General features: G+C 38.2%; 1 protein-coding gene across 20 annotated transcripts; it reads left to right on the forward strand.

Annotated features, from left to right (window-relative positions):
• Positions 1 to 22401: 22401 nt before the first annotated feature.
• LOC114310519 (putative disease resistance protein RGA3) lies at positions 22402 to 46768 on the forward strand. Of its 20 annotated transcripts, none has more exons than XM_082916146.1 (10): positions 22402 to 23515; positions 25534 to 28219; positions 28412 to 28474; positions 28582 to 28638; positions 35955 to 36044; positions 42791 to 42850; positions 44515 to 44571; positions 45311 to 45570; positions 45852 to 46395; positions 46482 to 46768. In XM_082916146.1, exons 1-9 carry the CDS (start codon positions 22601 to 22603, stop codon positions 45885 to 45887), a joined length of 4224 nt encoding a protein of 1407 aa, XP_082772272.1. In that variant the 5' UTR covers positions 22402 to 22600; the 3' UTR covers positions 45888 to 46395; positions 46482 to 46768. The 20 variants fall into 20 exon arrangements, with proteins under 20 accessions (XP_082772272.1, XP_082772276.1, XP_082772273.1 ...); XM_082916150.1 differs by having other exon boundaries at positions 45359 to 45570; XM_082916147.1 differs by having other exon boundaries at positions 42794 to 42850.
• The last annotated feature ends 25321 nt before the right edge of the window (positions 46769 to 72089 follow it).

Genomic DNA, 72089 nt, shown 5'->3' on the forward strand with positions numbered 1-72089 from the left:
CATATTCTAGAGAATTCGATCTTCGAATTTTTCAACTCCTTTCTTGAACCCTCTCCTACATTTCTAATCTACATTTTGGATTGGAATGCGTGTGTGACTTATCACAGATTATATTTTGATATTTTAAATAATTTATTATGTAAAATCTTTTATGTATATCATTTATGAGAGAAATTAGGATGATTAATAATTGAAACATTTTTATTTTATCAAATTTATCTTAAAAAAATTAATAATTTATTTTTAATTCACACTTATCTAAATAATAATGACCAAATGAGCATGAGAGAAGATGAGGGTGGTTTTTTTTGGGGGGGGGGGGGGGTGGTTAGAAGATGAAGTTGTATGGTGGTGAAAGCAAATGGACATGAGAGAGAGAGAGAGAGGAAGAGACAAGAGTTAGTTTGGCATAAAAAAGATAAAAGGTTTTTTTTAGCTAAAATAGTTACAAAAAGATAAAATAGATTTTTTGATTTAATAAGATAAAACATCACATCTAATTTATAATCATTTTATTTTTTTTCTCACAAAAGTCAAAAAATCAAAAAACTTATTCTAAACAAGATTTTTTAGTCTTAGGCAAAAAAAGTCAGAAAACTAAAAAATCAACTCACATTCCAAACGAATCCTAAAATATAGGATAAATTACGTACACTTCTTTTATTATACTAGCCTTTTTAACTCCGTGGTGCTACATGCACTAATTAATAGATTAACTAGTACACTAACACTAGTTATGATATTATTATTGATTCCACTAATTATAAAAAATAATTTAAAAAGTTTTTTATATTTGTAATTTGTATAATGAGTGGGGTCAATAATAATGTCATAACTAGTGTACCAACACTAGTTAGTATACTAATTAGTATATGTAGTACCACCGTTATAAAAATTATAAATATAAAAGATATCTTAAAGTAGATTACATCATCAATTAATGCATTAATTATATACTAATTGATATATATAGTATTATTCTTTTTAACTTAAGGTATTTTTAATTCGTAAGTTTTTCTGTAATGTGAGTTGACTGCTAGTCAAAATAATTACTCTGTTTGGTTCTTGTTTTTCGGACTTAATTTTTTTGAAAATTTTACAATTTCTGTTTGGTTATTCATGATATCTAGAAAGGTTTTCAAAATTAATTTTTTGGACTCTTTTTCAGATTTTATTGGTGCTATATGTAAGAATTAACTAGTTATGACATTATTATTAACCTTACTTATTATACAAATTATAAATATTAAAAATATCTTAAATTATGCTACATTATCAATTTATACATTAGTTATTACACTAATTGGTGTATTTAGTATTATTTTCATAAATATTATTATATTACAGATTCAATTAGATTAGATGCAACTAAAAAATAAAAATAAATTTAACTAAAAATAGAAAAAAGCTTACTAAAGACCGGAAAAAAATGAAAATATACTGACTCAAACATTTGTATTGTCAATTCTGAAATGAAAAATTTACTATAGTTTTTTTCATTTTTAGTGAACTTTTTTCCTTTTCGTATTTTTACTTTTTCGTATTTTTTTTTTATTTTCATTGATTTTTTTAAATATTTTAAGCATTTTAAAATTTTTTTTTTGACATACCTCACATAAATACACTTAGAAAATATAATATTTGTGAAAAAGTCTTTAAAAAATTCACTAAATACCAAAAATACAAAAAAATATGAAAATTTGTTACATTTTTTTTATATTTGTGTATTTATTAATTTTTTAAAATATTTTTTTACAAATAATTTTTATTATTTAGATATATCTAAGTAAGGTATATCTAAAAAAATAAAAATAAAAATAAAAAATTGCTTAAAATTTGAAAAATATTCACTAAAAATAAAAAATATTGAAAAATAAAAAATTAAATTTCAGAAAATTAAATTTAAAAAACTGAAGCCAAACACACTAATTTATTTTCAAAATATAATTTTTAAATCACTTTTTTTTAAAAATAATTCAAAAATATAAAACCAAACATAATGATTCATTTTCTTAAATAGAATTCGGGTCTCAAAATGCGGCCTTCCGCATTGGCCCTTAGGGTAGTCCTGATAACAACTGTCAAACGATTATCATGTGTCGCAATTAAAGGAAAATGCGTGAGAGCTTCAATGCGTAGAGTTTAAATGGCCTGAATAGTATGAAAAATATTATCTTACCGGTAAGAGAATAAAAAAAAAAAAATCTTAAAACGACATCGTTTTGAGATTTCGAGCTATTCAAGCCGTTGATATTTCGAGCTACATAATAGAGTTGGCAATTAAATTACGCTAATAGCATTGCAATGTTATTCTCTCGGAATGAGAGTCGAGCAAAAATAATTAAAAAAATAAAAATATTTATAATTTTTTTATTAATATATAATTAAATTACAATGAGACCATGCAGTGTTGTTACCCAAAAGACAATTTAAGATGGGAGTGAATTAGGTTTTTACAATTAAAAATTAACAATACCCTAATAAAAATTATGTCTAGCACAATAGATAAATATAGTTAATGAAATAAAAATAATTAAAACAAGTGTTCTAACAACTATGCCAGTTAATGATTTTAGCACAGTGAAAATGTGAAATATAACTATAACAATTTAAATAAAATAAAGAGATAAGGGAGAGAGAGGCAAACAAATTTATAGTGGTTCGGTTTCAACTCGACTTGCGTCCACTCCTCAAGCTTCACTTGAGATTTTCCACTATGCTCTAGCTTCACGGGGGTGTTAGCAATCTCTTTACAAATGGAGCAATCCTCTACACAGACTTTCTAAGTCAAGAACACTAAGTGTACTACACTCTTACAAGATTGAAAAGAATGTGTTTTTCCTTTCACAGAAAGGTACAAGAATTATCACTCAAAGATAAATATATAAAATGAAGTTTTGATTTTTCTATAAATCTCACACAGGAAAGATGAGTTTAATGCTATAAGACTTAGTGTATAATTTCTGAGAGAGGATATAAACAAAAATTGAAGAACACTTCTCAGAGAATTTCTCAGAGAATAGATGTGAGTGATTATAGATCAAAGAATATTTTCTGATTTTTTTTATAACTTGTTTACATTAGAGGTTTCGGTATATATAATGAAACTTATAGCCGTTTATAGTAGTTGTATTCATTTGAATTTATAGCCGTTTATAGCCGTTGTACTCCATCATTACTAATTTGAATATCTTTCACTCCATCATTATAAATTTGAATATCTTCCACTTGAACCTTTTGAACTGTTGCTGTTCTGGGCTGTTTGAACCTCTGTTTTGGGCTATTTGAACTCCAGATTTAATCAAATATTAAATACATTCTAACAATATTTATGATAAAGGTTTAGGTGAAAAATAATTGGGCAAAATAAATTTTGATTCAATTTTTCTCTTTCAAATAAATTAAAACATAATTAAATAAATCATCAAAATAAATTTTGGATTTAAAACATAATTAAATAAATCATCAAAATAAATTTTGGATTCTATTTTTCTTTTTCAAATAAATTAAAATATAATTAAATAAATCATCAAAATAAATTTTAGATTCTATTTTTCTTTTTCGAATAAATTAAAATATAATTAAATAAATCACAAAAATAAATTTTAGATTCTATTTTTCTCTTTCAAATAAATTAAACCATAATTAAATAAATCATTAAAATAAATGAGTCTAACAAGTGTTATTCTCCCTTATACAATAGTGATTGAGACCCCCTTTTCCCACCACCCCACACATGTGGGGATTAGTGATTGGAGGAAAAAAAAAAAAAGAAAAAAAAAGAAAGAAAAAAAGGCCAATCATAAGTCAGAGGGGTCGTGGAGGTGCGTCTCTATGGGGTCCAAATCATTTTTCCTACCTTCAAATAACACTAGCACACACAAAAGAATAAGTGGTAGCCATGTTTGGGTTTTCTTGTTTTATCAGTTTCTACTCCGAGCTTGAAAGCAAGAAAGGAAAGTATGTACCCAACTTTACTTGTAGTGAGTCCCATAGTCTCTGTAGTGATAAAAACAACTGCTTCCTTAATCAGTGACAGGTATCTGATCGTGATCGGAGTCGAGGAAAATATCAAAAGACTGTCAGATACCATGTCTGCAATCAATGCTCGTCATCCATAGTCTGAATTAGACGGTGCTGTTTGGATTCGTGAGACGCATCGCAGGTCTCCATAACATAGATAACAATTATATTTTTAAAAATATATTTTTTTTTGGTCAAACACGATAAATTAAATAAGTCACGATTATCAGATTGGTCTAATTTTTTGTGTGGATGAAATATGATACTATCATTTGTACACCAAATCATTTTATTTAACATCAAATAAAAACAACTATTATGTAGAATAGCAATTACAATAAGATGTTGATACTCACTAATCGAGTTGTATTGATCAAAAAATAATAGTTAAAGTAGTTTGAAACGATTGATTTTGAAAATATTAAACTAAAAGTAATTAAGACAATAAAACATGGAAGTAATAAAATAAAATAAGAAATTTTTGAAATTTTGAATCCACCACTAATCTCATAATCAGATAATTATTCATATCTAGTTCTTAAAAAATCATTGATTTAGATATTATGATGTAAGTTGATTATAAATACATCTTCAAGAGAATTTGTATATTAAAATCAGAAAGTCATGAATCATCTTTGTTTAACACGGATCGCCACCACTAAACTACACTAAATTACGGTTGATGCATGACCGTCGTATTAGGTATGACTCATCTAACAATTTTAATATACAACAATAAAAACTGTTGTATAACATGATTTGAATAAAACATTTATTGTACAAAATGATCTGAGAGTTATACAACTATATCTAAGTCAAATCAAAACTAAAAATACTAAATATAATAAAATCTCAATTACTTGGTCAAAATTTTATACCTATCTTAATTTTACATAATTATGAACACACTATTATAATATATGAAAGAGACTGTAATTTATTTCTCCTTGCCCCGCTCCTTGTTGGAGCTCTGGAGCTCTCCTCCCTCCTTGCTGGCCGAAGCATGGCTGTCTTTTATAGGCAAATTGATGTGCTCTATCTATGTCTCCGCAGATGGATTGTGTTGGCTACATATTTTGTAAAAGCCAGTTACAGTTCGACACGTGGCAGAGTAAGGGTAATAAAGGAAGGTTATTCAAGCCTTTAATCCTGATCGTACACGTGGCAATAAATATTGGTCCTCACATGATCTGAGTAACACTAGATCAATAACGGGATGCAAGATGACATATCTTCAACGGTTACTCATATTCAAATTCAAGTACAAGAGGGAAGCTCAACTGCCAGTAATGGCGTAATGGAGCTACTTGTAAGGAAGCATGATCAGCGATCATGGAGGAGCAGTTCGACGGTTTGAAGTGCAGTTCGAAGGTCATCACTGACGAGTATAAATAGCAGGGCAGCCCCCAGAAAAAGAGGACGGACTCAGATCATACAAATCAGTCATTTACTTCATATATTTTCTTTTCCAGTCTTTAAATACCTGTTCTTTAAATACCTGCACTTTAAATACCCGCACTGCACTTCGATTCATAGGAGTAGCTTCAAGTAGATTGATGTTGTAAACCTCTCTGAGGCTGAGTTCGGACCATTGTAAGTGTTCATTTTTATGAAATACTTCAATTGTTCTTCATATTACTGTTATTTCTATTAACTTCTCCTAAGTCAAGCCACCAGTAAAAGTCCTCTTCATTGAGGCTGAAAAGAACTAAAACACAATCGTCTGATAATTGGTTGGCAATCACAATTTCTGTAAGGACTGATTGATCCTTGCTGGCACGCTCACATTCACAAAAATACCCTTCGAAAAGCCAAAAAGCCAACATATATTTTTGGCACGCCCAGTGGGACATAATTAAAAATGGCTAGAAGAAGACGACAAGGAGAAAATGAACGCTTGGAAGAAGGCGTGGAAGGAGAGGTAGAAATACCAAATCCAGAGGATAATGTGGTAACACATCCTGTGGAAACTCCTATATTGTCAGAACCTATGGTCGAACAGACCAGTACTTCTGGACAAGAACCATATGTTCATATTACTGGACGAAACCAAGGAATTGGACCATCCACTGTGCCATTTACTCAACCAACAAATCCATGGGATGGTTTAGTAGATGCCATGGGACAACAATTAATGAACACAATGGAAATGTGGGCAACATCCTTTTTGGATCGAATGAATAACCACCAACCAACAAACACAAGACACACGGAGGAAGTTGTAAATGTCCCCCAACAAAGATTGGCTAGAGAGAAACAGCCTATGCAAGTTAATAGACATTCTAATGGTCAAACTAGTACCCAAAACTTTGAAAGACCATCACCTCAGTCTTGGTATGAACCCATTTCAAGGCCTATAGCAGGCCAAAATGCCTCAGTACTTAATAATGAAGCCACACAGGTTGGTGGATCTGGCCAAGTACAAGAAACTGGCATAAGAATGGTTACAAATCCCATGTTTGAAGCCATACCTGGCACAAGGGGGTACACTAATCCCTTATTCGAATTTACATCCGGGAGGTTGGAGGGTTTTCCTACAAATGGCAGAGACACAACACCTGTTCCAGCACCTTTTGCAGGTCCTTTCCCAGGTCAGGCTCAAAGGGGTTACCCACACCCCCAACAGCAACCTGCACCGCAAGGACAACCAGCCCCAAATTTACCACCTTATGGACCAAGAGGATCACAAGCACAAGTTTGTCCACCAAATCTTGTGTTTGTCCCTCCAGTAGTGGTTCAGCAAGCACAAAATTTGGTTCCTAGAGACCAGATTGCTGATATTGTTAGGGAGATATGTGGACCAATGGCTCGGGGGGTCCAGACTCCTATATACAGAAAACCATACCCAGAATGGGTAGATAGGGTACATGAATACCCAAGAGGATTCAGAATACCAGATTTTACTCTATTTTATGGAACTGGAAATCAGTCAACTGTAGAGCATATTGCTAGATTTGCTGCTCAATGCGGTGAATTCACTAATCATGATTATATGAAACTGAGATTATTTCCAAATTCTCTGACTGGAGGAGCATTCGTATGGTACATCAACCTTACACCTGGGTCTATTCAAAATTGGCAACAGATGGAAGAGGCATTCCATGCCCAATTCTTCCAATCAGAGCCAGAAGTTTCCATGGCAGACTTGGCTAGATTGAGTCAAAGGCCTGAGGAAAAGGCTACTCAGTTTATTGCCAGATTTAAAAGGGCTCGAAATAAATGTAGAGTCATCCTGCCAGAGCCAGAATTCGTCAGATTGGCTCAAAATGGTTTAGAATTCAGGCTTCGAAAGAAGTTTGATTCAACTGAATTCAGAGATTTGGTCGAACTGACCTATAAGGTGTCTCGATATGAAGCATTATTAGAAGAGGAACAAGATCGAAATAATGCATCATATAAGACATATTATAGAGATCCTAATTATGAAATAGATGCAGCAGAGATTGTAGGCAAAGAACCTGTAATCTGTGAAGCATTAATTCATAAGGATACAACTATAGACCAGCAGTTTAAAAAGAAAGACTTTCACAGAAAATACTCTTTCGATTTAACAAAAGCAGATGACATCTTTGATCATTTGCTCGTGGCTAATTTCCTTAAGTTACTTAAAGGAGTAAAACTACCATCTCCAGATGAACTAAAAGGAAAAGTATACTGTAAATGGCATAATTCTTGGTCTCACTCGACTAAAAACTGCATTGTTTTTCGAGACAGGATCCAAGAACAGATTCGAAAAGGAAGTTTGAAGTTCTCAGCTAAAACAGAAAAAGCCATGGGAATTGACAGGGATCCCTTTCCAGAAGTTGGAGAGGCAGCAGCCAATGTCATTACATCAGACTTCCAGAACTTGTCCTTGACAGAATTGGAGGAAGTCAATGTGCAGATGCACGTTGCTAATCAAACCAACATCAAGAAGAATACTAGAAGCCCACCAGTTATTGAACAAGGTTTCTCGCACCAGAGGGAACACTCTGATGAAGAATCACTGGATGATGATTCTTTAGAAGCAGCGGTGATGCAGAGAATGTGCCCCAGGTGCAGACTCAGTTACAAGTGGTTGAAGGGGCTTCCAACTGATGGGAAGCAATACTACAGGGATGTTCAGAGACGTCCTAAGTCAACCAATGCTTACAACAAAAGGCCATATCCGGCTAGTGATAGGCAGAGACCACCAGTGGTTGAGCCTGTGGTGAACAGAATGCATGACAAAGGCAAGAAGCTCTTGCATGAATCCAGGCCACATAACTATTATAGAATGGAGAGTAGCCATTCTGAAAGAAAACTAGAGAGAGGTTCAGTTCATGGAATCAAAGCTAGAGATTGGCCCCCTAGACCAGTTTCACGCAGGACAGAAAATGGTCACCCTTATCGAAGGTCTGAATCAGATTCAAAACATGAGGACAAAACCAAGCACTTACCTTCACGGCCAGTTTCGAAGATGGCTTCGAAGGTGGAAAAGGGCAGATCAGCGTCTGAATCAGCAAGTTCATGGGTACCTGGAGTCCCAGACTGGTTTGTAATGCAAAACAAACCTAGAGAATTGCCTGTTCGAGGAGATGTTGTAAACCAAGGCAGGATGATCAGGCCTCCTATGGTGGCTCCGAATAACTGGGTGCTGCTTAAACACCCAAAGACAAGGGAACCAGACATGGTCCCAGTCATCTCAAGATCACAGAGAAGAAAAATTCAGCGCAGGTACACCTAGTATCAGAAAGATCTGAAGGAAAGTGGAGAAAATTCTTCACCAGTCAAAACGGAAGGAAGGAAGAACCCAAAGTCAGACTATGCTCCAAAGCCAGTTCCACAGAGCAAAGTGGTCTGCAGCCGAGAATAGTTGGCCAAGGTTCATTCTGAACTGAAAACCAGAGAGAAGGCTAGTTTGGTAGGGTTGGAGAAAGCTCTGATGGAGACAGATAGCGAGACCGAAGAAGAGATTAGCATAAGCCAGAAGAAAGAGGTCGTGGAGGAAGAGATGTTCGAAGCCTTCATGGCTGAGCAAACGTTTCTGACTGAAGAGCCAGTTGAGAAAGATCCTTTGAAGGGATCAGTTAGCAATGAAATACCAGAATGCATCATGCAGGATGTTTCTGAGGGAGTCAACCAAAGTAACCAAGAGGGGGAGCAAGTACAGCCAGCCATCCAGTTTGGCTCGTTTCCCCCAGTATCAGTGAACATGGTACACATACTACCACAGGAATTCCAAGCTGGAGATGAAAATCAAGAGGGGCAGGAAGTTGATCCAGTTCAGATCTCTAGTGAAGACTCGCAAGCAAGTATGGTGCAAGATAATTTCGAAATGGTTACCCCGATGGAAGATGAATATGAAAGTGAGGAAGTGGTAAGCATCAATCTATCGTATCCATTTGAGTACCCCTCGGATTCAATGACGCAGCACGTCAGGCCTTTGTACATCAAGGCTTTCTTTGATGGGATACAGCTGAACCGAGCTTCTTTGAAGAAACTAGGAAAAAAGAATCCCAGGTTGATACCAACCAGCACAACCATTGCTGGTTTTGCTGGAGATAAGCAAATGGCTCAGGGGATTCTACCCATTAATTTAAGTGTGGAAACCAGGGATTGTATGACAGCATTCTTCGTAATCGACAGTAATGCTAAATACAATGCTTTGCTTGGAAGGGATTGGATCCACACTAACAAATGTGTGCCTTCTTCTTTACATCAGAAAATCATGATGGCCTTAGGCAATGGAGAGACAGAGGAAATCGATGTAGATCCTCAACCCTTCATAGCCTGTGCAGACTTTGCGGAGGCTAAATTGTATATTGAGGGAGTGACACCGCTCAGTATACTGATGAAAGATGACAGTTCAGCCGAAGTGACGGCTGATGAGGAGGTGACACACCTGAAGCACTTAGTCCAAGAAAGTGCTGATGAAGAGGTTATCCTTAGAGATGACAATGATGCCTGGTTATAGGCAAAGAGAGGAACCACAAGAAGCCAAGTCCTTGGCTTTGATTAAATTTTCAGCATTGGATATAAAAGCAATAGTCCAGAAAGTTCAGGAGCAAGAGAGAGAGGCCATGATAATTGGCTGCAAACAGCAGAAGCAACAGGCTAGAGTCTTGACTCTTGGTAAGTACTGTGCCTTGGACATTGAAACAAAAGTCCAGGAGATACAGGAAGAGGAAGCCTTGTGGACAGATTTTGTCTATGAAGAGGAGGACAGAGATATTGAATTGAAGAACCTGGGGGCAGAACCAAGCTTGAAGATCACTTCAAAGGTAGAAGAAACCAGAGGGAGTTCTCATGCACAAGACCCTTTAGAAGAAGTAAATCTAGGGGAAGGTTCTATACAACAGCCCACTTATATAAGTGCTTGTTTGAATGCTCTGGACAGAAACCAGCTATTGGTTGTTCTGAAGAAATACAAAGATTGCTTTGCATGGTCTTATAATGAACTACCAGAATTGGATAGGTCATTAGTGGAACATAGGCTCCTCATGAAGCCTAATTTCAAGCCTTACAAGCAGAAACCAAGGAGGATGAGTCCAGAAGTGATTCAGAAGGTTAAGGAAGAGATCCTTAGACTCCTCAAGGTAGGTTTTATTAGAACAGCCAGGTATGTCGAGTGGCTATCTAATATTGTGCCTGTAGTCAAGAAGAATGGCAAAATGAGGGTATGTATTGATTTCAGAAATTTAAATCTGGCGACTCCCAAAGATGAGTACCCTATGCCTATAGTGGACTTGCTGGTGGACAGTTCAGCAGGTCACCAAGTCTTGTCAATGATGGATGGGCATTCCGGCTATAACCAAATCTGCATTGCAGAGGAAGATATCCACAAGACAGCATTCAGATGTCCTGGGAATATTGGCACCTTTGAATGGGTTAAAATGCCATTTGGTCTAAAGAATGCTGGAGCTACATATCAAAGAGCCATGAACACTATCTTTCATGATCTTATTGGAGGATATTTGGAATGTTATATTGATGACATTGTGGTTAAATCCCAATCCATGGAAGAGCACCTGTTTCACTTAGAAGCAGCTTTTGAAAGGATGAGGAAGTTAAAGTTAAAGCTCAATCCTATTAAATGTGCTTTTGGTGTATCATCTGGAAATTTCTTGGGCTATGTTGTTCACAAGAAAGGAATACAGATTGATCAGAATAAAGCCAAAGCAATCATTGAAGCCAAACCCCCATCAAGTAAGAAAGAATTACAAAGGTTCCTTGGGCAGGTTAACTTTCTTCGAAGGTTCATTTCTAACACTGCAGGGAAAACTAAAGTATTTTCTTCCTTGTTAAGGCTGAAAGATGAAGAGGAATTTGTGTGGACAGCAGAGCATCAAATTGCTTTCGAAGGTATCAAGGCCTACTTGGCTAACCCTCCAGTGCTGATGCCACCAAAGGGGAACAAGCCCTTGAAGTTGTACATAGCCGCAGCAGAGGATTCATTGGGAGCTTTCTTAGCCCAAAACAATGAAGGAGGCAAGGAGCAAGCTATTTATTACCTTAGTAGGTTTTTAAATTCTTGTAAATGTAAATATTCAGCTGTTGAAAAGCTGTGTCTTGCTTTGTATTTTGCTGCAATAAAATTAAGATATTATCTTTTGCCTACAACTGTCTTGGTAATTGCAACCACAGATTTGGTTAAATATATGTTATCTAGACCAATGTTGAGGGGAAGAATTGGCAAATGGATACTTGCCTTATCAGAATTTCATCTAGAATATGTCCCTCAAAGGGCAGTAAAAGGGCAGGTTTTAGCCAATTTCTTGACAGATCATCCATCTCAAACAGAGAGCCAGGAGATAATGGAACTTGGTATGGCCAGTGTTGAGCCATGGCAAATGTGGTTCGATGGGTCGAAAGCAAATGGGTTAATTGGAATTGGTATTGTAATCAAGTCTCCACAGGGGACAGAAACTACCCATGGTTTTAGAGTGGATGAAGCTACCTGTTCCAATAACCAGGCTGAATATGAAGCCTTAATTGTGGGACTAGAGATTCTTATTGGATTACAAGTACATGTAGTTGACGTATTTGGAGATTCTCAATTGGTGGTTAGCCAAGTGAAAGGAATTTTCAAGTGTCAAAGCATAAGTATCCTGCCATATTATGTTGTTGCATTACATTTGCTTTCTCAGTTTCAAATAGCAAAAGTAACCCATGTTCCAAGATTCTTGAATAATAGAGCCAATGATGTGGCTCAAAAGGCTTCGAACTTCAAGAGAAAGGATAATACCCAAAGGGACATAAGCCAAACAACATATCAGAGATTAATACAACCTTTGAGTAAAAGGAATGTGATCTTGGAAGTCAATCATAATGACTTACAAGAACAAGATTGGAGGCATCCAATAATGCAGTACTTGGCTGGTCCATCTTCGAAGGCCAGTAGGAAAGTTAAATTGCAGTCTATGCAATATATGATATATGGTAATGCTCTCTACAAAAGGGGGAGGAGATGGCTTATTGTTAGAATGTCTAGGCCCGAAAGAAGCATTAACAGCCATGGCTGAGGTTCATGAAGGCATTTGTGGTGCTCATCAACCTGGTGTAAAAATGAGATGGTTGCTTCGAAGGCATTCCTATTATTGGCCAACCATCCTTAAAGACTGCATAGAATATGCAAAGGGGTGTCAGGCATGTCAAAAGCATGGCACAATAAGGCACGTGCCCATAACTGACCTACATGTAGTAGTGAAGCCTTGGCCATTCAGAGGGTGGGCCATGGATATGATGGGAAAAATACACCCACCTTCTTCGAAACATCATTGTTTCATTCTAGTGGCCACTGACTACTTCACTAAATGGGTCGAAGCTAAGCCATACAAGGCTGTAGACCAAACAGAGGTTATTGGTTTTATTAAAGATTTGATCCATAGATTTGGCATTCCGCAAACCATAACAGTTGATAATGGAACTGTGTTTGATGGGAAGATGGTGAAGGCTTTTGTGGCAGAATTTGGAATTAGCCTTGTTAATTCCACACCCTATTATGCACAAGCTAATGGTCAAGCTGAGTCATCCAATAAGTCCTTGAAAAAAGGAATACAAAAGGTTGTGGATGACAATCCCAGGGATTGGCATAACCTATTATTGGATGTTCTGTGGGCATATAGAACCTCACCGAGGTCAAGCACAGGAGTCACTCCCTATGCCTTGGTGTATGGACATGATGCAGTCTTACCAGTAGAGATTAATGTTAAATCTTTGAGAGTAAGATGTCAAGATCAATTGAATCCTGAACAATACCATCAAAGTATGTGCTTAGAATTAGAAGGCATAGATGAAGCCAGAATTTTGGCATTAAATAGCATTCTTTTCCAAAAGAAGAAAGCAGCCAAGAATTATAATAAGAAAGTCAAACACATTGGCTTTGATGAAGGTGATTTGGTATGGAAGACAATACTCCCAATTGGGATTAAAAGCCATAAGTTTGGCAAATGGTCACCTAACTGGGAAGGACCATATCAAATTCATAGGGTTCTGCCTTTTGGAGCATACCATTTAAGAAATTTGAATGGTTATGTACATCCCAAAAGGATTAATGGCAGATATTTAAAACCTTATTTTCCAACCATTTGGGAAACACAAGGGATAGAGTGAACACCATATGCAAAAACACAAGCTTGCTCAAATGATATACAAAATATTGTGCTTTCATAAAGAATCAAGTACATTGTGCCACAAATTGGCCCAAAAATCATTACAATGCTTTAATTATTTTTGTACAATAGCTTTCCTATTGCTAAGGGAAGGAAATAATTGAATAGCTACAGCCATGTCTTCTTTTCGATCAGCCAGCCCTTGATTGGTGATATGCAGTTTCTTATCAGTTCGAACCAAGGCTTGGTTTACTGCGGCTAACTCCTCTTCAAGCTGAGCTTTCTTCTCCAGAAGTTGGACTCGAAAGTGGGAGGCAAAAGAGTGTTGTTCTTTCAGAGTTGATACTTCAGTATGCACTTGAGAAACAAAACTCTGGTCCTTAGCCAGCTTCTCATCTGCAGTCTTAGCAGCATGGCAAATGTTGAGATAAAAATCAATAGTAGCTGCAGCCTGAGATAGATGACTTGAGACACTCATGGCAGACTGCTCAGCAATGATACAGCATTGAAGGAACCCATTCCTGATGATAGGCCTTTGTAGAGCCTCGAAGGGGATCCTTGAAAAAGAAGTCAATAGTTGCAAGCATGTGTCCAAATCTACTGAAGGTGCAAAAGGCTTGTTGCTGGGGGAAGGAGAACTCTTGAAAATTTCCAGTAGGGAGTCAGCCAAGGCTAATGGCTCAGCTTCAGCAGTAGAGGTGGGAGAGGTAGAAGGTATGTCAAAAAGACTAGCTAGTCTTCCTTCAAAGATGTCTACCTCGTCCCTTGACATGAAGGGCATAGAGAGTGTTGTGGTGGAAGACACAAAGGGCTGCATAGGGATGGGAGAAACGAATAGAGCATCTTTGGCAGCCTCTATGGTCTTGGCCACCAGCAAATCAAGTGAAGAGGGGCTGGAAGTGGGCATTGGTGATGAGCCATGAATTGAAGAGCTACCAATGTCCTCTGTGGAAGAATCAACTGCCCCTGGGAATGGAGCAGCAGTTGGAGTTTCTGTAAAGGACGGAAAAAGAGCAAGGCTCGAAGGAAAAGTAGACTGAGGTAGGTCACGAGCCAAAAAAGGGAGGTATGGCTTTAATCCAAGAAAATGAGATGCAGGAATACTGGGACTTAAGGAAGGTACGTCAAATATAGGCTTTGGAAGTGGAAGTACGATTCGAACAACCCTGACTTTCTGCATTTGATCAACCTCAACCGAAATTGAGGAAGGACTTATTGGAAAGGTGAGTGCAGTAGTTGTCGCTGCAAAAGGAAGAAATGCAGAACAATGTTAAACTTCAATACCACAAGCTGACAAAGTAAAAAACAGCAGAGGTATGAAAGAAATTACTTGTTCCAGAGGCACTGGTACTGATGGGAGAACTGTGGAGAGAATAATGTCCAGCAGTCCGTTGTTTTCTGGCTAGTTCCCTTTGCAATGCATCAGCAGCAGCAGCTCTCTCTCTTAAAATTTGTTGTTGCCGTCTTTTCTCAGCCTTTTCAAAGACGACTATGGCTTTGGAATGTTTTTGTTTCACGACCTTGGCGACTACCTCATGGAGAGGATCTTCAATCAAGGCAGTAGTTGAAGTAATCATTTTCCTTCTCTTTCCTATTGCTTGGGCAATTGTCTCAGAATCAGAATCCTCATCAAAGTTGGAAGGGGAGATATTAAACTCAGAAGAAGAGACAGTAATCTTTCTTCTCTTTTTTCTTTGAATTGGCATTGTCTGCTCCTAAACTGTTTTCTCAGCTCCTTCAGCCTGAGGTTCGGATTCCTTAAAAATAACCTCCTCCTCTACTTCCCTAGTGGTTGTCTCTTCTTGGGACAAATCAATCACCCTTTTTCTCCTTATCAAGGGTGACTCATGCTCTTGATCTTTTGCATCTTCTTTTTCTTCTTCTTGCACCTTAATTGTTTTCTTCTCAGGCTCAAGCAGTCTCCGCTTCTTTTGTTTCTGATCACCTTCAACTAAATAAACTTCCATATTACTCACCCACCAACTCTGATATCTCTTCAAAAAGGTGCCTTGAGGTATGAAAGGGATGTACTCAAAAGTGGCCAGATCATCCATAAACTTGAAGGTTGCCTCTTCTAGCCTTGACTTTCGAACCTTCAAATCTCTCTTGGTCAGAGTTAGGTTGGTGTTGCTGCAGAGAGGTATTGGAACTCCTTGTGTGAGGCCAAATTGTCTAGCAAATTGAGCAGGACAATAAGGCTCAGCTATGCATTTATAGGCTCTGGGGTTGGTGGTCCCAATAAACAGTTCTCTGGGGATCAGTAGGGAAGCCCACATGTCTTTATGAATAGGTAAGGCACAAAGCCTGTCACTGAGGAAGTGATTCAACCAGGCTGGACCTATGCTAGCTTCGAAGGGACGGAAACGGTGATCAGGAAGAGCAGCTGGTAGTTGATGAAAGAAGGAGAAATAAAAGGCAAAAGTAGCTGGATAAAGTGAAGCATTGGCTAGTTTTATGCCATGAGTGAGAGAGTGTAGCCCAGAAAATTTAAGGCATTTGGATTGTAGTTCAGTAAAATAGGCAAAGAGCCAAAGCTGAAGGATCCAAAATGGTCCCCCTTGACTAGCATCTAAGGGTTTCTCACAAAAGAGGGAACAAACTCTATATACATGACCCAGAATGTATGAGGCTAAGGCTACTCTTTTCTGCAAAACCAAGGCTTTGGCAAGAGGGGCAAATTCAGGCATGATTCTTTGGGAGGAGGTGCAGAAAAGAAATTTGCAAAGCCAATATAATAAAAAGGAAAAGAATTCCCTATCAGTTACTGGACCCACTCTTTTGTTCTCGGCTCTAACAAAATCACTGTAAGATGAATTAAGAGAGGGGAGGGAGAAAGGGACTGCTAAGTCAGGAAAATCTGGTGTGATGGGGGTACCAATGGGGGATACTCCTAATAGATGGCAAATATCAAGAACAGTGGGGGCCATCATCCCACATCTGAATTGAAAGAAATTGAAGACGGGGTTCCAAAAGCACAAAGCAGTAGGAACTAGGAAAGGGTCCTCTGAGATAGTTACCCTAGATAGTCGAAGGGCATCGAGGAGGCAGAGCTTTTGGAGATCCAGTGTCTTAGCAGGAATGATCCGATCATACCATTCTTGCCATTCCGGTCTTATCGTGGGCCAGCATCGATGAGGACGATTGCTTTTCCAGTTCTTCCAGTCAAGGCCACCTTCATAAAGGAGACGTTGGTCCACCAGACGCGGATAAAAGGTTGGAAGCTCAGTAAGGACTTCCTTGAAAATTGGTCCGAGCACGTAGTTCTGCTGCTCATGATGACGAGGGACGAAGATACGCCCATCGATAGCACTTTTCTCTCCAGCCTTGTACTTCTCACATTCTGCATCAATAAGCCTCTTCAAAGCTAAAGATGAGCCTACGCGCTCTGGAGCTGGCACTTTTTGTGAAGAAGAAGCCATTGATGATACACTTTTCAGAAGATGAAGACCGAAGCAAAGAGGAACCAGTAGAGAGAAGGGTTTGTAAAAGGCAAGAAATTTCGGAACACGAGGCGAGAGGGTTTTAAAATCTGTGTGTTCGAAATTATACCCCGTGAGTCATTAAGTATTAAAAGTACGAATGCGAGGAATCTCTTCCAATATTGATAGTTTTGGAGGGAAGAGCTTATTCCGGGATTGGGGCCAGCTTCGAAATGAAATATTTGGCTTCGAAGACAAGATGTTGGCGCCAAAAAATCAAATAACAACGGCTTCGAAATACAGAAGCCGGCTTCGAAGCCCATTATGTGTAAAGGTGCTAAATTGCTTGATTATTGGTCTATTTCAAAGGGTTTAAAGACCTGTTTAGGGATTATGAATCAAAGTAACGACCTTCGGAGCAAACCCTAGTATTCTTTGAGTATGAGAAACACTGTTCAAAGCATCAAAACCAATTGTTGGTTTTTTATACATATTACTCTTCGAAAGAAAAAAAAAATGGTCAATTTGAAATTGATTGATTATATTAACCATGACCATATGTTGGTCGTAATTGGCTTTGAGGGGTAATATTGTTAAATTTTAAAGCATTAATTCCAGACGATATCGGCCAGAATTGTCAATTTTACTCCACAAATTGGAATAAGACATGTTGGTTCTTTTAGTATTTTATTAAACAATTGACTCGAAGGATGAGATTGTTCAATTCGAAGTTATGAGTTAGCTTTTAGAGATGAAAGGAAATAGAGTCAAACAGTGTTAAGTACAGAAAGACTTTGTTTATATTAAAGCCAAGATGATTACATTAAGTAACCCTATCTGGGTACAAATTCAAGCTCATAAAAATAAGGAATAGAATAAATAACAAGGTCATGAAATTTTGTCCAGCAATGGTCAATAAATTTCTGTTCTTTCTTTATTATTTCTTCTATCTCTTCTAAAGTTGGTTGCATAAGCTGATGAGCTCTCACTTCATAATAGAGTTCTTCAGCCTTTGTTTCGAAAGCCTCTTCCCTCGATTTTTGTTCCAATTCATCTATAACCAAATCATCCCAGTACGCAGAATCTTTATTCTTGAAGTCATCGAACTCTTCGATAAAATTCTCTGCTTCATACTGGGCATGAATTCGGAGAGATAAAAGTTGATCCAGATTTTGGATGGTGATCTTAGAATTCCGATGCCAGTAGAGAAGCACTGGGAGTTGGTCCAAAAATAAATGAAGCTCTGCTTGGGCAAGAGGGTTGAGGACATGACCCCTAGTCAGGACATCACAAGCCCATTGAAAGTTCTTAAGAGGAATGTCATCCTCAAGAACATTGAAGGGCAGGTGGGAGAAAGCCGCGAGCAAAAGTTGAGCTTGCTTTCGCTCGGCTGGAGAAGGGGGTGACGGAGGTTGGTAAGGTGGAAAAACTTTGTCCATTGGAAGGGCAAGTCTTAGTTTCTCTGTCCAGGAAAGAATGAGAGAAGGAGAAGGAGAAGATGATCCTGCTTCGGAAGATGGGAAGAGAGTAGATGGCTCTGCTTCAGAAGAAAAAGGGGAGGGAGTAGATGTTTCTATCTCGGAAGATGCAGAAGAGGGTGTGGATGCCTCTATCATGAGAGATGGCACGGGAGCAGAAGGAACAAAGGCATTAATGTAATCAAGCCAATCAGAAGAACAAATCTTCGCCTTCTTGGCTAAGAATGAAGGGGTGTACCCTTGTGCTTCTTCTGGACGCCGGGCAGGGTGCATTATCTTTGTAGGCATGGAAGAAGTATACCAAGCCACAAGCAGAGTCTCTTCCAAGCTACGTCGAAGGTCAATGGGCACATAAGGGTAGACTACTGAGCTTCGAGCGTAGGAGGGAAACTCCAAGGGGTTAGTGAACTCAACAAAATGGTGATTGATTCGCTCCCTTAAATCATAAGTCTCAGGAGTTGACCAGCTTGTCCAGCCAGAAGCCCCAGAGGGTGAAGAGGTTACAGTTTCATCCCATGCAGAGGTCTGTGAAGAAGAGTTTCCTAAGTCCATATTTGCAACTTGTCGAAGCAAAGGCTTGAGAGTAGTTCGGTCAAAATACAAAGGGAGCTTAGGGGAAGAACTCTTTGTATCTGTAAGTTTGTAAACCAAGGGATTAAAGGCAATGTGTTCGTAGTCCAAAGGTTTATAATCTGCAAAAGCCTCCATTACCTGAATAGAGAAGGGCGGGTAAAGGTGGCTAATGAATGCGTGGGGGTTCTTTCGAGGGGGAATAACATCACTCAAAGGCTCTTCATATGCTTGATCAGTAGTGAGGGAAGTTGATGCAGCCATAGCCTGTTCGAATACTAAGGTATTGGGATGTTCGACAAGTTAATGCAAATGATCACCAAATGGATGACGGTTGTGTTTCCAGAATTTGGACTCCATACACGTTCTAGAGGCGCGGGAAAACTGTAATCCACTAATATCACCAAGTATTGGGTATATTAGTGCGGGGGGTAATGTTGGCTACATATTTTGTAAAAGCCAGTTACAGTTCGACACGTGGCAGAGTAAGGGTAATAAAGGAAGGTTATTCAAGCCTTTAATCCTGATCGTACACGTGACAATAAATATTGGTCCTCACATGATTTGAGTAACACTAGATCAATAACGGGATGCAAGATGACATATCTTCAACGGTTACTCATATTCAAATTCAAGTACAAGAGGAAAGCTCAACTGCCAGTAATGGCGTAATGGAGCTACTTGTAAGGAAGCATGATCAGCGATCATGGAGGAGCAGTTCGACGGTTTGAAGTGCAGTTCGAAGGTCATCACTGACGAGTATAAATAGCAGGGCAGCCCCCAGAAAAAGAGGACGGACTCAGATCATACAAATCAGTCATTTACTTCATATATTTTCTTTTCCAGTCTTTTACATTTCCAGTCTTTAAATACCCGTTCTTTAAATACCTGCTCTTTAAATACCCGCACTGCACTTCGATTCATAGGAGTAGCTTCAAGTAGATTCAAGTAGATTGCTGTTGTAAACCTCTCTGAGGCTGAGTTCGGACCATTGTAAGTGTTCATTTTTATGAAATACTTCAATTGTTCTTCATATTACTGTTATTTCTATTAACTTCTCCTAAGTCAAGCCACCAGTAAAAGTCCTCTTCATTGAGGCTGAAAAGAACTAAAACACAATCGTCTAATAATTGGTTGGCAATCACAATTTCTGTAAGGACTGATTGATTCTTGCTGGCACGCTCACATTCACAAAAATACCCTTCGAAAAGCCAAAAAGCCAACAGATTGACTTTGATTTCATAATTACATTGTATTATTAGCAACAACATGAAAGCTTCCATCGGAAAATATATGATAAACCTGTAAAGATGAATAAATAATACAAAAAAAAAAGAAGCAGAAGGGAAACAACATGCAGCAGAAAAAGGATAAAACATTTTACCAACACATGAGGGGTGAAAATGGTATTACACCTCACAGTCTTTCATTTACATTCTATTATCAACACATTTACACTTATGTATTGATAATTTTTTTTCCCTCCCAAAAGAAAAAGAGGAGGGTCTTTCATTTACATTCTATTACTAACACATTTACACCCTTATGTATTGATAATTTTTTTCTTCTTCCCAAAAGAAAAAGAGGAGGGATGGTGGCTAGGCTATGTGATGATGATGATCAAGATGATCAAGATGATGATGATGTGGTGGGTGTCGGCCGCCTATTATCCATTTTTTTAAAAAAAATTATTTTATAATAAATATAATATAATATATTAAATATTTAAAACGATTACTAGATGCTCGATTTATCAATTATTATGATAATTTAATAGGTATGATGGAATCTGTTCTTCATAAAGGACTTGTCCATTTTAATTATTTTCATGACTTTACTTTAAATATTCGAGATCCTCACATACTAAAAGCTTTAACATAAATATTCAAATATCTTGTGCATTTACTAATATGCTAGGTGGTGTTCATTTTATTGCTTTAATACATCGTATCAATTATAAATGTATTAAACCAATTTTAATGTATATGCCTTAGTTAAAAGTCTGAAAAATAAAACCTTACTCATATATAATAAATATAATATAATATATTAAATATTTAAAAATATTATTTATATTAATTTATATATAAACACTAAAATATATACAAACATATAAAATTATAAAATAATATTAATTAATAAAATATATTTTAACGAGTCAAATATGTAACATTTAGGTTCCAATCAAAATATATAAAATTTCTAACAAAATAAACGATTCGAACTATCGAAACAAGATTAATGATAAATCTCACTAGCCAAAACAACGCCATTTAATTCAAATTATACAGTAGAGAGAATCCATTAAATATTGGGTATATATCCTCCACTTGCTTTTCAACTCGAGTTTCGGAAGCAAAGCTATTGTGAACACTGAGATAACATAAATAAGATCAAGAATCCTCTAGAGTGAAATTTTTCTAAAATTTTTTAAAGTGCTACATTGTGTGGTTGAGATTTACTGGCAAGTCACATCAAAATGTGACTTGCCAGTAAATCTCAACCACACAATCACATACTCTAGGAAACTTTAGGAAAAAATCACTTTAGAGAATCCTTGCTCCATAAATAAGAGCTTAAATTTTATAAAAAGACCGTTTATTTTTTTATTTTTGAAAAAGACCTATTTCTTAAAGGCCATGTTTGTTTGGGTGGACTGGATTAGCATTCCCATGACTAACAATCCTGGGATTACGAATCTGTTGGATTATGTATCCTATCTTTACTAAAAGTCAAGTTTAAAATAATTAGTCCGTACTTCAATTGTTTAACCAAATATCGAATTAATAATTTTATTGGACTATTAGTCCAATCCCAAACTCATGTCCACCCAAACAAACATGACCAAAGAGTAATTATACTAACATAGAATATAGAACACAAAAGCATGCTCCTGTGTTTTTATATTTCATTTTTTGCTTTTGTTTTTGCTTTTGCATTTTCCACATATATATTAAAAGAAACAACATCAGCATCTTCTGAGAACGAATTTGTGTTTCTCTGGTGTGAGTCGAACTATTTATTTTTTAAGAAAAATGTTTGCTCCCACTAATTAGGTGGTAGTGGGTCCCGTCATTAATGATGCGATGTTTTAATCTTGAAATTGTGTTTTTTTTTTTTTTTTAACTTTTTTAATGCATTAATGCTATTAGTGGTGATATTTTTAATGAGATGAATTATTATTGATTTTTTAAATAGAATTTGGGGTCTCAAAATGCAATCTTCCCCCATGTGCCAGGCTGGTTGGCCAGCCCTGATAACAGCTGTCAAACATTATCATGTGCAGCAATTAAATTACACTGACACCATTACAGTGTTCGACAAAAAAATAATTATAAAAAGATAAAAAATAAAAAAATAAAAACATTATAGTAATTTTTTTATTAATATATAATTAAATTACTATGAGACCATCGCAGTGTTCCTCCCTCATAATAACACCAGCACGCACGCACACAAAAGAATAATTTGTAGCCATTGTTTGGGTTTTCTTGTTTCATCAGTTTCTAGTCCGAGCTCGAAACCAAGAAACGAAAGTATGTTCCCAATTTCACCTGTATTGAGTCCCATAGTCTCTGTAGTGATAAAAACAGCTGCTTCCTTAATCAGTGACAGGTATGTGGCTGTGATCGGAGTCGAGGAAGATATCCAAAGACTGTCACATACCATGTCTGCAATCGAAGCTGTTCTTCGAGAAACAGACAAGATGCAAACAAAGTCTGAACCCCTGAAAGATTGGCTTGAAAAGGTGCAAGACTTTGCTTATGACACAGCAGACGTTCTGGAAACTCTATCGGCCGATGCGTATATGTGGAAAAGGAAGCAAGTACGTAGCTTAAGATCAAGCATGCACAAAATTTTCATTGGGTATAGCATAGTAGATGATGTGACCAAGCTGTTACGAAGGCTAGAAGACATTAAGGAAGGAAAAAAACTGTTCGATAACATCATTAGTGCCCCGGGTATGATGATGCCTGGTTCTGAGACTGAACACGGATACGGACACAGATACGGATTTGGTCAAACACACACCAGTTCTCTCTTGAACAAATCGCAAGTTGTCGGCAGGAAAGATGATAAAGAGAAGATAGTGGAGATGTTGGTGTCCGCGGCGTTGGATAAAGATGTGAGCGAGGAGGAAGGATACATTGCTACCATTGCCATTGTCGGGATGGGAGGGGTAGGCAAAACAACTCTTGCTCGATTGGTCTACAATGATGATGCAGTTAAAGACCATTTTCAGCGCAGAATATGGATTTCTGTCAATTTCAATTTCAATTTGGACAGGATTCTACAAGAGATGAAGGTATCCCTTTATGGGAAGTCCTACAATCCAACCGTGTCTATGGACAGCGTACAAACAGAAGTTCACAAGTTTTTGGCCGGAAAGCGTTTTCTGCTTGTTCTAGATGATGTTTGGACTCAAAACATTACAGACTGGGAGCAGCTGAAGGTACCCTTGCCTATATTAAACCTTTCACCAATCTAGAGGTTTCAACAATACAATTTGTTACTATCCAAAAAATAAAATAAAATACAATTTCTTCAACTAGGTAGGTAGTACCATTACTGTTTTCTTGGTTATATAAATAAAATTTGAATGAACACAACATCAAAGTGTTGTATTTTTAGATGTAAAATTAGTAATTAAAACATTCATAATCTACAAGAATCTTTAGTTTAGATTGTGAACTTAGATTAGTTGAATCCAATACTTATTTTTTAGAGTATAAGGCTGTATAGCCCGGGAGGAGTGTCCCGAATCTCTTTTGATGATTTCCTTATTGTAGAATTTGTCAGGTAGATTATTCATGAAAAAAAAATTTGATTAATTGGACATATGTAATCCCACAACAAGGCCACGTTTATGTTTAAATAAAATAAACGATTAGCATGATTTTGATAATTTTTTAGAAAATAATTAGGTCCTAATCATGGAGTTACGCTTATCCGATTAATCTCATTTTTTTATGTGGATGATATGCCCAACATTTAGGGTTCAGTTCATTAAAATAGACTTGGGACAAACCCATTGGGTCGTCACAACACAGTTGCTACGACAACACCCACCCTTTGTCCTATTTTTTAACGTATCGGACCAATACTATAAGAGCTAAAAATAGTTGTGGGTAAGGGTGACTCAAACTGTACAAGAGATTGGCGAATTAGAATTGATCATTTTTCGATATGAATCCAAATATGAGATGACCCGATAACATGAATAATTAGTTGCACATTTTAACACTACAACATTTAAGAGTTTTAGAGATCAAGTTTTTTGTCTCTAAAAGTATAAATTTTGTTGAAAAAAATATTTAGAGACTAATTTTAGTTGTCACGAGGATCGTCACTAAAAGATCATTTCGAAAAATCAAAAAAGAGACTGTTAGTGACAAAATTTTAAAAATGCCACTAATATATACACGTTTAGGGAAAAAATAAGTTGGATCCACAAAAGTTTATTTCTTTGAGACAAAACTTTTGATCTCAAAAGGTTAGTAATTCATCACTAAATGTCTAATTTTGTCGTTAAAAATAAAATAATAACACTTTTGGCGACAAAAATATTTTATTCTTAAAAAGTGATTTTGTCCCTAAAATTTTGTCTCTAAAATCTTTAATTTTTGTAATTTTATTTTTACGAAATGGTGCCATGACATTTTTTATGTAATTCCATCTACCTTAATAAAAAAAAGTATGCATAATACTAAGCTTCTAAGGCTAATGTTTTTCTTTTTCATTTAAGATATATATTTTTGTTACCTATTTTAGAGTCAATCTAGTAAAAAATATATAAAATAATATGGTATAACATTTTTAAATTAGGAAAAAACAATTGAGTTAAAATCAAACATTTTGTGAATAATTTCTAATCTCACCAGACACTTAGTGTTTTTAATTAAGAGTAAAATTTTTGATATATGACATATTAACATGACACGAACTGAAAATGCATAATATGATAACATGAAAAATAAATAGATTGAACTAGTGTTGAGATAATTTTGACACGAACCTAAAATATCACCACATGATGCCCACCGTAGGTTGGCCCCCCCCCCCCCCCCCCAAAAAAAAAAATTTAAGGCGACTGCCTCTCCTAGGGGCTGGCCCTGGCAGTGGCATAACATTAATCATGATCATGAGCACCACATGAGCCTCATATGTAGTGAAGGCTGTTAAATGACAGAACATCATATGATAACAATTAGAGTTTGTGATACAGTTAAGAGTGGTTAGTGTAGTTAGTTAGGGTAAGTTCTTATATATTCTCCTATCCATATAGGAGTAACGTAATCAGACTATATAATTAGCTTTTGATTCTTGAATTCAATAGATCAAAGCTTTTCTTCATTCATTGATCATTGTAAATTCTGGGTTTTATATAGTGAGGCTTTCTAAACTCATGATGTTAATTTTTATAGGCTTTGAAACTTTTTTGTTTTTTTATTTTTATGGATCTCTGACTAGGTAATCCTGGAAAATGGGGAAAGGGGCAGCAGAGTCATTGTGACTAGTCGAAGCAAAAGAGTTTTCGGCATTCGAGCTAATCCCTATAACTTGTCAGAAATGGGAGAGGAAGAATGTTGGGATCTGTTCAAGAAGCATGCATTTCAAGGTAATAATACATCAGGCGATGCTCGCAAACGTCTGGAAGATATTGGCAGGGGAATTGTGCACAAGTGCCAAGGTCTACCTTTGGCTGTCAAGGTAATGGGACTTCTCCTATGTAACATTGAAGCAAGCAAATGGGAAGATATCCTGAAAAATGATATATGGAAGGTAGAGCAGAACTTGAAAGAAGGGGAGGAAGAAATTTTACCTGCTCTAATGTTGAGTTTTATCCATCTTCCTTCTCATCTTAAGCAGTGTTTTGCCTACTGTTCTATATTTCCAAAGGGATATGGATTTGATAAGAATGAACTGGTGAAATTCTGGATGGCTGAGGGATTCATTCAGCTTAGTGATATAGAAAGGATGGAGGATAAAGGACTTAGGTACTTCGACGAGTTGTTAGCAAGATCATTCTTTCAACCAAATGATGAGCCCGAGACTAATTGTAAGATGCATGATCTCATCCATGACTTGGCACTCTCAGTTTCCAGCCGCTATATTCACCACCTAAAGGATGATGGGAAGTGTGATGTTTCTGAAACATCTCGTTATGTGTCACTGGTTTGTAAAGATGTTGAGCAGCCTATTATGAATATAATTAGCAAGTCCAGAAGAATTTGCACTCTTCTATCGCCTACTGAGTTGTTCACCAAGGAATTTGGTCAGGTCCTCCTTGAGCAAATTTTTCACAATTTGAGGTACATTCGTTTATTGGATCTAAGTTCAAGCACACTCATGGAATTGCCTAAGTCAATTAAAGAGTTGAAGCTGTTGAGCTACCTTGACCTGTCAAAAACTGAAATAAGACAGCTTCCAGATGCAATATGTAGCCTCCACAATTTACAGACCCTGAAACTCTTGGGGTGCCATTATTTTTCTGATTTACCCAAGGACCTCAGTATCTTGATCAACCTAAGATATCTTGAGGTAGATGAAATATTTTGGTTCAGGTGCTCAACATTGCCACGGGGAATTGGGAGCTTGACTAGTCTACACAATCTACACAAGTTTCCTTTGGGCTGCCAGAAAGGATATGGAATTGAGGAACTGAAGAACTTGCTGTATCTCACAGGAAAACTGCACATCTCAAAACTTGAAAATGCAGTGAATGCATGTGATGCTAACTTGAAAGACAAGCCAATGCTTCGAGAGTTGGTTTTGGAATGGAGTGAAAGAAATTTTCAATTGACGGGAGAAATAACTGACGAGAGAACACTAGAAGACCTAAATCCTCACTCAAGTCTTGAAGTGCTCAGAATTATTCACTATATGGGTACTAGAATTCCGACTTGGATGAGAAGCGGGGAACTCCAAACTCTAAAAGTTCTTTCCCTTTATCATTGCAAAAATTGCAAAATCCTCACCCTTGGTCAGCTACCTGCGCTCGAAGAGCTCTACATCAAAGGAATGGAAGAGTTGGAGGAATGGCATGAGGAGGAATCACCATCTATGTATAGACTGAACATTAGCAACTGCCCGAAGCTAAGGAAGTTGCCAGGTTTTTTGGGTGACTTGAGAGCTTTGAAGATCAAAAAGTGTGATTCATTGGAGGCTCTTCCAGTAACCCCATTTCTGGTGTTTCTAATCCTTATCGACAATCTTGCTTTTGAGGGTTGGTCTGAACCACGCATTTCATTATACCCTTCAAATGACCAAGACGAGCCCACGCCCAGCTCTTTTGAGAATGATCAAGGCCATCCCCTCCGCTGCATATCTGGAAACAGTCAATTCCAACATGATCAATGCCGACTTGTGTTATCCTCTTCAGGGTATCTAACCCTAATGCAGCATACGATGATTCATCTCTTGGAATTGAAAATTATAGGTTGCCCCAAGATTCAAGGTCTACCACAATTTTTTTCCCCACAAAAACTGGAGCTCATTGGGTGTAATGACCTCCTGCAAGCCCTCCCAATCGACACACCACGTCTCCAGGTATTAGCATTGGACGCATGCCCTGATGCCACCTTAGTGCAGGCAATACCTCACAGCCCCATTATGTACTCTTTAGCCATTTCCAATATCTCAAACCTAGTCTATCTTCCTGCATTGCCTGAGCTCCCTCTGCTTTCGGCACTGCACATACGTGGCTGCAAAGATCTCAAGTCTTTGTTGGACAGAGAAGGGTCATGGCAAAGCTTGCCAAATCTGAAACTACTATCCATTCGGGATTGTTCTCAACTTTCAACCTTGGCAGATGAAGGGCTTCCTGCCTCGCTTGAATGTTTAATTATTCACTCATGTGCCAATCTTCGGTCTTTAGGCCCAAGTTGGGTGTTGCGGAACCTTAGTTCCTTCAAGGATCTTTACATTGACGATTGCCCTGAACTTGAGTCCTTGCCAGAGGAGGGGGTTCCTACTTCACTTCAACATCTGCGTATTAAGGGGTGCCCCCTATTGACGGCGCGATGCGAAAATGAGGATGGAGGAGGCTCAGATTGGCAAAAAATTAGGGACATTCCTGACTTGCAGATTGAGAAAGTGGCTCTCAAACCTCGTGCATCTTCATCAGCTCGTAGTTACTTTCCATACTGTTGTAAAGGTAAGTACTTACTACCACCTGCAACGTATTTTCCACATCTTGTCCCTTAAATGGTTTGTACTTCTGGTTGTTCAAATACAACTATTTTTGGAGGGAATCATCTTTTGAAGAATATAGGTTTAAGTACTTGGCCTATATTTATGGAGTTACATTAACTCTAACCTTTAAGATCAAACATGATTCTATCTTCAGGAATTGACACAAAAGATACAGAGCAAGTGGAACAACTCAAACCAGGCAGCTTAAAGCAACAAGGTACTTTCGTCTTGAGCAAGAACAACTACAACTAAATATTTTGTGTTGGCAACTTCATTTCCATGCATGGGAATATGTTTATGAGTGAAGCTTCACTGTATTTGCAGGACAAAATTCAAAAGGGAAGATGGAGCCTGGAGGTTCTTCTAATTCAGCAGAAAATCGTAAGTGCGCAGCAATACAATAGCTACGATACATCAGGAAAAATTTAATAAACATAAGCATTACAAAGCTCAACTTCATACAACCATACAAGGCCTGAAATTTGTATTATTTAGCATTTAAGAAAGTAAACCTACCCTATTAAACTCCTAATTTAGTTGTAGAACCAGACCTTGATAGCATTGGCTGGTATGTGTTAGAACTAAGACTCAAAAAGGCCTAATTTATCGTGACTCCTAGTCCTAAATTAGTTGTGACCACAGTTTTGTGAAAAATGGCTGCCCAACTGGTGACCAATTTATTGAATTGATAAAATTGGATGGGGGCAATTCTTCTTTCCAATGGATACATATTAGCATAGAGGTTATTATATTTAAAGGAGCAACTACTGTTTTTGATGTTGAAGCTGTAAATTGCATCATTTGTACTTGATTGCAAGTTTCAGATCGACAAAGGTTTTGTCCAAGACTTTTTTTTTTTTTTTAGTTAGTTAAAAAGAATATAAAGTCTATGATTTTTGTTAGGTTTTATTTCTTGGCAATCCCGTTTGACAAAACTCCTTTGAGTTGTAATTTTATTCGCATTTTTATTTCAGTGAGGCTATGAGTTGTTAGATGCGAATCCAACCCGAATCAAGCATTTCAGAGAAGTTTGTGATGATAAAGCTTTCAAGATTGCCACTTCGCTGATTATGACGGGGATCGAGCTGCCCGGTCAGCTCGCGGGGGTCCAGGGGGCAGCGCCCCTTGGCGGGTCCGGGGCAGCGCCACGGCGGGGTTGAGGGGCAGCGCCCCCGAAGCAAAATGCAAAAATGCATTCAAAGTTACCATTTGATCATGTTTTATTTTTCCAGATTTTCCAGTTTTGGCCTGTCCGCTCGAGCGGGACATCGGGCGCTCGAGCGGGGATTGGAAGCTCTCAGCATCTCTGCAGTCGCCTGTAAAAATACTGGAATGTGTGATTTTACGCTCGAGCGGATTCTCCTACGCTCGAGCGCATCTCAGTTTGTTCGCACGCAGTTTTGGTCAGTCCGCTCGAGCGGGCTGTGTTGAGCTCGAGCGGAGATCGCGGGACAGATTCTATAAATTCGCGTATTGGGTCAGATTTTTAGGATAACTTCTCCAGATCTTCTTTTTGGTTTCTAGGGTTTATATCTGGGATACTTTGGGAGTTTTCTTTGATGTTTTTATTGAGTATTCAACTCATGATCTAAAGAGAGTACATCAAAGGTTTGTTTGTTATACACAAAAGAGAGAGTTATTCTTCAGTTGTGGATTCTGAAGAATTCGAGCCTGAAGCTTTGGTGGAATCCGGAGTGGCTCATCAGAAAGACAATTCCGTGGTGAAGATGGGGTTGGAAGAGGCACATAGAGGTTGGTTCAATTAGGCGTTGTGGATTCGCTAGGTAATTGAGAGTATACCTGTGTAATTCCTTTAATTCTTCTTAGTGGATTGTTCTTGTGGCTGTTGCCCGTGGTTTTTTGATCACAGTTGGAGGTGTCCAATTGTGGTTTTTTTCCACGTTAAATCGCTGTGTCTCTTTGTCTTGATTGTTTGATTGTTTGATTGGGATTGTTATATTCTGCTTAAAATTGATACATAATCACAAATCAACATCTAGGGGATTTCTAGATTTTTCAATTGGTATCAGAGCAGGTCGTTCTATTTTTTTAAAAAAAAAAAAAATATTTTCTTTTAGAACGAGATCTTGTTTGGGTGGACTGAACCAACAATTACTGTTGATGGAGTTACAATCCCCAAACCAATTGATCAGTGGGACACAATTGATTACCAAAATAGTAGCTGGAATAGTAAAGCTATCAATTCTCTCTTTTGCGCTGTCACACCTGAAGAATTTAGTCGTATTTGTAATTGTGAAGTCGCAAAAGAGGCTTGGGATATCTTATAAACTATTCATGAGGGCACTCCTTCTGTTAAACGCTCAAAACTTCAAAGGCTCACATCTAGTTTCGAAAACCTTTCAATGAAAGATAGTGAGACCTTTGATGAATTTTATGCGAAGTTGAGTGACATTGTAAATTCCAGCTTCAATTTAGGTGAAAAAATTCCAGAATCCAAAGTTGTGGGAAAAATTTTGAGATCCTTGCCCGATCGGTTCCAACCAAAAGTTACGGCTATTGAGGAGGCTCAAGATGTTGACAACCTCAAGCTGGATCAGTTGGTTGGAAATCTCCAAACTTATGAGGCACACAGGAATTTCAAACAGAAACAAAAAGATATTGCTTTTAGTAGTGCTCATAAAGTTAGAGAGGATTCTGATGAGGATTGTGATATAGATTCCAAGATTATGGCTGCTTTTGTTAAACAATTTAAAAAATCTTTTTTGAAAAAGAATCCCAATCTTTTGGAATCTACTCATTCTCATAAATCTAAAGGCAAAGATAAACTCAAAATTAATTCTATAGCCAAGAAGGAGAAAGGAAAGATACAAGGAAACTCTGAAAGACTCCAATGCTATGAGTGCCAAGGATTTGGCCATTTTGCTCAAGAATGCCCCACTCGTTTGAAGAAGAAGAAAGCCCTTGCCATCACTTGGGATGATGAATCTGAATCTGATGAAGATGAAAGTGACAATGAAGGTCAAGGCGAAGAGGGTCATAAACAATTTCTGGCTTTCATGGCGGCTTCCGAAGCTGAAGGACAAACAGATTCTCCAAAGAGGTCAATTGAGAATATCACTGATGATGAATCCTCGGAGAGCGATCATGAAGAGCTTGAGCAAGCCTATGAAAAGTTGTACAAGGAGTCTCTTAACTTATTCAAGTTGAATGACAAACTCACAAAGAAACTCAAAGCATGTGAAAGTGAGAATGTCAAACTTAAGGAAGAGATTTCCGAGGCCAGGATTAATGCCATCAAGGCAGCTGATGATCGACAAGTTCTTTGTGGAAAATTGTTGACTTGTGAGACAGAGAGGAATGAGCTGCTGCAAACCCATGCCATGTATGAAGAAAAGATTGAATCTCTTGAGATGTCACAAGTTGCTTTGGAAGAACTAATGGTCAAGAAAGAGAAAGAGCTCAAGTGTGCTATGGCTACCATTGGTCTTTGGAACAAAGGATCAAAGACTTTGGAGGATATCATTGGGTCTCAACACATGAGTTGTGACAAGAGTGGCATTGGCTTTGGTGGTAAGAAAGAGCAAAAACAGAGGGCTTCAACATCTCATGATACAAGAACTCAAGGAAAAGGGGGACAAAAGATTCAACAAGAGGAAAGACTTCTCAAACTCCCTAGAGTTGGTAAGGTAAAAGAAAAGAAGGTACACCCTGTTTTTATTTGTCATCATTGTGGTATGCATGGTCATATTCGCCCTTATTGTTATAAGTTGCATGGGAGAGTGCCTCAAAAGGGTAGAAATTCGATTTACATGTCTAGGCGGAATACCAAGATTCATGCGGGTGTTCACTACACCACGACACTTACCAAGACCGCTAGACCTGATTTTGTTAAGACCAAAAAGATTTGGGTGAGAAAAGTTGACTTATGTTAATTTGTTTGGTCGTTTTAGTCTATAGGTTTTTGTGTTTTTTTTGGGTCTTTTAATGTGTGCTTGTTTGTTTTTTGTCTTGCTTTGGTTAAGAAAAAAATTATAAAAAAAAAAAAAAAAAAAAAAAATCCAAAAAGATTTTCTTAGTATGGTTTTGCAAGCTTGAATTTTTTGAGTGGTCCTTGGTGCATATTGGAATTGATGAGAATATCCATTACTTGTTAATATATGTGTGCTTTCTATGGTCATTACTCATTTTAGAGTGTGTGTTTTGTGATTAGTATGTCTCATTCTGTACACACTCTTGGATTAGCAAATTCTGGAGTCTTCCGCCCTAGTGATTATTTTTTTTTTAGGACTTCTGGCATTGAATCTTTTGCTTTTCTAGAGGAATTGACCTATACTAGCATATCATGGGTGATGTTGAGTCTCTTAACCACCTACCATCTTTTTTGCACCTCCATGGCTTTCCCCTTAATTCTTTGTAGTCCAGCCATGAGGAAAAGGCTACCTCAGAGTCACCAACCAGGCCATCCTTATTATATCCATGCTTCTCTGGTTCGGTTTCCATACTCTTGAGCGTGTCAGCCACCAATGATTGTGCAAAAGAAAAAGAAAAAAAAAAAAAAAAAAAAGGAAAAATATGCACAAGAAAGAAAAGAAAAAATGTGAAAAAGAAAGAAAAGAAAAAGTGTGTGAAAAAAAAAAAAGGAAAAAGATTCATTGATTGAGGGGGAGCCTCCGCCTTTACTCACCAAATACCCCTTGATTCCTAGTGGTTTGACTTTCCTTTGTCGTGCTTAAGATTCTCTTGTCGGAGGTCCAGCTTTCATATCACTACTAGGATTGAATCTAGTGTTTGTCGAACTCCAAGAGTCACACACACACTTTTTATCATGGGATCTATGCTTTTCACATAATGCATCACTTTCTTGCATGAGGAATCTTCTACAGACTGTGCACATTGTGTTTTCTTGTAATGGTGCTTCTTGGATAATCTTATGTGTTTTAAGGTACTAATCTGAAATTCCTTACTTGCTCCACCATATTATTTTTATCATTCTCTTCTTGTTCACTGTTTTTCAGTGTTTGTGGTTGCTTTTAGTGAGGGGGAGTTTGGTTCATCTTGATTTGGGTGTGTAAGTGAGTTTGGTTTTTCATTGCAAGAGTTGTTTAGCATGAACACTTTGTTATGTCTGATAAGGGAGATTGGCTATATGTTTTGCATGTTGCTATACTCTATTTGCCCTTCTTGTATGTTCATGGTTTTTACATCGTCATATCATTGCTTGTGGGGTTTATGATCTTGTTTTTGTTGTTTGAGAGTTGTTGTTCATGAGTCTTAGTTTTCATCTATTCATGTTTTCCATCTCATGTTTTAAGATAATCGTGTCATATGTCTATTGCTTTTTCATATACTATTGTGGGACTAATAGTTGTTTTGGAGATTGTGGCACTAATAACTATTTTGCAGATCAAGACCTTGAAAAAAGAAGTTGGCTTTTGTTGGCTGTCATGGGTTGGGATGTTTAGGATTTTCTTTGTTAGGTGTGTTTTGTCACGGCATTGCCAAAGGGGGAGATTGTTAGGTTTTATTTCTTGGCAATCCCGTTTGACAAAACTCCTTTGAGTTGTAATTTTATTCGCATTTTTATTTCAGTGAGGCTATGAGTTGTTAGATGCGAATCCAACCCGAATCAAGCATTTCAGAGAAGTTTGTGATGATAAAGCTTTCAAGATTGCCACTTCGCTGATTATGACGGGGATCGAGCTGCCCGGTCAGCTCGCGGGGGTCCAGGGGGCAGCGCCCCTTGGCGGGTCCGGGGCAGCGCCACGGCGGGGTTGAGGGGCAGCGCCCCCGAAGCAAAATGCAAAAATGCATTCAAAGTTACCATTTGATCATGTTTTATTTTTCCAGATTTTCCAGTTTTGGCCTGTCCGCTCGAGCGGGACATCGGGCGCTCGAGCGGGGATTGGAAGCTCTCAGCATCTCTGCAGTCGCCTGTAAAAATACTGGAATGTGTGATTTTACGCTCGAGCGGATTCTCCTACGCTCGAGCGCATCTCAGTTTGTTCGCACGCAGTTTTGGTCAGTCCGCTCGAGCGGGCTGTGTTGAGCTCGAGCGGAGATCGCGGGACAGATTCTTTAAATTCGCGTATTGGGTCAGATTTTTAGGATAACTTCTCCAGATCTTCTTTTTGGTTTCTAGGGTTTATATCTGGGATACTTGGGGAGTTTTCTTTGATGTTTTTATTGAGTATTCAACTCATGATCTAAAGAGAGTACATCAAAGGTTTGTTTGTTATACACAAAAGAGAGAGTTATTCTTCAGTTGTGGATTCTGAAGAATTCGAGCCTGAAGCTTTGGTGGAATCCGGAGTGGCTCATCAGAAAGACAATTCCGTGGTGAAGATGGGGTTGGAAGAGGCACATAGAGGTTGGTTCAGTTAGGCGTTGTGGATTCGCTAGGTAATTGAGAGTATACCTGTGTAATTCCTTTAATTCTTCTTAGTGGATTGTTCTTGTGGCTGTTGCCCGTGGTTTTTTGATCACAGTTGGAGGTGTCCAATTGTGGTTTTTTTCCACGTTAAATCGCTGTGTCTCTTTGTCTTGATTGTTTGATTGTTTGATTGGGATTGTTATATTCTGCTTAAAATTGATACATAATCACAAATCAACATCTAGGGGATTTCTAGATTTTTCAATTTTCATTTAACAAAAATGAAAATTAAATTAAATATTTGGATTTTAAACATCCAATAACAAAAGCAGAAGACTGTATCCAACACAACTTTCAATATGTTGTAAATTAAAGGGTAAAATCCTCTTTACTCTCTGTGATTTGAGTCTAGGTAGAGCACTTGACCTCTGACATTTAAATATATGTAAAGTGCCCTCAAGTTGTTTTGATCCATTTTGGACTTTTACCTCCCTGTCATCCTATTATTTAAGATTTCCAAAAAAAAAGAGAGGAAAAGATGTGATTGATGTTATGCTATGCACTGTAACTGTCCCTTTATGTCTTATTTCTTTTCTTTTCTTTTTTGAACTGCTTTCTTTATGTTGATTTGGATTTGAAAATATACAATATAAATGCACACATTACACACAAATAAAAAATACAATGTATATATAAATAATTTATTTGATTTTAAAATTAAAATAATATTTAAAATAAAATCAAAACCAAATGTGTATCATGTGAAGGATTGGAATTATTGGGTCTTTACCAATGATTTTTGGTTGGGTGTTATAGAAGGGAGGAAGAAGGGGCTATAGTAGGGAGGGTATTAAGGTTTTTTTTTTGTAGTTTCTGTTAACAGAGTTATGCATGTTAGTCCCAAACTATGTGAGTGTGAATTGCATATTTTCAAATGGCAAAGAGTAAAATCCTCCGAGGTCAAACCTCGATGAGGTAAAAAGATTGACTTGTAAGGCTACCTCGGAGATCAAAGCATGATTATATTCATTCACATGAAAGCGACCAAAGTAACTGAACTCAATGTTTACGCTGTGTTAGTTGGGGGATTTGGAAATGGAAAATGAAAATGTGTGTAAAATTAGGTGAAAAATAGATATATTTTATTCATATTTCACCTATTTTTTCATTTTCCCTTTCTAAATCATTTCTTAAATCCCCAACCAAACACAGCGTCAATGTAAACCGATGTTTTATGTTTGCATTTTTCTTGTGTTTGTGCATATCTGTTTGTGTGTGTGCTTGTCTTGGACGAAAGAAAGCGTATGTACATGAGAGAGGAGAGAGATGCATTTGTTTGGGAATTGAAGCTTTGTAATGTTTGCAGGACTTAAGTTGAAAGGAAAGGCCGTGCAAGAACAGAGAGAGAAACCTTTGAGTTCAATTGATCATGGTGAGTGCTCAACAGTATCAGAGGGTTAGTTTTTATTAGCCTCATTTTTTATTTTATCTGTGGAATCAAATAGTTCAAGATCAAATATAAATTGCATGAGTTGATGCTTGAAATAGTATTATTTACTCTAAGTGGAAATCAGACTTTCCTTCCATATCTAGAACTTTGAGTAATACTGCAGCAATAGGAATCAAATAGTATTATTTTTACGAGTGCTGTTATTCAGGTCTAAAAATTAGACCCCACTTCTTAGACTGAATGATTCAATTAACAATCAATCATCTTCTTGACATATCACCATCTCTAAAAAGTAGGTCTAAAAAGTATACTTCCATATCATTTTTCTATTTTTAATTGTATCTTACATGAACTTTTAATTTGTTGTTAAATTAAAGGGTTTAGTTGAACCGAAATTTAAGCATGACACAATTCAGAAGAATCTTAGATGTATAAAAACAATTTAACTAGCGAAATAATATAAATGAACATAAATTATGTTTTCTTTGAAAGAAAATAAGTCAGAAGAATATTCCTTATAAAATATGTCAAGTTTCATCTTCAACTTGAAAGAAATTGTAGGACTATTAACTTCATAATTTCACAATTGAAAGTCAAGAGATAAAGATATATAATGCAACTTTTTAATTTGCAATGTTTGCAGCACACAATTTAAAGAAGGAGACACCACAAGAACCTTCTAGTTTGATATAACACTATAAAAAAAAAAATTAAGATTTTAGAAGCCAAAATTTAGGGACAAAATTATTTTTTAGGAACCAAATATTTTTATTGTGAAAAGTGTCATTATATTTTTAGTAACGAAAATTAAAAATTAGTAATGAATTATTATCTTTTGGGGACCAAATATTTTGTCTCAAAAAATAAACCTTTTTAGACCAAATTATTTTGTAGCTAAAAGTGTATTTATTAGTGATATTTTCAAAATTTTGTCGCTATAAGTCTTGTTTTTTACTTTTCGGAATGATTTTTTAGTGACTATCCTTACAACAATAGAACTTGATTTCTAAATTTCTTTCACAACAAAATTTTCACTTTTAAAGACTAAAAAATTTGATCTCAAACTCTTATATGTTGTAGTGTAACATAGTAAGTTGATCATCATGATAAGTATAAGCATATAGTGAAATTAAAGAAATTATATTTAGACCGCGTTCAGATTTTAGATTTCAGTGGTGATTTGTGAAGGAAAAAGAATTGACATCCATTACTTTTTCCTCTTTAAATTTTTATTTAAATTTAAGTTTCAAACACAACCTTATAGAAGAATTTCAAATAATGAAACATGAGTAAATTATTTGCAAATCAATAGATTACAAGTGAGTCATGTGCCAGTTATGAATGAAAATTGTGTAATTGATTTGGATTTAACCAGGCCTTTGGCCTAATGGTTGTATAACCCTACTTTGTGGTGTAAGGCTATATTAGGAAACTGTCTCTTCCTAATCAGGATTGGTAAAACACAAAATAGTACACAAGAAAGGTAAAACAAATCGAAGAAATCACACACACAAAACACAAACATTTATGTGGTTCACCCTAAAATAGGATTACGTCTATGGTTGCTGCGGTTTCACTATAATCATAAAACAATACAACTCTCTCTAGAAAAGATGCACCCCTTTTATTTATTTGTAAGTATAGAAATTAAGACAATGTGAAAACAATAAGAAATTATCAAAGTACTCAAAAAATTTGGGCCGAGGGGTAACACCCCGGACCCTTGGGGAAGACCCCCCAAACCCCCATTCAATGCAAGGCTCAGTAAATAGTACTTATCAAGGACCATAAGACCCAACACGCTGTTGGTTCATTTATGGGGAGGAGTTTGATAGTCGTAGTGTTTATTTTGGGAGTTGTATGCAGTTGTTTGGACTAGTGATGATTGTTAGGCTCGGTGATGGTCAGATTTCTAACTATTATGGGGTTAATGGTCAATTTGATATGATATTTCTCAATTTGTAATTTCTCTTCTACTGCCAATTAAAAAGAAAAGAAAAGAAAAAAAAATAAAAATTTTGCAATTACTTTTCCATTTCCTATTTATGTTGTAGTCTCCCTTCATTTAAAAGTGCAAAATGACAACCATGTCTAATTATTTTTATTTTTTTTTATTCAATCAGTAAGAGAGTAATTAAAAATGGGGGCATATTGACTAGTAAATTCCATATCCCTAACTTATGAATGACTCATTTAGTCCCTTAGATATTTTGTAATCCAAAAAGTCTTTCCTATCTCACATTAAAATCTCTCAAATGAATTATACCCATATTTGAAAAAAAAAAAGTATGCGAATATAATATTTCAAATTGAAAAATCGTAGTTCGCATATTAGATCCCATTGTCACATTTTAATAATGACACATTTAGCAAAAGTTTAATAAGACAAAAAGTAGAATGATGCTCAGAATGACACATTAGACAAAAATTTAATAAAACAATATAGCTGTTGGCTTATTTTTCCTACGAAGGAAAATATCATAAATGCGAGTGTGCCAGCAAGGATTGAAAAAATCCTTACAGATTAAATTCAAGCCAATTATCAAGCGATTGTGTTGACGGTTCTTTTGCCTCAACGAAGAGGACTTCAAATTTGCCAAGTGTAGCGAAAAGAAAAAGTAAAAGAAGAAAAAGGGACGGAGAAAGATGATTGAGTGAACAATCAAAGTAATAAATACTTACCTCTACTCCTATGCTTCGAAAAGAAAGTACATAAAATGCTTCAAAATGGAAATACTGAAAATAAATGCTTCGAAATATAAATCTATGTTAAACTACTCCTAAGATAAGGAAAATGACAAGAAATATTGAAATCAATTGTCTTTGATTTGAGTTCTGGATCTTTTACAATGTAGCCATTAATGACTATTTATAGAAGAAAAAATACAGCAATAACTACTTAGTAACTACCCATTTCTTCCATCTTCATTCTTGTCTTGCCATGTGTCCTTCCACTCATCCACTTTGTCCTCCCACTCATCCACTTTGTCCTTCACATTCTCCATTATCTCTATAACTCCTTTTAACTTCCAAATGAATAAAAGGATGTCACGTGTCCTGCAATTATATAAATAATAAATAATAATAAAAATTGCAGATTTATGGTGTTAACATTACCCCCCGCGGCCCTTAAAAATGATGTTTATTTGAATTTTTGAAGGGCCGAACCAAGCACATGACTAACCTAAGCAGCAAAGTGCTTCGAATGATGTAACAACACCAATAAAGCGCTTCGAATGAGTATGAAATTATGACTAGATGACTCGAATTATTACTAGTAACAAGCTTCGAAAGTGATATAAAGGACCAAAATCATTCTTCGAAGGTCGATGGAACCGACAAAAGACGAATTACATCCTCAAAAATACTCGACAAAGTTTCGAAGGTTCACAACCACCATTATTATTTCTTCGAAGCTGTTGTTGATGCAAGATAGAGTGCTTCGAAGCTTACAAAATTATGGCAAAACGGCTTTCGAAGCAACTTATGGCAAAACGGCTTTCGAAGCTGTTTTTGGCCAACATTGTGGTTATTCAAAACTTATATGTTCTGGTTCACACATAATTAATGAAAATATTAATTTTGTGCTTCGAACCAATTATTAATTCTTCGAAGACACCAAAACTGTTGTTCTTCGAGCCAACTTATGATGCCAAAAACAGGCATTATTCGACAACTAATTAATTGTCATTTTACATATATTTGAAGAGATGTACACATTTCGAAAGTTTTCAAAGTTTTATACAGTTTCGAAGGTAAAGTAATCAACCTTCGAAACAACTCTTGATGTTTCGAATGTATCTTCAAAGCTTTATACAGCTTCGAATGTGAAGTAATCAACCTTCGAAACAACTCTTGATGCTTCGAATGTATCTTCGATGCTTTGATTGTGTACATACAAACAATTGGCCATCAATTTGAAAAGATAAGCCATTCTCAGCCATTTATTTAAATGCACAGGCTTTTTCTAGCCAAGTTCATGCATTTTAAATGGTCATCCCTTGTTCTTAGTGCTTCGAACTCATAAGAACAATTTGTTAATTTTATTAGCCACATCATCATAATTATATTTTGATGTGAACCACAAATCCAAAAAGGATTTTGAACACCAAAAGTCATGGTATAGTGTGACCATGAAAATTTATACTTTTTGACATTTTGAAAAATGTCAAAAATTTTGAATTCATGAACAGTGGCTTGTTCATTATTCTTGACCATGTTTGTTTTAAAAACAAGACTTTTGCCGAATAGGTTTTCATAATTATTTGGCAAAGTGGGTTGTTTTTCCATGTTAGCCATTAATGGCTTATGAAAATCACCCATAGATATATTATTTTCATGACTTGACTCTCTAAAATTTGGTTTTTGGACCCCTCGAGTCATACATGGAACATCATTCTTAGCCAAATTTGGCTCAAGAACATGCTCTTTCGTTGTGTTAATTTCATAATTTGGCTCTTTTAAAACGAACTCTTGAACCCCTCGAGCCATTGATGAAATCAATTCTTTGCTTTTACTATTTTTAATCATGGAAAAATTCAGAAAAAATTCAACAATTCCGACCATTAAAGCCTCAGTTAAAGACTTGGTAGTGAGAGTTGATAACTCATCATTCCATTGGCGAATTTCCATATCAAGTTGATGAATTTCTCCAATTAAATGGTGTCTTTTTTCTTCCACCAAATAATATTGTAAGGATGAAAGTTTATTTCATCAAGAAAATGGATCTCTTCTTGAAGATCCAAAATTTCTCTTTCACGCCAATATATTTCATATTGACAAGTTCGAATGGCGAAATCGAAATCGTTTGTCATTTCTTACACTTAGCTGTCCCACCGGGTGTGCCAAAAAATGTTGGCTTATTTTTCCTACGAAGGAAAATATCATAAATGCGAGCGTTCCAGCAAGGATTGAAAAAATCCTTACAGATTAAATTCAAGCCAATTATCAAGCGATTGTGTTGACGGTTCTTTTGCCTCAATGAAGAGGACTTCAAATTTGCCAAGTGTAGCGAAAAGAAAAAGTAAAAGAAGAAAAAGGGACGGAGAAAGATGATTGAGTGAACAATCAAAGTAATAAATACTTACCTCTACTCCTATGCTTCGAAAAGAAAGTACATAAAATGCTTCGAAATGGAAATACTGAAAATAAATGCTTCGAAATATAAATCTATGTTAAACTACTCCTAAGATAAGGAAAATGACAAGAAATATTGAAATCAATTGTCTTTGATTTGAGTTCTGGATCTTTTACAATGTAGCCATTAATGACTATTTATAGAAGAAAAAATATAGCAATAACTACTTAGTAACTACCCATTTCTTCCATCTTCATTCTTGTCTTGCCATGTGTCCTTCCACTCATCCACTTTGTCCTCCCACTCATCCACTTTGTCCTTCACATTCTCCATTATCTCTATAACTCCTTTTAACTTCCAAATGAATAAAAGGATGTCACGTGTCCTGCAATTATATAAATAATAAATAATAATAAAAATTGCAGATTTATGGTGTTAACAATAGCACATTTAAAGAATGATACATTTGGCAACAGTTTAACAAAACAATAGTGCACATTTTAGAATGATGTCCAATTGTCACATTTTAAAACAACAATGCACATATTAGAATGATATCCCATTGTCATATTTTAATAATGACACATTTGACAATTAATAAGACAACAAACACGCATTATCATGATATCGGCAATCTCACATTAAAATCTCTCAAATGAGGCATATCCACATTTGATAACCAAACGTAGTATTACCTACAAATTTGTGGAAAATAGAGTGAAAGAATCTCACGATATATCTTTCCAAATTCAATGGGACTTAATTGTTTAAAAGAAATTTTATGAGACTTTCCGATGCTTGCTTTTTTGGGATGGGATTTTGGCATAAATTTCCCCTGGAAACATTATATCAAATTGGACAACTAAAGTCCAACCGATAGTTAGAAAACCCAAAAATCACCACTAGCCCAAATTAGCGAATAAATAAACAACTACATACAATCCCATATGGTGAGGAATTATCCTGTCTTCTGAGAATTTCATGTTGGTTATATGCTCAACAAATAATAGGGAGCTAAATGAATACATGACCTTACAATCAAGGAACTAATGGACAAACTATACAATGTTATTGGACGGAAACACGGACGCGTTGTCTTCCAAACTTACTGGATAATTTCTGCATATTAAGAAAGAAATAAACCACCATAAAAAATACCAAATTCCTCTCCATAGGAGTTCAACACAATATTGAATCATGTCCAATGTTGAATCATTAAATCCCATTGTTTTATTGTAAAATTTTTCCACTAAACTATAACCTAATATTGTTTGATTGATAGGTTTACATGTCGAATATGTAAAAGACTATTAATGATATATATTGTTAAAATTTCATTTTTTAGAAAATAATAGTAAAATTTAATTACTTGAATTACAAACATCTAATGATAGTAACATTACGGAGGTGTCCTACACAAACCTTCAATGTGCTTTTAATTAAAGAGTAATGCTACACATCAGGAAAAGAATATCATGAAAAGTTTCATGAAACAAATCCAAAGGTGATTGTATAATATACAATAAAACATTATAAACACTATAAACTAATCCAAGGGTGGAGATTCTTCATGAAGACTTTTCATGATACTTCTTTCATGATACCTAGTATTCTTGTTAATTAAAATAGTTGAGCCAAGAGATATAATGCAACTTTTTACTTTTTGTACTGATAGCAGTACAAGACTTAAAGGGGGAGACACCGCAAGAAGGACCTTCTACTTTGATAGAACATGGTAAGCTGATCGTCATGATATAAGTGTAGGCATTGATGTGAAATTGAAACTTTTGCAAGAGCCATTATATTTTGGAAAGAAGAATTAATTGCAAATAAGATATGCAATTGATTTGCAAATCTTTTTATTTTATTTCATTTATTTTATGTTTGCCATTTATATTATATTCTCAATATATTTACAGGTTCAACATGACAATTTTATTCGATGATGAAGGTTTAAATCCCATCATTTAGTGTGCAACACGGATTCTCTAATTACAACCAAGTGTCACTTGATTGCTAGTTTCACATGTAGAATATATCCAAGACTATTAATGATATATATATTATCAAAAATATTTTCTATAGTTTGGTTTTATTAGAAAACTTAATTATTTGAATTACAAATATCCAATGATAGTAAATTAAATTAGGCGACCCAAATTTTAAACATGACATAATTTAGAAGAATTTTAGATGTATGCAAATAACATGTATGAAGGGGAGCTCATTCTTGTGAAACCCTTCTCATTTCTTTTAGCTCAACCTTTTAATTAGGAAGAATGAGAAAAAAAGGAAAATATTTGTAAAAAAAAAAAAAAATTAATTGGTTACCCACATAAATAATAAATTTGCAAGTAGTTTCATTTCTTTTTTTTATATTCCTTTCCCTCTGCAACGGCTATCATAGTCTCAGTGAAGAAGAATTTTAGATGTGGAAACAATATGAATGAACGTAAATTACACTAAGGTTAATAAGTCAAAAGAATCTCCCTCACAAAATGCCACTACCTTTTGGAAAAATTATTAGATGATTTTCTATAATCATCTGACATTGTCTACGTCGGATTCCTGATAAATAAAAAATTGCAATCCCACATGAAGTGGATCATTCTTTATCTACAAACTACCTAACAAAGGTGAATTATTGTATCCCACCTAAGGTTGCAAACTAACCGAACTATTAGCTTGAATTTGGCTCGTTTGAAACTCATTTGAGCTTCGTTCGCTTATTAAATGAATGAGTTTGGGCTTGATTTTTAGGTTTGTTTATTAATCGAGTTGAGCTTGAGTAACCCCAAACTCGGCCTTATAAGGCTTGTGAATATAAAGAAAATAAATTAATATATACTTTTAACAATATATCAAATAAATTTTCATTAATTTATTTTATTTGTTTATTTGTATTTGATTTTTACGTAAATTTACATATTTGATTGATGGCATTTATTATTAATATTTTATTGTACATTTCGTTCATAATTTTCTTTTTCTTTTTTATTTTAGTAAGTAAATTTTTTTGGGTAAGTATTTAATTAGTAAATTAATTCCAGTGTATTTTTTTTAAAGCTTGAGTTCAATATCAAACTCGGCTTGTTTATGTAATCAAGTTAGCTCGAGCAAAGCTCGAGTTTATCAAATATTTGATGAGTTGAGCTTGAACTCCGCTAATTCTTAATAAACGAGATTGAACACTCAAAAGCTCAGCTTAGCTCGGATCGGCTCATTTGCAACCCTAATCCTACCCATAAGATTTCCCGCTACACCATTAGTTTGAACTACCACACATGGTGCTCCAGGATATGAAATAAAGAAATCAGCACAACAGAACTTATAAAATCTTATAATTAAATGTAAAAGAGATAAAGATTCATGTAACTTTCCACTTCACAATTTTTGCAGGACAAAATTTTAAAGGGAAGACATTGCTAGGGCAATCTTCTAGTTCAACAGAACATGGTAAGCTCGTCAGCATGATAAATCTATGGGAAAATTACCATTCAGTGTGCTTTTAGGAAAATAAAGTACGCATTCATTGAAAAAAGGAAAATACTTTGGACGCCCAATGGGGTGACCCCCACGACCCCACTGATTTTTGATTGTATAATTTTTTTTTTTTTTTTTGACCTTGCCCTCACAGCCCCCCCACGTGGAGGTGGGGGTGCTGGAGATCGCCCCCCACTGGGGGTCCCCAACAGGGCTCTTGAAAAAAGAACCATGATAGAGACCCCCTCCAATCACCACCCCCAGACGCACGTGGCGGGTGATGATTGGAGGAGCAGGAAAAAAAGAAAAAGAAAATGTAACCGATGAGAGAGACGGGGGTCAAGGGGGAATAAATTATGATTTTAATAATTAATATTGATATAGGTTATCATTTATATCTAATTAATTTTGTAAATTTCCAGTGGTGAGTAATTTTCCCAAAATTCGTAAAGTACATCTTTCCACTGAACTACAGCCAATGTTGCTTTTACTTGATTAAAATCCAAAGCAATGTAATTTCAATTGTCTTTTGAAATTCCAGTACATTGTATATTTCATTGCATCCTTCTTGAGAAGCCATGGCTATGGCTATATCCTCCATTGACATTATTTGATTCCATTTTCTCCTAATAAAAATAAATATTATGAGTTCCCTTATGAATGTTGTTGATCTGAGCTCAGCTAACTTATCTCATAAATTCTTTATTTACAGAATTAACTTATCAATCATCTTCTGATGCTTGTTCAATCCATGGAATAGTTGAACTCAAGCCTGAAAATGAGACTGATACCCAGTTGAAGATGGAAACAATGCTCTCAAAAATGAATTGCGGTGGAGATGTCATTGATTTGGAGCAGGAAAACTCTCCCTCGCCTACTCTGAACACAGTGAAGAAGCTTGAGTTGAATCCAGTAGTGGCCCCCAACTCCAAGGCTCTGACTGAACAATCACAAACTAGTCCTCTTCTTACAGTAAGCTATTTATTATATACTATGATAGATCAAACTTTCTTCATTCATGTGAAGTGATACGTTCTAAGGCTGTGTTTTGATCACGGATTTGGGTAATGATTTGAAAAAGGGAAAGGAAAAGGCGAGGGAAATTTTCTCTTTTAAAATTTCTATCCAAATCCATGATCTAAACACAGTATAATTGTTTAGTTTTGGTTCATTGGAGGAGGGGGAGTTGAACTTGTGCCATCCTAATGATGAACACCGTTCTGTACTAACTGTTTCCTCGGACATTGTCACAGGAACAACTCACTGATGGTCCATGTTGGAGAGAATAATCCTGATCACCTTCAAGCTCCCGTAGATTCTATGCCAAATGAGGATGATGGTGTGGAAGATACATTTGCCAATCCAGATAATAACTTGGACCTGATCAAATATGAGCAATCTGAACTGACTAAGGTGAACAGGACTATCCATTCCGTTCTACATCTGAGCTTGTCTGACGCTCTTTCTTCACTCGGACAAAATCAGATATTGTCAGCAATGGAAAAGCTGATTAAATCTCCAAAAGTCTGGGAAGATCAGAAATCCATCTTGAGAAATCTCCGTCAATTCTTTAGCCGCATTTCTTCAGAGTACGAATCATGCAAATCCCAAATTCAGGAAGCTGATAAATTCTTTCAAGATCGAGAAACACCAATAAGTTCTCAGATGACCGTTGATGACACGACCCTTGAAGCAAATATTTCAAACTATGAGAGGGAAACTTCAATGTGGGAAAAGAAGAAACAACTGGCCAATGACAAGTTAGTTGCTGTCAATAGACAGTGGCAGAGCTTCAAGGTAATGGTAGTGGATTGATAAAATTGTTTCATTCACAAACTTCATTGAAATACTAATTAGTTAACTGGTCTATTTGGATGTTACAGGACTCTGCTAACCAATTTCTCTAGCTGCTCCATGGTGAATTCAAATGATGAGGAAGTTGTCCATATATTGTAAGAGTACAAGTTGTGCTTGTCCCAAATATGAAAAGCTGATCAATTCTCCAAAACATCAAGATTAATAAAGCTGAAACTCATTAGACAATTCTAATTTTATAATCTCCGTTTGTACTTTCTTTTCACCCTTATGTATCTCGGCTATAACAATTTTTAGCTCGTATTTCTTTTGCTTTCTCTATTATGTTCAAATATTTTTGAGGAATTTTTATTTATTTTTCCCTACTATTCTTCTACCAATGGTGAATAAAAGTTATGGGTTGGTTTGGGAATTTAGTAACTTTTTAGTTTTTTGACTAAAATATGAGGTGGAAAAAAATTAGTATATTTGAAATGATTTTTTAATTTTTTACGAAAAGATGTGCAAAAAATATAGAGGAAAAAAAAAACCTTTTACTTTGTTATATAGTTCTTGGGCTTTTTAACTTTTTAGTGACTTTTTAACTATTATTGTAAGTTTCCAAACTTGTCCTATGTTGGAACAAAAGTGGGGATTGTGTTCCAGATAGAAACTAAACTTAAAATATATGAATCAAATTATTCAAATTGAAACAATAGAAATAAAAGTGAAATTTTGGTCAGACTATAGTGTAATTTACCCTTTTCTTTCATATTCAAATGTTGTTGAGTTTTTATTTATTTTTTCCTCGTACTCTATCAATGGTCCAATACAAATTCTTGTTAGAATAATTATTATTATTATTTTTTTGTTTTGTTATATAGGGTATCCTGGACCAGTTTATGCGTGCTAGACAAGTCCCTACAGTTTGAACAACTCTTCATGCTACAAACCACAGTAAAAAAAAATCTTGCTTTGGAAGGCTTATTCGGACTATAAGCACTTCGCCTCTTGCACACAAGCTGGCCCAAAATATCTTAAATAAAAAAAATAATAAAAATAAAAAAATTTGGAACAAATGTAGGGATTGTGTTGGAAAGCGAAAAAAGAGTAACCCAGAAGAATGCTTCAAGGCATAAACAGGTCATTGTAGGAAATTTGACGACAATAGCACTTCATTAATATCAATGAGTGTGTCAATGGCCACAGTAGATAAACTGCAATACATTAGCTCATACTTGAACGGCATGTGTAATTGAGGTAACTGGTTAATACCTCAGTTTTTGGCATATTTGTTTTTGAGCAAAATCTGGAGTGCCCTTGTGGTTTCCTTAAAGCACCAACCCTGTTTTTCAAAAAGATTCTTAAGTTATTCTCTTTCTTAAGATCTTGTTAAGGTTTCTAGTACAATAGTGAGAAAATGAGAAGAATACCCCACTTGAAGACCCTCACCTCCTTTGACCCCAACCTTCAAATTTTGAATTTTTCTTTTTGGGACAATTACAAAAGAAAATTCAGGATTTGAACTTTTACAATAAAATAAATCTTGAGTTTTTAATTTTATCTATTTAAATTTTAATATTTTACTTTGTTTTCAATCTAAATTATTCGCTTATTTTTGTTAAGATAGAAGACAGTTTTAGTCCTTAAAATATGAGTCTCCCCAGTTTTAATCTTAAAATCATGATTCAGAGCTCTAATGGTGGAGCTCTAATCAGAGCTCCACTAATGTGGCAGGAAGAAAAAAAAAAAAAAAAAAATACATGCATCACATCATCAATGGATGGGGTCCACTGCCAGCTCATTAGAGCTGTGATTAGAACTCTAAAACATTTTCCTCAATTTTATCAATTTGGCTCTTAAAATTGTCAAATTGAGTCCATTTAGTTCTACCTCTAACGTCCGTTACATTGATAACGGAAAAAATATTTTATCCTAGGATATAAAACAATTTGGTCCTAAAGTATGTATTCTTGTCATTTTAGTCTCTCAAATTTTCAATTTTATTATTTTTGTCCTCAAAATTGTCATATTTTAGGGATCAAAACTATCTTTTATTCATATTCTCATAATCAATGTAGAAGGACATTAGTACTAGGACTAAATTAACTCAAATTAATGACTTTGAGGACTAAAATGACAAAATTGAAACTTAAGGGACTAAAATAAAAAAAGCAACGCATACTTTAAGAATTAAAACTATCTTTTATCCTTTTTGTTCAGTAAAACCAACGAGAAAAGAATAGTTTAGTCATTAAACTTCACGAAAATAAATATTTTATGTATACTTACATTGTTTTATTGAGTTTAATGACTAAAATATTTTTTTTGATCGGTTTTATTTACCGAAAATAAGCAAATGATTTAGATTGAAAATAAATAAAAAAATATAGAATTTAAATTAACAAAATTAAAAATTCAAAGTTTGTTTTGTTAGATTGAACTTGTCTGGTCCATGCTATTGGTTTGGTTTAATTTTTGTTAGATTGGGTTCTAGTTCCTGTTTTCAAAATGATTGAAATTAGTCTAATTCTGGATTCTAAAGTTTTGATTACGCGTTTGAATCATTATATATATATAAATATTTTTGTATATAAAAATTACTAATGAGATTTGAAATGAAAGTAAAATTGACAAATTCTAATCAACTTAACTAAATTAATTAATGTTTGCTTATTATGGAGAGGTAAAAGATTGGTCCAAACCTGAAGCAATTAGGCAAAGCAGCCCAAAATAAAGGGAAGGCCTAGATGAATTTTCTAAGGAGCCCATTAGAGACAACTAGTGGTACAATGGTGCGTGGGTAAGAGCGCGAGGACCAATGAAGAGTAAAGATCTCCTTCTAGAAGGAGATTTGCAAAATGTAAGAGGAGAGTCAGATTCATCCTTATCCAATGGTGGAAACATTAGACAACAAATATAGGAGTATAGGTCATGCCTACTAGACAGTAAGTCCGTTCAATCAACCTGATCTGACGTACACAATGCTTAGTAAGTTGGCCACTAGCACCTTGTTGGAAAATGGCTTTGAAAAGCTTTGAAAAATTCATATTTTTTGCTAACTTCGAGCATTAATTAAGGTGGGACCCAAGCATTATTTTTAACGTTTTTTATTGGGTTCATGTTTAATGTCGCATGGTAAAAAAAATCGTGTATTTGGTTGCTCAAAACCATTTCCGGATGAACGAGAATTCAACGCGTATTTTCAGATTCGTGGAAATGGATTTAGGTGGATTTCTTACACATTTGTAAAATATGTTTATCCCATATTAGAAAGGCTTAAGGTTTTTAATGGGTTTATATACCTTAGCTTAGGATACTTGGGATGCGCCCCAAGGGGTACCCAAGTTTGTGGAAGTGTGAGGTTATAGGTAAAGCGGGTTAGACCCATTAAACCCAAAACAAAAACCACACACGCGCCACCGTTGCCGTTCATCCAGGCTGGGGTTGGGCTTGTCCGGCCCAATACTTATCTTTTTGAACCAAAAACATTTGAATTTTATTTATTTAATTTTGAATTTCGGTTTCAAAATTCCAATAAATTGCAGTTTTTTTTTTCCTTTCACTCAAATAGATCCCTACGTGTGTTAGCCCACCCAAACTGATTCAAAATAGGTTCGTACCGGTTGAATTCAAATATGTATCTGTTCAAACAAATTTGTATCTGTTCAATCTGTCCGAACAGGTTTTTACCTGTTCGGAAAAGCCACTTGCTCTTCTATATAAAGCCTTTCCATTCCAGCAATTCTTTGGTATAAAAAATTTTCCCTCAAAACTTCGCCATCTTCTTCTAGTTTTCTTTAGTGTTTATGCATCTGTTCATCATTTAAATTTAAAAAGAAAGAGAAATAGTTACAACAGAGTTTTGGTTCGTAAGACTTGATTTTGTAGTGCTGCAAATTCAAGTATTAGTTGTTGCATCCTGGGAAGTTGACGCCGGTAAATCTCGAAGCACCAGAGCGATGGCGAAATTTACTTTAAGGAGATTGTATCCAACACAAGCCTCGACTTTAATTTCTGTTAGCGTTTAATTCAGAATTTAATTTATATAATTATTTTCTGAATTATTTTATTTTGTTGTTTATTTAATTTATACATTTCATTTACACACACACACCGCTGGGTGTAACAATCATAAAGTAGATTTATATTTTTTAGACAGATGAATATTTTGTTTTGAAAAATTAAATAGTAGTCATATACTGTTTAATTTCTTAAATAGTAGTAATATACTGTTTATTATTGGAATTTTGTTACAAAATATTATTCTGTATATTTTGTGTGTAATTTATATTTTGTATAAATTTTTGATTGGTACAATTTTATTTATTTTTTATTTCGCCAGAATTATAACAACTAAAATAAATAGTATTAAGACTGTTATTACTCAAACCCCCACACCTGTTGTACTAGTGATTACTCCGGCAGTACAGGTAAATCATAGGAAGAATCCAGAAAAATTCAATGGAAATGATTTTAAAAGATGGCAACAAAAGATGATGTTTTATCTTACTACATTGAATTTGGCTCGCTTCACTCATGAAAAAGCTCCGGCACTAAATGAGGTGGCAAATGGTTGCCGTAGTTGATGCATGGAAACATGGTGATTTTCTGTGTCAGAATTATATCCTTAATGGGTTGGACAATACACTGTACAATGTATATAGTGTCAAAAGCACTGCTAAAGAACTGTGGAAATCTCTAGATCATAAGTACAAGACAGAAGATGCCGGTACAAAAAAAATTGTTGTCGACCGTTTTCTAGATTTTAAAATGATAGATTTCAAGATAGTTATTAGCCAGGTTCAAGATCTCCAATTAATTCTCCATGACATACTTGCGGAAGGGATGGTTCTCAGTGAATCTTTCCAAGTAGCGGCAATCATTGAAAAATTGCCACCATCCTGGAAAGAATTCAAGAATTATCTAAAACATAAGTGCAAGGAGATGAAATTGGAGGAACTAATAGTGCGGCTCAGAATTGAGGAGGACAACCATGGTTTTGACAAGAAGTCAGGAAACCATGTCATGCAAGCTAAAGCAAATGTTGTGGAACATGGACAAGGGTCCAAGTTCAACAACAAGAAGTGGAAGCATGATGGCAATGGTCTGAAACAAGGATCCACAAATAAGATCAATAAAGGGATCAATAACGGGTTCAACAAGAGGTTCAAAGGCAAGTGTTTTGTGTGAGGCAAAGATGGACATTGCGCTAAGGATTGTCACATTCACAAGAACAAAGGGAGTTCAAGCAAAAAGCCAGCACAAGCCTACATAGCCGGGGATTTTTATCTTTCTGATGGAGTGGCACGCATCAATCTTACTGGAGTAGTTTCTAAAGCAAATTTGGTGGGCAATCCCAAGGAGTGGTGGGTAGATACTGGAGCAACCCGCCATATCTGTGCAGATAAGAAAATGTTCACAACCTACAAAGTGGTGGAAAGTAGGGAACAACTTTTTATGGAAAACTCCTCCACATCAACTGTAGAAGGACAAGGAAGGACTGTGCTGAAAATAACCTCAAGGAAAGAACTCACACTCAATAATGTACTCCATGTGCTAGAAATTCGCAAAAAATTGATTTTCGGGTTATTGTTGATCAAGAATGGGTTTAAATTAGTCTTTGAATCCGATAAGGTTGTACTCTCCAAGAGTGGCATGTATATGGGGCGAGGTTATATAAGTGATGGGCTTTTTCAGCTCAATGTAAATATTGTTGTACCAAATTTGGCTATTAATAATAAGAACACATCTTCTATTTATATTGCTGAATCTTCTTTTTTTTATGGCATGGTAGATTAGGACATGTCAATTTTAATTCTTTGCGTAGATTTGTTGTTTTAGAATGTTTGCCAAACTTAGAGTTTGATCCTAATCATAAATGTGAGACTTTTGTTGAGGTAAAACTCAATAAGGCATCATTTAATAAAGTAAAAAGAAGTATTGTACCTCTAAGTTTAATTCATACAGATATCTGTGATTTAAAATTTGTTCAAACTAGAGGAGGTAAAAAGTACTTTATTACTTTCATTGATGATTGCGCTCGATATTGCTTTGTTTACTTATTGAGAAATAAAGATGAAGCCTTAGAAGTTTTTAAGCAATATAAACTTGAGGTTGAAAATCAACTTGGCAAAACTATTAAGATAGTGAGAAGTGACAAAAATGGTGAGTATGATGCACCATTTGAGAAATTTTGTTCTGAACATGACGTTATTCACCAAATCACTGCACCCTATTCTCCTCAGTCAAATGGAGTTGCTGAGAGAGAGTCAAACTCTTAAAGAAGCAATTTTGTCTGCTAACTTTATCCTTAACAGGGAACCCCACAAGAAACTTAATCAAACACCTTATGAATTATGGAAAGGTCGGTGACCTGCCTACAATTACCTTAAAGTGTGGGGGAGTTTGGCCAAGTTGGCAATTCCTAGGCCCAAAACGACTAACATAGGACCAAAAATCGTTGATTGTGTGTTCATTGGTTATGCAAATAATAGTAGTGCATATAGATTTTTAGTTCATAGATCTGAAAATCCTGATATGCATGTAAACACTATTATTGAGTCAAGGAATGCGTCATTTTTTAAACACATTTTTCTATACAAGGAAATTGTAGAGACAAGTTCAAATAAAAGAACTTTTGATACTGTTATGGGTAACAGTGAAGACAAAAATGATAGTGAAGCAGATGAACCTAGACGTAGCAAGAGGGCTAGGATCTCTAAGTCATTTGGTCTAGATTTTCTAACATATTTGTTAGAAAATGAGCCTCGAAACTTCAAGGAAACAATGTCAAGTCATAAGCTCCATTGTGGAGAGAGGCTGTGAATAGTGAAATTGAATCAATACTACAAAATCATACTTAGGAACTGGTGGATCTTCTACCAGGGTGGAAACCTCTTGGATATAAGTGGATATTCAAGAGAAAAATGAAAGTAGATGGTTCAATAAACAAATACAAGACTAGGCTTGTTGTTAAGGGTTACAGGCAGAAGGAAGGCCTTGATTATTTTGACACATATTCACCAGTGACAAGAACATATATTCGCATGTTAATTGCAATTGCAGCTTTGTATAATCTGGAGATACATCAGATGGATGTTAAAACCATTTTTTTAAATGGCGAGTTAGATAAGGAAATCTATATGGAACAATCGGAAGGGTTTCAAGTTCCCAGCCAAGAGAAAAAAGTTTGTAAACTTGTCAAATCTCTTTATGGATTAAAACAAGCTCTGAAACAATGGCATGAACAATTTGATCACGCTATGCTTTCGGATGGTTTTAAAATAAACGAATGTGAAAAATGCATCTATGTTAAAAGTGCAGACAAAGGCTATGTCATAGCTTGTCTTTATGTGGATGACATGCTTATAATTGGAAGCAATAATGACATAATTAAGTCTACAAAGAAAATGTTGAACAAAAAGTTTGACATGAAAGATCTAGGAGTAGTAGATGTAATTTTAGGAATAAAAATTACTAGAACATCTGAAGGATATGTGTTATCTCAATCTCATTATGTTGAGAAAATTCTAGAGAAATTTGGAAAGCATGACGACCGTCTGTAGACACCCCATTTTTGACCGTCCTCAAGACTAGGATGTTCTTGTAGGTTCATCCAGCAACAAGTTTGATTGCTCGTCAAGTGTCTGACTTTCGCGACGGAATGCTCTAGGTTTGATCCTTCCAAGCCCTATTTCCATTATGTCTCATTTTTGGACCATGTGTTGGTCTTTGCTTTGTGGTGTCCTTGATGGCCTGCCGGGCATCATAGACGGCTGCTGGCCATGGGCTAGGCCCTGTCGGCCATCATTAGGCCCTGTCGGCCATAAATGAGGCACTGCCAGCCACCACTGATGGTCGGTCGGCCACCTTTATTTTAAAAGATATTTTCTCAGATATTTTGAGCCAGTTGTGGCTCACTGAGCCATCCTCCATACACGTGGATGGAGGGATGAAAGCAAGCTTTAAGCTTGTCAAGCAAGCTTTTGCTTACATTGCCTATATAAGGGGAGGACTTTCCCTCTATTTGGAGGTTAAGAAATTTTAGAGACAAAATCTCTCTCTCTCTCTCTCTCTAGAGTTCTCACTCTCTCTCTCTCTCTCTATATATATATATATATATATTGTGCTCTATAGTGCTTAGAAGTGTGTTTTCTTCACATTTTTGCAAAGAAACACCTAGTCAAACACCACTACCTTGGAGCTGAGGTCCTTGAAGGTTTGTTTAGAGTTCAAAAAGATGGTTTTTGACTCAGAAGTTGTCAGCTTGCTGTTATGCTTCAAGGGTGAGCATAGTCCCACTTTTAAGCCTATTTTTGTATACTATATTAGCCACCTTTGCATGCTATTTTAGGTTTGGTTGTTAACTACAAAAAGCTCTATTTTTAAGTGTTAAAAATGTTCGTTTGAGGCCCTGTGGGAGTTGGGGGTGTTTCACCCCCTTGTATGCCTTATTTGCTAAGCTTTTGGGCTATCCTTTAAAGCTTTTGGAACTATCTCTTTTTGCCCTTTTAACCACTGAATTCCAGAGGAATTTTAGTGGCGGAAAGAAGGTTTTGAGGTCCCAAATAGTAGGGGGTGGTCCCCTCTCCTCTTGTCTTGCTTGCATGTCTTGTTGGCCTACCAAATGAGCATGCATTTCTCCTTCTTTTAAGCTGAGTTCAAGCATGTTTTTGTGACTTTTTGGGCCTGCTCTAACTCTTTTTTAGGCTGGTTTGGTTATTGCTTGCATGCTTCTTACACTTTAATCTTGTTAATTAGCCTTGTATGCTTAATGCTTTAGCCCACCATTCTAGCTTATTTTGGCCACACTCTAGCATCTTTTTACTCATGTTTTAGCATGCTTAAACTCTATTTGAAGTGGTCTTGGCCCTTTGAGGCTTGCTTTGTATAGCTATAGTGTAAAGGCCTTTGACTAGCTTTGAGTTTCAAAGTCCCTAACATGCTTTGTCTGTGATGATTGCATGCCTTAGCCTCAGTTCTCACATGATTTCAGTGTATATAGCATAGTCACACTCTCACATATTCCACTCTTTCATAGCTTTTGTGAGTTGTGCCTTATGCCTTGTTTATGAGCCAATGCTTGAGCATGATTTATCACCTCATGAACTTCCTTCTCAGCATGTTTTGGCCTTTGTTTTGACATGATCGAGCTCTGTCCATAGTTGGTTTGGCGGTTTAGGCCATGTATTGCGTGCCTCTTGTGTGAATGCCTTGACTAGCTATGAGTTTTGAGGCCTTCAACATGTTATGCATGTGATGTTTGCATGGTATGGCACCATTTAGCATGTTTTTTCAGTGCATATAGTGTAGTCACGCTCTCATATACCTCACTTCTTCATGGCTTTTGAGGGTTGTGTATTATGCCTCGCTAATAGGCCAACATGTGTGCATGTTCTTCTAGCATTTTGAGCTCCCATTTCAGCATGTTTAGACCATTGTTTTGGCATGATTGAGCTCTGTCTGGAGTTGGTTTGGTCATTTGTGCTATGTATTGCATGCCTCTTGTATGATGCACTTCACTAGCCTTAGTGTTTTGGGCCCTTAACTTGTTTTGCATGTATTGCTTACATGATAGAGTCTTGTGCATGCCACTTTGACATTGAAATATCTGTCATCTTTCCTATTAGAGGACTTTCACAATTGGACCAACTGGTTAAGGAATTTATTGGTAATCTAAAATGTGTAAACAAAATCAACCAAGTAAAACATGCCAAGATAAGCATGTTGTTTGCATTGCATGGTGTTTAATCGGACGTTATATTGACAGAAGATGAATTGGTTCATTTCATACTTGAAGTGATGAAAATGAGCCAATTCTCTTTGTCTCCATTGCCTTTGATCACTCATGATAAGGTTGTGGTCTTAGTGTCTTGTTTATTGTGCATTTATTGAATGTGTACAAGACTGGATCTTTGGCCATCAAGCATTGTATGCTTGATTGATGGTCTTGGATCCAATGATCCCCCTCCTTTGATGTTTTGAGATGATATGGTGTGGCATAGTACACACATGTTCCTAGGGAGACCCTCCATTTCCACTATTTTGTGTTCTGTTGCAGTTTGGTGTCACAGTACACCAGTGGCCGGCAGTGTCACATTCATGGCCGTCACCCTTGCATTGTTGGCCAGTAGAGGCCCATCTTTGGCCGGCAGATGGCCGTCAGAAGCTCTTCATGGCCGGCAGGTCACTGGTGCACTCCTCAGCATTGTTTTGGTAAGGTTCAGCAGAAATTCTTAAGGATACCTTGCAAACAGAGCCTCTAAAGAGCAAACTGGAGAGCTTTTCGGGGCTAAAACCAAGCATGCATCTTCATCTTCTTCAAACAGAGCTGGAGTAGCTTAGTTTTTAAAGCTTTACTTGTTAGTTAGCTTGAATTTGTAAATTAGTTAATTTGTTAATTAGTTAATTGTTGTAATAATTAGTAAGTAGTATACTAGTTATTCCTTTTGGTTTGTAATAGTCTAATTAGCTTAATTAGATTAGTAGCTTAGCTTAGCTGAAGATTAGCTTAGCTTTTATTCGGACCCACCATCGCGAAGGCACAATGTTGTAATAAGGGTGCGTGTGTGTGTGCATGTCTTCCAACCCCATTTCTTTCTCCCTTTCACTTATCAGCTTTTGATGGTTAGTTTAGGGCACGTTTTGTTTAGCATACCTTATGCTTGCATGTTTGCATCTATTCATTTGTATTGCATGCACCGGGCTAGGCGCATCATTCAAACTGTATCGTATTTCAATACCTATTTAAATGCATGTTATCAAGTGCTGCATTCATATGCCATCTTAGATAGCCGAGCCTATTAATTGCATTTTGCATGTGTTGCGTTAGGCATTTTAACATAATTAGGATCATGCATTGATTTCTAACTAGTTTTCTGTTTTGGCTTGGAGTACACTGTGAGTATTTATGCTTTAGCATCTTGCACGAGTGTGAGTGTTGCCATGGCAGCATGCCTGCCATGAGGCTATTTGCTTAAATGATTAACTACATGAATGCCTATGGATGAAGGCTTCATTACTTGAATTGGAACAATTCATCAAAATGTGAGTTTTAAGCCCACTTAGAGTGGCAAATCATCATGTTTTAAGCCCACATTGTTTGGTGGCAAATCTGCATTTCTAAGCCCACTTGAGGGTGGCAAATTTAAATCATTTTCAAAAACAAACATTGAATTGTTTTGTTCCAATTTAGGCGATTTAGTCTATACTTATGTGTTGTGCGCATCACATAGTAAGTTAGCTAAATAACCGGAATAAGAACACATGTGTTTATAAAAGAACATATCTTGTTTAGTAGAGGCCGATCCTTTGATTGGGCGAGCGGGGGTGCTCATTTCAGGACCTTCCCCTCTCATACCGAAGTTCCCGAGCCGAGGCAACTTTGGTGATGACGGACACGTGGCCTTAGGCACGAGTCAGGGTTTCCTAAATCTCTCAAAATAAAATATTTAGGTGGCGACTCTGTAATCTGGCGAAGTAGTCCATGTTTGGCGCTTTTGATTCAAAATTGATTTTCCAAAACCAATTGCCAAATTTGGACAATTTGGTGATTTATCAGTCTTACATTGCACTTTGTGAGATTAGATTTAGAACTGTAACGGGAGTCCGAACTGTAGTAGCACAGACCTAATTCGCGCCCTCTTCGAAAGAAGGGCGCACGGAGAGTGTTTTGGGCTATCTACAGTTTCTGGCGACTCTGTTGGGGATTTAGAGAACTTGACTCGAACTCATGATATGTTGTTTTATCTATACTTATGTGTTTCTTTGCATTGCATTTGCATTGGTGCACTTAAGTCATAGTGTTTGCCATATGTTATTCCTGAACTGTTTGCCAGAGGCTTGCTTGGAAAAGTGTGCCATAAGGCTAACCAGTTACTGGCTTTGCCACGATGGGAACACAAGCCTTGGTTTTTACCGAGGCACCCTTTTTGACCATTCGACCTAGTTGCATATCGGAAGCCATCGAAACCATTCCAAACTAGGATAGGTTGCTTACTTGAATGTAGGTTGTTTGAAACCGCATGCGTGCGTAGTGAAACCCTAGCTTTTAACGAAATTAGGACATGGAAACCCTACCCCACCATAGGGGTGTTTTGGCTATCACTTGCTTGATATGTGCTATCAGAGTGTATCTCTACAGGTTGTATGTATCAGTTGCAAGTCTGGGTATTAGTCTGAGGACATCAGTATTTGGGGGTATCAGATTTGAGGCAGTGATTTGGGGGCAGAGATCAGTGTTTGAGAACAGTTTGTTCAGCTTACGATATTAACTGCATGTTATCCTTATCTAAAGCCAGAATGCTGTTCGTTTTCTAATTTTTGTTTTTTTTTGCTTTATTTATCTTTTTGCAAGGTAGTATTGCTTCATTGCTTCCGAAAGGCAGATACCCCCCGAGCACTCTGGACCAGAGTTGGGAGAGTTCATCGATCTGAGGATCTAATTGACGGAAAACCAGTGTTGGTTTCTTTACCCTCGGTTACGAGACAGAGGTTGTCCAGGCACAAATCACCAGTACAGCGGTTACTAGATCAGCGGTCCTTATCCACCTTACTTGTGCGCAGTTGGGCTGAGATATCTGCTCCTATCTCAGAGAGAGGATACAGAATTGTTCAGTCTGATCAGCATTTTACAGTCAGCATGGAGGGCATGATGCGTCAACTCCAGGAGACCATGCAGGCCATGCAGCAGGATGCTGCTCATCAGGCAGAGGTTGCTGCTCATCAGGCGAAGGTTACCGGTCGTCAGGCAGAAGTTGTAGCTTAGCAGGCAGAATTAATTGCTAGGCTTCAACAACAGCAGCAACCACAACAAGCCGGAGCATTTGCTTCGCATCCACCCTTACCCCTACCTAGAATTCCAATACTCGGGGAAACAGCTACCGTCCAGGAGAATACTGACGTTCCAACGGGGCCAGTCCCGCCACCAGTTTTGCCGTAGACTTCAAAGACACCAGCCTTCTCAACAGATACACCGTTTGAATTCGAGGTGGATCCAACCGTGCTGAAAGTGAGTAAGCTTGAAAAGCTGTTCAAGCGAGCCCAGGGAGTTAATTCAATCCCGGACATAGAGAATGGATACACTGATTCGGCGGTGATATTTCCGAACAGGTTCAAGATGCCTCACATCGACCGTTTTGACAGGTCAAGAGATCTCATGGTCCACCTGAGGTTGTTTTCAGATGTTTTGCGCCCGATGGGCTTGACAAGATTACAGAAGCTCTCCCTTTTTGGTCGGACCTTGTCAGGTATCGCAACCATCTGGTACGCCAAGCTGGAAGATTCAGTGACACGAAGTTGGGAGGAGATGTATGAGGCTTTCCTCGCCCAGTATTCATACAACACCCAAATCAAGGTCACGACCCGTGATCTTGAGGTGACCCAGCAAGAGCCGAAAGAGGGCTTTTCTGACTTTGTTACTCGATGGAGGGCTAAGGCCTCTATGATGATAACTCGGCCACTCGAAAAGGATCAGATAAGAATGGTTGTGTACAACCTACAGCCAAAGCTGATGCAAAGAATGATAGTCTTACCCCTCCCCACCTTTGCTGACTTGCACGAGATTGGGGTACAGATTGAGGATGCTATGAAGCAAGGTCTGATCGACCCGGAGAAGGAACAGCCCAAGAGGGCATTTGCACGAGGTTCGAATGCAGCTGCAAGAACTTCTAACGTCGGCATGGTCACCACCACGCCAAAAACAGCCACACCGTTTACAGGAACCTTTGCACCCAGCTCACAACCTACTAAAAACCAAGCCTGATGCCAGAGAGTATTCACCCCGCTATATATGACTTTGTCTAAAACCTTAGGAGTCTTGATCAAGAAAGGGCATTTGAAGCCCTTAGAGCCGCGGCCATTACCAAACAAACTTCCTTCTTCCCATAACCAGGCCAAATATCGCGCTTTTCACTAACAACACGGCCATGACACCGACTTCTGCTACAGGCTACGTCATGAGATTCAGGATCTCATTGACAATAAGGTGATAGCGCCTCTAGAAAAACCAAATGTTACTACTAACCTCTCCCACCACATAATCAAAACCCTTTACCTAGGCAGGTAAACTTCATCCAAACAACGGCCAGCCTGTTTGATCCTAGCATACACATCACTTCCTCCCACCTACCTAAGCCTGAGGTGTTCATTCCAGATAGCATAGACTTGTGCATGTTGAGCACCTCCCTAACCCAGCCCGAGCTAGTGGTGGTGACTATCGAAGTTAGAACCGGGGTGACCATGGAGGAGAATGGGAGTGTTGGTTTAGAACTTGAGGGATCTGGGAGCTTTACCGAGGAAGCATACAACTCACGTGGATATATTGTGTCAACAGATCAGGTTAAGCCAAGGGTAGAGTTGCCAACTGGGGCAGAGATCAGTGTGGTCTGGGAGGATGGATCGAGTCAGGGGCTAGATGACCTAGCGGAGTTGGAGGAGGACATTGCTAATCTGCAGTTCTTTAACGAGCAGGATCCGGGAGATGCGAGCATCAATTGGTTTGACCTAAATGGATCAGCAGATACCACTGGGTGGCTCAGTGATGAGCCAGATGTTGTTGAGGAGCCTCAATCAGAACAGGGACTACCAGAGACGGGAACATCTTTAGTGGCCGAAATGGCCGAGAATTAGCAAGAATCACCGGAGAGCACCGGTGCGAAGAATTTTGCTCGGAATTTGGGCAATTTGTGTACAGTAGACACTGAACAGGAAGCCGTGTTGAAGAGGTTTGAGTAGGAGAAAATAGAGAATGACGAAAGGGCTAGAAAAGCCAAGGCACCTGAGGGGGCAGAATGTGTTGCGAACACAGGAACAGTTGCGGTGGAACCGGACAGTTGTCTATCGGTTGTCGATGGCATGTGGTGGGAAGACGATGACTTACGTCTTGCCCACACTGACGAGAACTGGGGACAGAATCAACCAGATGATATCTGGTTGATCGAGGAGGTTGACCATATGACTCAGAGTGGGCGGTACTTCAAGTCCCCGCACTTGGACCAGCTGGAGGCATCTGGGAAAGACAAAGAAGCAGAGAGGCAGAAAGAAAAACTGCTAGAGAAGGAAGCTGTGCTGAAACAGCTATAGAATATCCAAGCAGACATGTCTATCTGGGGACTGCTTATGGCCTCGAGGGTGCATAGACAAGCCGTCCTTACAGCCATGGATAGGGCCAAGCTTTTGATTGATACCACACCCGAGCAGTTGGTGGGGTTGGTTTTCCTGGGCGGAGCTTCACCAACCCTAACCTTCACAGACAAAGAACTACCGCCTGAGGGCTCTGATCATAACAAGCCGCTCTATATCTCTATGGAGTGCAAGGGGAAATGGATACCGGTGGTCCTGGTCGATACGGGGTCTGCAATCAATGTATGTCCATCGAGAATGGCGTATGCTATCAGGTTGAGCCCGCAGATTTCGTGCCTACAGCCCAGGTAATACGGGCCTATGATAACACCAGTCGGGAGGTGATGGGGACGGTACAGATCAAAACTCATGTTGGCCCGGGACAGCAAGATATTGAGTTTCATGTCTTGGATGTTCCAGCCACCTTCAATCTACTCCTTGGGCGGCCGTGGTTGCACCATGTGAGGGCAGTCTCTTCTACCTTACACTAGATGTTGAAGTACCCCCATGGGAAGGGGGTAGCAATAGTTTTTGGGAACTCGTCCATACATCCGCCGCCAAAGGTTTCTACACCAGTTCTGGAGATTGAGCATGGCGTGGAGGATGTGTTTTTGTCAGGATTCACCTTAGCTGAGGCTTAGGTTGTAGAGGATATGCTAGCTGTTAATGAGGGACTATACGTTAGTGCACAATTCGTTTACCTCATGAACAAGCTTCAACACATGCCCGATATGGGATTGGGACGAAGTGGCCGGAAATGCGTCACAGCATCGGCCGAAGTGCCGCATAACCCATATACCTTTGGTTTAGGTTATCTGCCTACCAAGGAGGATTGGGCAAGGAAAGGAAGAGAGATGGCTGGAAGAGCCAAGGCAAAGCAAGCTGAGAAGCACTACGAGTTGGTGCACAGACCTATCCAAGGAACCCTGAATGGACACTTCGTCCAGGAGGGGAAAGATTTCTCATTTTGTGGCTTTCCAAAGCCATGGCTGAATTCAAAGAGGCGGTGTATGCCCGGCTTCAAGATCTTTTTTGACCTTCAGTTGTCAGGGGATGAAGTTGCCGAAGAGCAGACAGACCCACCAGCTAAGGCAGAGCAATGCAAGGAGGAAGAGTCCAAGAGCACAAAACTAGAAATGGAGGTAGCACTAGCTTGTCTCCTCTCAGATCCTCAGATCGTACTGGAGTGCTTGGGGGATAACTTCTCAGTTTCCATGATTGGGGATCAAGCGGTTGTGGGCCCATCTTCTAGCATTCTCGATGCATCCATTGCACCTTCCCTCGTTTGGCAGTATGAGGAAGGCTTTTCGTCAAGCAGTTCTGGGTCAGGTAATGAGCTGGAATTTGATTCCACTGAGTCTGTGGAGTCAGAATCAGATTCTAGCTCTTCTAAGTCTGAGTCTGGTATTCCTGGGGGTGATAACCCGGATGCCACTGTCCTATCCAGGTTGTCTTTTTCATTTTCCTTTAAGTCTGTTGTAACCTAAGGATCAAACGGATTGGATGTTATTAATGAGAATGGTACGGCTGTGGCTTCTAAGTACTTTTCTGTGCCTTTAGTTTATTACATTAATCAGGACTTTCAAAACTTTAATGAAAACGACGAAGAAGAAATTCCTCCGATTTTGAAACATTTGCTTAATCAAGAGTAAGAGAGGTTTGTAAAACCTTTGGTTAATGAAATCACCTCAATTAATGTTGGTACTGAGAAGGACCCGCGGCTGGTCCAGATCGGGTCCACGTTGTCTTCGGAGGAGTGCGAGCGATTAGTCTCTTTATTAAAAGATTTCAAAGATGTTTTCACGTGGTCCTACGAAGACATGCCTGAAATCGATCCTGAGATTGTACAGCACCGGATCCCTCTTGACCTAGAGGCTTGACCTGTTAAGCAGAAGCTCCGAAGGATCTGCCCGGATTGGGCTCTGAAAATCAAAGAAGAGGTCACCAAGCAGATCGACGCAGGGTTCCTGTTAGTATCTGAGTATCCAACTTGGTTGGCCAATATAGTTCCGGTGCCGAAGAAAGACAGTAGAATTCAGGTATGTGTGGATTTCAGGGATTTGAACAAAGCCAGTCCGAATGACGATTTTCCTCTGCCGCATATTGACGAATTAGTGGACTTCACTGCTGGGCATGCATTGCTCTCGTTTATGGATGGGTTTTCAGGCTACAATTAGATTTTGATGGCACCCGAAGACAGGGAGAAAACTACTTTCACTACCCCGTGGGGGACCTACTGTTATAAGGTGATGCCGTTCGATTTGAAGAATGTTGGGGCTACATATCAACAGGCTGCAACCACGATTTTGCACGATATGATCCATAAAGAGGTTGAGGTGTACGTGGACGACATGATTGTCAAGTCCAAGGAAAGAGAGGGCCACTACACCACCTTGTCGAAATTTTTCCAACGGATCAGAGAATATCGGTTGCGGCTGAATCCTCAGAAATGTACTTTCGGTGTTACAGCAGGGAAAATGCTGGGGTTCTTGATCACACAGGAGGGCATCGAGGTCGATCCTTCCAAAATCAAGGCCATCTTAGAAATGCCACCACCAAGGACTAAAAAGGAGGTGCAAGGCTTTCTAGGTAAAGTGCAATTCATAAGACGATTTATTGCAAAATTAATCTTGACTTGTGAAGCACTGTTTGGTCTCCTGAAGAAAGGAAAGAATTTCCATTGGGATGAATGATGCCAAGTTGCTTTCGAGCAGATTAAGCAATATTTACAGAACCCACATGTGTTGTCGTCGCCAGAGCCGGGGAAACCGTTGATTCTGTACCTATCAGTGACCGACATGACAATGGGCTGCATGCTTGCACAGGAATCTGAGGATAAAGTGGAGAAGGCTATCTACTACCTGAGCAAGAAAATGCTGGAGTATGAGACCCGCTACACTCCACTGGAGAAGGCTTGTTTGGCCTTGGTATGGGCTACCGGGAAGTTGAGGCACTACCTGTTAGCTCACTCTATAATACTGGTTTCGAGATTAGATCCCATCAAATATCTCTTTGATAAACCAGCACTTACAGGTAAGCTAGCCCATTGGTTGCTTCTTTTCTCTGAATTCGATCTGAAGTACATGACGTGCAAGTCTATGAAAGGAAAAACGGTAGCGGAGTTCTTAGCCTATCACCCAGTGGACGGGGATGAAGCAGTTGAATATCTGTTCCCAGATGAGGCCATTCTGCATGTTGAAGGAGAAACCTGGACTATGTACTTTGACGGAGCGTCATACCAGTACGGGTATGGTATAGGGGTGTTGCTGATAGCACCCGACAATTCCCGTATACCTTTAGCTTTCAAACTCCAGTTCAAAGTATCGAATAATGAGGCAGAGTATGAGGCATGTATTGCTGGACTGGAACTCGTCCTGGAACTAGAGGCAAAACGGTTGGATGCCATCGAGGACTCGAACCTTGTTGTATCACAAGCTAAAGGAGATTAGAAAGTTAAAGAAAAAAAGATGAAGATCTATCACCAGACCTTGGACGTGTTGATTCCTCGGTTTGAAAAACTGAACTTCGCTCATCTGTTAAGAGAGAACAACAGGTTCACTGATTCATTAACAACTCTATCTTCTATGATAGACATCCCTTTTGGAGTCCGGATGCGTTCGATCATCATTGAGCAGCGGTATGTGCCGGCCTATGAGCTGATTGCTGCCATAGATGAGGTACAAGATCAAAACCTCTGGTATTACGATATTTGGAACTTCTTGGAAAATGAGGCTTATCCACCTGGGGGCAAATGCCCAAGACAAAAGGGCAATTCGAAGAATGGCTGCTCAGTTCATCATCTGTGGGGGAAAACTGTACAAGCGGGGTCATCTTGGGATGCACAAGCTGTGTGTTGATGCTGGAGAATCTAAGCGCCTGATGGAGGCCATCCATGGAGAAGAGTGCGGAGTGCACATGAGCGGGGTGATGCTGGCTCGAAAAATCCTTAGACAGGGTTATTACTGGTCAACCATGGAGGAGGATTGTATTGGCTTTGTTCAGCGATGCCACAAATGCCAGATTCATGCAAATCGCATAAACATTCCGTTGTCGAAGCTGTACAACATGACTTCGCCATGGTTATTTTCAGTTTGGGGGATCGATGTGATTGAGGCAGTCACTCCGAAGGAATCGAACGGGCATGAGTACATTCTGGTAGCGATAGACTACTTCATGAAATGGGTTGAGGCCCAATCTTACGCGGTGTTGAAGGCGTCGCATGTTACTAAGTTCATCAGGAACAACATCATCTGTCGCTACAGGGTCCCGAATGAGATTATTTTAGATAATGGTTCCCACTTCAAGAAGGAGGTGATCGACTTGTTGGAGAAATATAACGTGGCTTTTCATAAGTCATCCACATACTGCCTGCAAACCAACGAAGCTGTTGAGGCCGCCAACAAGAACATCAAACATATTCTGCAAAAGATGGTGGAAACCTACAGGGACTGGCCAGATAAGCTGTCATTTGCTCTCTGGGGCTACTGGACTTCAATTCGAACTTCTACTGGGGCAACTACGTATTCCTTGGTCTATAGAATGGAGGCTGTTCTGCCTATCGAAGTTGAGGTTCTGTCATTGCGGGTTATAGCTGAGTGCCAGATAGCTGAGGCAGATTGGCAGCAAAGCAGGTTCGAAGAACTCATGTTGTTTGACGAGAAAAGGCTGAAAGCACTGTATCACGTCCAGGGTTATCAACGAAGAATTGTCAGGGCTTTTAACAAGAAGGTTAAGTCCAGGAATTTAAAAGAAGGAGATTTGGTGCTTAAAGATAATTGAGCTCCCATCCACGACCCTAGGGGCAAGTTCAGGCCTAATTGGATTGGTCCTTACATTATCAAGTCAATCTGGTCGGGTGGAGCTGTCATTCTTATGGACCTAGATGGCCTTGAGTTCTCCCAGTCAATCAACATAGACAAGTTAAAGAAATACTATCATTGAGTGGCTCGTTAGGTCGAAAACCTGAAAGGGCGACCTAAGCAAAAATTAGAGCACAAAAAATTTGAAATAATAAAAACTGAGCTCGCAAGGTTTAAAACCCAGAAAGGGCAGCCTTGGCAAAAGTTAGAGCACAAAAGAAGAGTGTTAATACACGAGTGAACCTGAACCGAACTACGTAAGGCATGATTCTCATATTTGCGATACGTAGGCAACTTCATTCTGAAGTCCAGCCATAAACACTTCCTACATTCAAGAGCTCGGTTGTGATCTCCAGTGCAGTGCTATTTAGACTAAGGGCAACTTTCCAGTTGTTGGGATTCGGGGTTATGCATCTCGAGGACAAATTTCAAGCGTGTCCAGTTTTGATTCATATCAAAAATGGTTTTGAAAAGTTTTAATAAAAGTTGATTTTTCTCTAATTAATCTTTTTACAACTTCGACCATTTTTGGACCAAACGAAAAATTTTTAGTACCCACAACTTTCAATTACATTGATTTCAATACAAAGTTCTTCTACTCTTGAGTACAAATTGAAGTTATTTTTTATTACATTCATAAAGAAAACTTGAAAGTACAGATTAAAGCAATAAACTCGGGGCATAGTCAAGTTAGGTGTTCCTGCGCCCCCTCCTAGAGCTTGTGGAAGCTTCAGTTGCCAAAGTAGGCCCAGTTTGTGCCTCTTCATCAAGCCAAGCTATACACTCGTCAGAAAGGGTGCAACTGAAACTGGGAGCGGGGGTTAGAAGTTCTCTCGTCCTTCATGCTGTGGCATACCGAGCCAGATGTGAGCCTCGGACTGGAAATGCAGTAGGGTACTCTATCCCCTCTTCCGGACAAGTCTGGTCATGTCCAAATTGGTGCCGGAATCAAAATGGGAAGTAAAAGACACAGTGTGTCAAGCCAACCAACTGAATGCCCGGCTGGCGAGACATGTTGTAACTCATCGCTGGTAGATTAAGCCAGGGGCAACGCCAAGCAATGTCGATAGCAGATAAACTGCACATCCATTCGCACCACCATCCCTCATCTGGGGCATCAATTAGTCGTTGCCGAAAGAAATAGTCACGTGCTGAATATGCTGGGCATGAGTCCACTACTTTCAACTTGTCCATCAGCCATATCTAGGGAGGGATGAAAAATAAGAGAGATTAAAGAATAGAGAGGTGTACGTGGAGAGAAAAGTGAGAAAGAATTTTGAGAGAAAAACAGAGCCTGAGGGACGAATGATGTGAGAAATACACATATGAGAAAGGTGGGAAACATTACCTGCAAGAGTAGTGGACTCCCTGCGAATCTGGTCGTCTCCCGGCGATGGAAGGCATCCAAACCCATTAGAGTCTCAGCTAGTGTCATGCCAATACAGCTCTTGCCCTCTTTTAAGCCTTGGGCAACCTCAATCAAACGGACGCTAGACCCTTCGGAGCCTGGGGCAAGCAAGAAATGAGACAACATACATAACCGAGGGCGTGTCGCCGAAAACTCTGCCAAAGATGGTCGCCGCAGTCACCGACATCAGAAAATCGATGAATCAAGCTCGGAATATCCAGTTCTCCGTCGCGAATCAAAGACCAAGCGTCATGCAAAGTAAGCCCACACATCAGTCCTAGAGCTTGGATGTGGCCAAATCGGAATTAGGGCAAGATCTCTTTATCACGCTGAGACTCTATCAAAGCTTAGAAATCTTCAAAAGTGGGACATATCTCTTGTCCGCCGAAGCTAAGAACATGAGTTGCCAGATTCCAACACCTAGCCGCAACATGGAGAAATGGAAAACGCAGCGGGGTGCGGCTTAACGTGAATAGTGCATTTATTCTGAAACCCCGGAAATTCAACTTTTCTGAGCCATCCAAAGCTGCAAGCCAATCGGAGAGTGTTTGGGCAAGAAATGCTTCCATTGGGGGCAAAAATGGAGTTAGAATAAAGAACCCACGAAGCTGGAACTTTTATAGAAGATAAGGCATTGAGTAGAGGATAGGTGTTGACGTTTCGGAGGTTCTGCCATCGATGGCCAGCAGCAGCACATTGATGGCCGGCAATGGCTCATCAATGGCCGGCAGATGCACATTAATGGCCGGTAGAGGAGAGTGATGGTCGGCAGGCCATTCCCCATGGCCGGCAGTCCCTCTGTGGTGCCCATTGACCTCATGTGTGAAGATTCAGTTGTTTTCAACAGTTGTATTCTGTTATCGGCACCTTTCGAGGTCTTGTTTTGGTTCTTTTCGAGCTTGAACATGTCTGTTTAAGTTGTAACTGTTTAGCTTTACTTATCGAGTTATATGCACTTTGCTTATCAAGTTGTATGCACTTTGCTTATCGAGTTGTATGCATTTTGCTTATCGAGTTGCACTTGTTTTGTTTATATAGAGTCATTTTTTTTTTGTTCTTTTGGTTGTTAGTTGGCTCACTACCTGGTTAAGAGCAATGTATTTTGAATGTGCAATTTTCAAACAAGATCAATCTCATTTTTGTGTTGTGTGATGCGATGCAATGCTTAGAATGTAAAATGTAACACCTTTTGAACCAAAAAGCTGTTTTCATTCCCATCATGGTTTCTTTTTACAAAAGTACAAGTTTTAAAGAAAATAAAACTGCCTAAGGCTGTACAATGTGTAAAAACTACTAGCAAAAAAGAAAACAAAGCAAAAAGCGTCTGAACTGGTGTTGTCTATCTCATGATCGAGAGGCCCTCTTTGTCCTCTTCCTCGGTCAAGCGGACTCTGGAGCACTATCATCTTCGGCTCCGTTGTTTGAAACTGAATCAGCGCCCTCCTTAGTCTCTCTCCAGCCTTGCCCCCAGCTGAACCTGAGCCGGCGTCACCGTCTCCATCCCCAGAGGACTTTGAATGTGCACTCGCCACCCCAGCCTCCTCGCTCGTCTCATCATCATTATCGCCCAGAACGGGCTCTGAAGGGCCACTCTCGCTGCGGTTGCCTCTGGCTCTACCTTGGTCGTGTGTCTGAGCCCGTCTCCCTCTTCTCTCTGCTGCTGGGGGAGGCGCTGAAGGTCCTGCCTCTGCTCCTGCTGGGGCGTATGATGGGGCTTGCATCTCGAAAGAAATCTAAAAAGGGCAATTTATGAGAACGCATTAGTCTGTGTATATGGGATGCAAAAGATGATGTGTTGTAGGCAGTAAATGATCGTAGATGATGTGCTGTGAACAGTGGATGATTGCAGTGTATTTGCTGTGAACAGTGGATGATTGCAGTGTATGTATGTCGTGGGCCGTGTGTGGGAACAGTGTATTTGTTGTGAACAGTCGATGTAGTGTTTAGTGTAATGTGCCAGATCAGTCAAGTGTGGAGCAGTTGCAGTGCTAATGTGTTAGCAAAAAAACTTTATGGCATGAAATATAAATTGAAAAATTATCGGGATCCGGTAGAGGCTGAGCAGATCCAGGCTTATCTGCACCATGTCTGTCATGGAAGCCACGAGCTCTAGGGCCTGCCCTATGTACTCAATGGGTGCCTGTAAGTGTATTGAAGGGATCAGTATTCTATAAGGCATAGTTGAAAGGAAATAAATATGCAAAATGTGAAGTTCGGTGCATATCGGAGTCGGGCCTCAAACCCCGACAAGTGCGTGACCAGCTGGTGCAGGCTCAATGGGGATCTGGCAAGTCTGCCCAGAACGTCTCCGGTAAGACAATGTAGTCGGCAGCTCTGGCCATCCAATCTCTTACCTCACCTCAGGATCTCTCATCCTGCGAGATCTGGTCGCTCTCCCTCTCCCTCTCGCAGCTGGAGCTCTAACTCCCTCACCTCTGTGAATGCCGGTCAGAGGCGGCATCAGATGCGTCTGAATGAAGGTCGCGTAGTCACCCTCCATACGGAAAAGGTCTGCATCTAGTCCTACCATGAACTAGATCACCTCTTCCTCAGAGAGCCTATGTGTCTCTCTCATGGATGCTGGAGGTGCCGGTATAAACAGGGCAGGCAAGCTCAAGGTCTGGCGCATAAAGCGCTCACTCAGGAACCAAGTGCGGCAGATTGGTCTCTCAAAGAGGATGTGGTAGCGAGCCACGACCCTAGCGGTCTCATATGCGAATCTGGCCTCTGACGGTATCACGTCCCATGGCTTCCATGCGATCTGAAGATAAGAAAATGAACAAATGATTAGTCATTATCAATTGACTACTATGTGTATCAAACTAGTTGAAAAGCAGCATGACTATGTTTTGGGTTACCTCGCGCGCCGTGACTGTGTCAAAATACTGTCAGAAGAACATGAAGCTCTCTCGAGTCCTACGACGAAGCAAGCCGTCATACACCCGAGAGAACAGGACTGTTGCTAGGGTCTCCACTATGGGCTCTGGGGCAAGAACTGGGAAGTTTGCGTACACCCACAGCTGCAAGGAAAATGTGATCAATACAGTGTATGAATAGAGTACAGAAAATACAGTGAATAGAATGTAGTACAATGCGTAGAAATTGCAAGTTTAGAGAAGAGATTAGACTTTGTGTGTGTAGTGTGTGGTGTGAGCGTATACAGAAAATGCAAAGCAGAAAGCATACAGTGTATGAGCGGATACAGAAAATGCAGAAAGTACATGTGTTGCATAAATGTAAAGCAGGAAATGCTAAGCGGGAGATATTAAGCGAAGAGGGGGAACTAAGCTGCGTACCTCCCAGGCTCTCTAATAACCACCAATCAAGGTCCCACACATCCAAGAGGTCGAGCTCATATATCCGTATAGAGTGGTGAGACTGACTCTGCCCCAGTCGTAGAACGGGACTCGCTGCAACACCACCAATGCGCTCAGAAAGTATAGGCCTACGGTATTCCACCTGTTCGAGAACAAGGTGGTACCAAAGAGGAACAAGAGAAAGCCCCTGGCGTACTGCTCGGTCTACACAACGGTCTTGGGCTCAACTCCTCGAAACTGCTCCTCAAACCAGCTGTATCGAACCATACCTGCCCGAAGTGTCGATGGTTGTGCCTCGAGAAGTGCAACCCATGTAGCGTTCCACTCTCCCATGTCAGGATCGAGGGGGATCGGATCACCTCCAATGCCTAAGCCAGTGATCATGGCGAAGTCGTAGGGAGTCATCGTCATCTCCCCCGTGGAAGAGAAGTGGAAGGAGTTGGTAGTGTCCCACCACCTCTCCACAAGAGCCCCTAAGACAGGGCAGCTCGCTGTGACCCGTGTCAAACTGGAGCAAAACGGACCAAAGTTGATCCCGTCGATGAGTCACGGACCCCAGATAGAAGCTCGTCGTACCAATCTCGAGCTATTGTGGTACCGTAGCCTCGGAAGGAGCGAGATCTATCTTGTGTTAATGCATGTGATGCAATTAGATCAAGCAACGAAAGTACAATTGAAAGAATAGTTGAATGTGAAGCAGCAGTGTATGAAATACAGTCAGATCAAGGCATGTGATGCAATCAAATCAAAACAGTGCAAGAAATGCAACGGTTAAAGGTGGTATTGCAGAAAAGTGAAGTTTGTACCTCTACGGCTATGGCCGACAAGTGAGACATAGGCTCTCTCAGCAAGAGGTCGTCTGACGCGTCCTCGGCAAAATCAGCGAAGGCCTTGATGCCTCCCGCAACTGGTATAATGTGCATCTCAGGGTGGTACCTCGTCGAATCAAATGGGCGAATGCTCGGCGGTAGTGGCTTGGGCTCAACCTCA

This window comes from Camellia sinensis, chromosome 2, assembly GCF_055761805.1.
Source record: "Camellia sinensis isolate YWXY chromosome 2, ASM5576180v1, whole genome shotgun sequence".
Lineage (NCBI taxonomy): Eukaryota > Viridiplantae > Streptophyta > Magnoliopsida > Ericales > Theaceae > Camellia > Camellia sinensis.

Bases quoted from the DNA above. Each gene is read 5' to 3' on its own strand.
- LOC114310519 (XM_082916146.1), top strand. From the start codon at position 22,601: ATGTTCCCAATTTCACCTGTATTGAGTCCCATAGTCTCTGTAGTGATA. The intron at 28,220-28,411 runs GTAAGTACTTAC...TTCTATCTTCAG, and splicing joins CTTTCCATACTGTTGTAAAG to GAATTGACACAAAAGATACA. The intron at 45,571-45,851 runs GTAAGCTATTTA...ACATTGTCACAG, and splicing joins AAACTAGTCCTCTTCTTACA to GAACAACTCACTGATGGTCC.